This window comes from Camelus dromedarius, chromosome 29, assembly GCF_036321535.1.
Source record: "Camelus dromedarius isolate mCamDro1 chromosome 29, mCamDro1.pat, whole genome shotgun sequence".
Classification (NCBI taxonomy): Eukaryota; Metazoa; Chordata; class Mammalia; order Artiodactyla; family Camelidae; genus Camelus; species Camelus dromedarius.
In genome coordinates this window covers 22771381-22832328 of record NC_087464.1, presented here as the reverse complement: position 1 = coordinate 22832328, position 60948 = coordinate 22771381, and the positions used below count along the sequence as shown (strand labels likewise).

The following is a 60948-nucleotide window of genomic DNA, read 5'->3' as shown; positions in this document are numbered from 1 at the left end:
AAGTCGCCCAGGACGGGTACTCCTGGCCCTGTCTGGCTAGGGTACTAGAACCCGCAGTGGCCAGTATCCCAGCCGGCTCAGGCTTCTTCCGCGAGGAAGCCGCAGGCTCTGGGGCCCAATCTCCGCGGGGCGCCAGCGCCGGGTCCCACACGAGCGGGGGTGGCGGCAGGGGAGGGGGAGGGGGCGCCTGAGGCTCTCCACGCACCCCTTCTCAACACCCTACCCCGGGGCCCGGCTCTAGCGCCCTCCTCGCAGCCCCGCACTTTGCAAACTTTTCCGAGTTTTCCTCACTTGCGTCATGGAAAAGGCAGGAGGGTGACGGAGCCCAGGAGGCACGGCGGCGGCTGGAGGGCTCCCCCGCGCGGCGCTTAAGCCCCTCGGGGCGAGAAGTGTCTCCCGGGGAGAGCGGGCGGGCTCGGGGTGCGGCCGCCCCAGGAACTGGTCCTGGAGCCTCGCGGACACCTAGTCCCCAAATCGTCTCCCCTCTCGCTCTCGCTCCCTCTCCGTCTCCCGCGCTGGCATCCCGATCTCCGCGCGAGCGAGGGCGACGGCCCGAAGGGAAAGCGAGGAGTAGGCGGGAGCCCCGGCTCCGGCGCTCCAGGCCCGCGGGAGGGCGGAGCCGGGCGGTCCCCGGCCAGCCAGGACGCACGGAAGTGCAGTGGAGTTTGCCCAATTCCCCAGCCTGCTTTTCCTTCTCCCTCCCTCTCCCCACCCCTCACCTCCCCCCACCACCTCGGCTATTCCCTCCTTCCTCGGACGCCACCTCCCAGAGTCGCCTTTTTGTTGTTGTTGTTTTGGAGCTGGCTTCTCGCTGGCCGCACAGAGGGGCTACGGACGCTGGAGAAGAAGGCGGGCTAGGGGCGCAGCCCGCCGCCCACCGGCGGGACCCCGCGGGGCAGATTGGAGGACAGACGGACCGACGGCCAGACGCGCCATCTGCTCTCCGGAGCTCACTCTCCAAACTCCTGTTGAGTGTGAGCGTGCACGCGAGGGGCGGGGGTCTGCGTCCCGCCCGCCGGGACCGGTTACGGAAGGGGTTACCTTTGGACGGGGGTCCTCGGACTCAGATCAGGGTCAGCTTCAGGCTCAGAAACTGCTGAGGAATTAGGTAAACAAAAGGCCACTCAGTTAGTGGCCAGAAGTCGCCTGAGCGCCTCATCGCGCCCCTCCTTCCCCGAGGTGGGTGCTGGCCACTTAGGCGCGGGGAGAGGGCGCCGGAGTCGGCGCGGGGCTGGCGGCCCGGCGGGGCCGCCGGGGTCGAAGAGTTGGCGGCCTGTTGTGTAAGCCTCAGACCTTGCTTTCCCCGCCTGGCTCGTTGTGAAGCCGGACACATCCACCCTTGGATTCGATTCAGGAGGCTGCTGCTTTTCGTCTGACCCCTCTTGGATTTTCTGGATTTTTGAAAACCCAGTGGCCCAAGAAAAGGAGGAGGAAGGAGGAAGGAGCAGATCTGCGGAGGAATTTGAGAGCTTCCCAAGGCCTGAGGAGCCAGAAGGCGCTAGAAGCCAGAGCTGCCTGCCTGGGTTTCTGGGACGGTGGTTTCCGAATGCTTCTCTTCTGGTTTAGAACATTGTTCTAGTGGAGAGTGTCGAATTTGTGCCCCTCAGGGCTGATTTCTCCCAGTCACTTGACTTTTCTTCTGGGAGTGGGAGGAGGAGAGACTATTCCCCTCAGGGGCTGTGGAAGGGAGGGAGGAAGACCATGGACAGGAGCCCTCCCCACTCACAGGCTCGTGCAGGGAGACCTGCTGGGGCGGTTTCTGGGCGGTGGACATTGCTTTGAAGAGAGAAAGGCTGGACAGCATCTGTGGGTGCTTAGACCCCGCCACAGGGGCTGAGAGAGTGAGGGCTGTGGCGGCCTCAAGTTGCTAGTACATTCTTGGATACCCTAGCAAGTGTCCCTGGTTCTGGGCAAGACTCTCTTCTTTCTCTACCACTGGCCCAGCCATGGCACTGAAAGGCCGAGCCCTCTATGATTTCCGCAGCGAGAACAAGGAGGAAATCAGCATCCAGCAGGATGAGGACCTGGTCATCTTCAGCGAGACCTCGCTGGATGGCTGGCTGCAGGGCCAGAACAGCCGCGGTGAGACAGGGCTCTTCCCTGCTTCTTATGTGGAGATCCTCCGTTCTGGCACCAGCTCCAACCATACCGACTACTCCAGCAGCCTTGCAGGTTCTCTGGGCACCCAGGTGAGCTTGTATGACAGCTCCAGTGTGGCCAACCCTTCCAGGAGTGGTGGGGGCAGTGGCTTCCTCTCAAACCAGGGCAGCTTCGAGGAGGACGATGATGATGACTGGGATGACTGGGATGATGGATGCACAGTGGTGGAGGAGCCACGGGCTGGCGGGCTGGGCACCAACGGGCACCCCCCACTCAACCTCTCCTACCCTGGTGCCTACCCCAGCCAACACATGGCCTTCCGGCCCAAGCCTCCCCTGGAGCGGCAGGACAGCCTGGCATCTGCCAAGCGAGGTAGCGTGGTGGGGCGCAACCTCAACCGCTTCTCCTGCTTTGTGCGCTCTGGTGTGGAGGCCTTCATCCTGGGTGATGTGCCCATGATGGCCAAGATTGCTGAGACGTACTCCATTGAAATGGGCCCTCGAGGTCCCCAGTGGAAGGCCAACCCCCACCCATTTGCTTGCTCAGTGGAGGACCCCACCAAACAGACCAAATTCAAGGGCATCAAAAGCTACATCTCCTACAAGCTCACACCCACCCACGCTGGCTCACCTGTCTACCGGCGCTACAAACACTTCGACTGGCTCTATAACCGCCTGCTGCACAAGTTCACTGTCATCTCGGTGCCCCACCTGCCAGAGAAGCAGGCCACAGGTCGTTTCGAGGAGGACTTCATTGAGAAGCGGAAGCGGCGGCTCATCCTCTGGATGGACCACATGACCAGTCACCCTGTGCTGTCCCAGTACGAGGGCTTCCAGCATTTCCTCAGCTGCCTGGATGCCAAGCAGTGGAAGATGGGCAAACGCCGGGCGGAGAAGGACGAGATGGTGGGCGCCAGCTTCCTGCTCACCTTCCAGATCCCCACAGAGCATCAGGACCTGCAGGATGTGGAGGACCGTGTGGACACCTTCAAAGCCTTCAGCAAGAAGATGGATGACAGTGTCCTGCAGCTCAGCACTGTGGCATCAGAGCTGGTGCGCAAGCATGTGGGGGGCTTCCGCAAGGAATTCCAGAAGCTGGGCAATGCTTTCCAGGCCATCAGTCATGCCTTCCAGATGGACCCTCCCTTTAGCTCCGAGGCCCTCAACAGCGCCATATCTCACACGGGCCGTACCTATGAAGCCGTCGGTGAGATGTTCGCTGAGCAGCCCAAGAACGACCTCTTCCAGATGCTCGACACGCTGTCTCTCTACCAGGGCCTGCTCTCCAACTTCCCCGACATCATCCACCTGCAGAAAGGTAAGAGCCAGAGCGTGCTGGAGACGCTTGCAGGGTCTGCACTCTGCTAGGCACTGGGGGTATGAGGATGGCCTAGACAGTGCAGAGCGGCTCAGCTGGTCTTCTCGTCTCTCTTATTCGTTCATTCAACAAGTGTGTTGAGCACCATGTGGCAGGTGCTACTCTAGGTGCAGGGATATTATGGACAGGTCTGGTCCCTGTCCTCATGGAACTCACTGGTTTACCTTCTTGTTATCCATCCATCCATCCATTCATTCGTTTTCTCTGTTTCTGTCTCATTTACTCATTATACATTGAGCCCTTCAAAGTATCAGTTCTGGGCACACGGAGATGACCAGGGCCCTGGCCTTGCCCTTGAGGAGCCCACAGGCACATGGGGGACACAGGCACAGGCCCAGATAACAAGGGCACAGAGTGTAGCCAGCTTCCCACTCCTCACAAGCCTGCCTCCCTGCCTTGCAGTGTCAGAGTCTGTTCTCAGCGCTGCATATCCTGTGACCTCCCTATCTGTTTATGGGAGGGTGGCTGTCCCTGTTTTGCAGATTAAAAAGCTGTGTCCACAGAAGGGTGGTTGCACAGGGAGTATGTGGCCCAGCTGGGACTGTCCCTTCCTCCTGCACCTCCCCAAGGACACATCCACGTTGGCCACCTCCCAAGTCCAGCCGTGTGTTCAGTTCTCACGGCCCCCTCCCTAGGAGAGGGACAGGATGGGTCCCCATTACTATGGGGCTGTCAAGGAACTGCCAGGGAAGTGATTCATAGCCGGGTCACCTAGGGGCACTCGGCCTGGGCTCGGGAAGGAACCAGGGGTCTGGGGCACTACCCACATGGTCCATCCGATTCCCCCTTCCCGAGCCTGGCTTCTCTTCTTGCCCGAGCAGTGAGTCAGGGGCTGACCCTGAGTCAGGGGCTGAGCCGGCAGGTGGCTGAGTCCTGGGAGTACAGGCAGGGCAGGAGAGAGGCGTGGTCCTCCCCAGGGCTGCTTGGTAACTCAGGAAGAACGTCTGCAGGGCGTGGGGCTGGCTCCCAGGCCCCTAGGCCCTGAGGTCAGGCCTGGCTTGGTGGGGAGTTTTCCTCTGGGTGGGGCCAGGAGGCAGGGCTCTGGACTGAGCTGGAGGGACGGCAAACGCCACACTACCTTGGTCCCCAGGAGAATCTGGAGTAAACCAGCCTTGTTCTCCTTTACCAGGTTAACTTCTAGAACGTCTCCAGTTCCCAGCCTCCTTTCTCCCCTCACTTTCTCTTCCTCCTTCTCTTCTCTGCCCTCTTTTCTCACCTCCACCTTCCTCTCTTCTTTCAGCTTCAGGGGACAGGAGGCCTGAGTTCTAGTCTCAGCTCTGCTCCCAATTTGCTGTGTGTCCTGGGGAAGTGCCTTCCCCTCTCTGGGCCTTAGTTTCCTGGTCTATAAAACAAGGGAGGGCGGACACAGTGAGCTCTTAGGCCTTCAAGGGGGTGGAGTCGGAGAGAGATTCCTGGGAGTATCTGGTCGAGGGCAGAGTGATGCCTGAGATCCCACTCTGAGCTCTGAGGCAGGGATAGGGCAGAGGTGGTGGCTGGGGCCGGCTGGGGCCGGCTGGGTCCCACTAGGGCAGGTGTCTCTCGGTGCGGAAGTGGAGCCTCTGCGGCGGCGCTAGGGCCTGGCCTGGGAAAGCTGGTTCAACCAGCTCCTCCGATGGCGTGTTCCTGTGTGGGCAGGAGGAGAGAGGACGCAGGGGCACAATGATTAAACAGCTGCCCCTGTGCAGTGTCTGGGGACCCTCACCCAGGGGAGAGCTGGGGGCAGAAAGGCAACCCCATACTCAGGGCTCCCAGGCTCCCAGTGAAGCGGGAGGGAGGAAAGCCAGACTGGCCTTTCTGACCCTGGGGCAGGGAGACAGAGCAGAGAGAGGCCACTTCTGAGTTTCCACTGGAGGTGTTTCTCGGGTGAGGGGCCAACAGTCCTCTGAGGTGATACATTTAACCTCAGACCCCGCTTCCCTTATCCAGAGGACCCCTCCCCATTAGGCCAAGTTCTTTGGGGCTTACTTTTCCTCTTTCTGGGCTTGGCACTGCCACTTCTAGGCCTGTGGTGGGGAAAGTCAGGGAGGCGGGCTTGGAGTCTGGTTGAGACAGAATTGGGCAGGCTGTGGGGGAACCACAGCCTGATGGGGGGAGGCGGGGTCCCACACTGGCTCTGTGGATGGAGCCCTTTCACAGAGGAAGGAGCAGGAAAGTTGGGCCCTGGGTCCCCAAGATTCTGTCTAGCCTGTTTGTGCATCTGAAAAATGGCGAGCATGCGGGAGAGGCCCTGGAAGGTAGGAAATGGGAGGCCTAGGAGGGGTCAAGAGACCAGGATTTGGACAAACATCACCTTTGAGGTGACCCTGAGAGCATTTTCTCCCCTGAGAAAACTTAGTAAAATGGAACATGCGGTCTGGTGGTGCTGAGATGAAGCCCCTCACCCTGTCTGCCTGCTGGCGCAGCCCCTGAGCTCAGTTTAGGGGTGTCCTGGGAGAAGGGCAACCATACAATTTACCGTGCAAACCAGGGCAATCTTCGGTTTGAGAGAGGACCCTTAATAATAGTTACCCCGGGACGACAAGGAAACAGTGGCTGTCCAGGGTCCCTGCCTGAGAACCAGCCGGCGCAGGGCTCTGTCCTAAGACTCATCACCAGCCAGGGAGGTTGGTGTGGCCCTCTCCATTTTCAGACGAGGCGCAGTGAGGCGGGATGATAATCAGAGCAGCAGCTGGAGCTCACGTGTCTCTGCCTCCACAGCCAGGCTGCTCCCCCTCCGTCCCGTGCCAGACAGATGGGGGCGCTCCCTAAGGGGTGGGTGCCTGGAAGGGGGAGGGGGCTTGGGTGCTCTAGCATTGGCTCAGTGGGGATCCTCGGTCTGGGGTCAGAGCACGTGCAGAGGGACCAGGGAGCTCACCAGTTGGCCAAGGCAAAGCAGCCCTTACAGGACCAGGTTCTTACCTGAGAGACGGGTGGGTCCAGCCTCTGTTTTGGGCTGTCACCTAGCTGTCCCTCTACCTCCCCACCAGGTTTCCCGAGTCGTATTGCCACCAGCCACCACCGGCTGGGTCTTGGCTGTGACTGAAAAGCAGTTGGCACATAACTGCACGTAGCATCTGGAGCTCTTACTCTGTCAGGTGCCACCCTAAGTACTTCAAACGTATTAGTTCAATTAAGCCTCAGCTATACTAGAGGGTGGGTACTACTGTTATCCCACTTTACTGAAGTGGAAACTCTAAAGCACTCTACCGCTGTGAGCAGTTGTCAGCAGCATCACATCTAGTCCAACCTGTCACACTTGACAGTGGGGAGACCTGTAGCCCTTGTTAGAGGGGACCCCGTTGGGACTAGGACTCAGACCGCCTGCCCTCAACCAAGGGTGGACAGTAACTGCCTCCAAGAGGTAGGGTCGTGATGGATTCAGGTGGGCGATTAGGCAGTATGCCTGGGATCCTGGGGCTCTGAAGCTCCAACCCTCTTTTCCTTGTGCCTGGGACCCAGCCTAAGGTACAGCTGCCAGGGCAGGAGGCGCCTTGGCTCTCAGATGAGTCCTAAGTGGGATGTAGGGGGCCGCAGGAAAGGCCCAAGCCCTGACTCCCAGCCTGTCTCTGGAGCGCATTAGTGTTAGCTGGTCCCAGCCCTTCATCTGAGTCACAGGGTGGAGGGGTGACAGCACGGTGGGCCCTGGGTGGGCCCTCTCCTCCCCTCCCCTCCACTCCCCTCCCTCTGCCCCCCCAGAGCCTTTGCCCCCCCACCCCTGGCTCCCTGCCTGTCTGTGGATACCTAGCAACTGCAACAGATTCATTCCTATTATCTGGGCCTTAGTCTCCTCATCAACAGAGGGCTTTTCTTTCCTCCAAGGCTACAGGCAAGAGAAGCCCTCTTGACAGCAGGTCCACCCGCCCTGCACCCAGACTTTCTCAGGAAGATGGAATCCAGACTAGTAGGTTCCATTTGCTGAAGCCTAACTGGTTTCTTTGTCCTACTGTTTTCTACTTTTCTTCTTATGGTTCTTCCTGCCCCTTGGGACCATCTCAAATTCCTGAGTCTATTGTCTGGGCGCCCCACGCCGATGCCTGGAGGACCTGGCCTGGGCTCCCTGCAGTAGAAGTGGTGTCCACCCCCGGCTGTGGTGGGGTACCTCTGGACCAGGCAGCCCCCACTCATGGGGCAGGAAGGAGGCTGGGAGCCCTTTGGCGAGTCCCCTCCCATCTAGTGGCGTGGAGGGTGGGGTGGGGGTAGCTGGCCACCAGTGCCGCTCCAGCTCTGAAGTGTCTAATGGAGTCCTTATCCTGGGCCACAGGGTGATCCCTCTCCTGCCCAGGCCTGGATGATAGGGATGGAGCAGGGGGAAGGAGGTGGTTCAAGGAAGGTAGTGGAAGGACTGAGTGGCTGGCAGCTGGGAACCGCAGAGTTCTCTTGGGTGTTGTGTGAGCAGCCCTGAGATGCTCCAAATTTGAGTCTGTCTGCCCAAAATGTCACTATTAACCAGTTACCCACGAAATAGCCATCTAATATGGGTGCTGCTCCTTCTAAAGCATCCAGAATTATTTCCAACATATAGTAAATGCTCAATAAATTCATTTTGAATGCACTGAACAACCTGAGAGTAAAAGGAATAAATTTCAAAGCCCCCCAACCCCCAGAGTTCTCCTTAAGGGAGAAGTGAGAAGCCCGGTGAATGAGCATGTTATTCATGTGCAGCGGGTGCTTTTGAGGCCCTCAGGGAGTGTGCTGTCCACCGAGCCAGCCCTTCCCATCTCCTTACTCTTCTTCCCACAGTGGAGTCCCCACAGTGCTGCAGGGAGTGCGTGCCAGGCAGAGGCAGACTGCTGCTCCCTTTCAGCAACTGCCCCCACCTGTCAAGTGCCTGTTAATTCAGAACGGAAATTCTTTCACCAATTGCTTGTTGATTCATTCAGATTCTTCCAAATTGGGTCCCTTCCCTGGATGCATCCCCAGCCCCCCATCTGTCACCTGGTTATTAACAATGGTCTCCTCCAGTCCCCTGGGGCCTGGATGAGGAGGGAGCAGGGCCTATATGTGAAGAGACACACAGGAGGATGCTCTGGGGAGAAGTGGCACCTGATCGGAGCTTTGAATTATGCATAGGGATCCAGAAGGCAGAGATAGGAAGGTAGGAAAGGGCAGGGTGAATTTGGTGAACATGGGATCAGGATAGAATGGGTGCAGGGATCAACTCCCAGAAGGCCTCACAGGCCAGGAGAACGGGGACCCTTGATCTGCAGGCAGAGGGAAGCCAGGGGAGGCTTGGAGCTATGGGTGCCCAGCTTGGCTGCTCTTCAGGTGCTATGGAGAAGCTCTCAGAGGTTGGGGCTGAGGTGGGGAGACCCAGGGGGGCCTGTTGTAGCAGTCCAGCATGGTTGAATCAGCTCAGCAGGCATGTATCAGGAACTGCTGTGGGTGTCAGAGATACTGAGCTCACAGCCCAGAGGGAGGCAGGCAGAGAAACCTCAGGGTGATAAGAGCTATGGTGGAGGAAAGCCCGGGACACCTGGGAGTACAGAGAGACACCGTACTTATGCAGTGGGGATGCAGGGAAAGCTTCCTGGAGGAGGTGATATCTGAACTGAATGGGGAGCCAGGGTAAGAGATGATGAGGCCTGTGGTGGGTGGGTCAAGAAATCAATACAGCTGGTCCTAGAAATCAATACAGCTAGCAGGGCTGTGACTGGGTGGATGCGGGCTGCTGGCAGTGCCACAGGTTTGGAGGGAAGATGGTGCATCTGGTTTAGGATGTGCTGAAGGTGAGGGTTTGGGAGACATCCTGGTGGAGACACCCAGGTGGCTGGACCATGGGTCTGGAGCCAGGAGCGAGGGCTGAGTTGAGCTGATGAGAGTATTGTCTGCCCTTGAGTGGTCTCATGGAGGGGTTAGGGAGCAAACTGGGGAGATTGGAGCTCTAACCTCCCTTGTCTTCCGCTCTGCCCACGCCAGGTGCCTTCGCCAAGGTGAAGGAGAGCCAACGCATGAGTGACGAGGGCCGCATGGCGCAGGAAGAGGCAGATGGCATTCGCAGGCGCTGCCGCGTGGTGGGCTTCGCCCTGCAGGCTGAGATGAACCACTTCCACCAGCGCCGTGAGCTCGACTTCAAGCACATGATGCAGAACTACCTGCGCCAGCAGATCCTCTTCTACCAGCGGGTAGGCCAGCAGCTGGAGAAGACACTGCGCATGTACGACAACCTCTGACCACGTGTGCCTGGCCCTCTCCCTGCCCCCGGGCCTGTCGCTGCAGTGCTCCCTGCCCTCCAGACCTCCCCACACCAGCAGTGGCTGGAGGGTCAGGGGAGGGCCTTGGAGGAGTCGTGGGTGCCCCTGGGGAAGTCCCCCACCCCTTAGAGGTGGGGGCACAGCAAGGATCAGCATGGGTCCAGGAGCCCTCCGGGCCAGGGCCTGGGCTGCGGGTCAGTCACTCGAGGCCCGGCCCAGGTCTTGGCCCCACCCAAAGCCTGCAGTTCTCGCTCACCTGGCCGCCACTCCCTCGTTCATTTAGCAGACATCAGGCCCACTGTGGCCCTGGGTCAGACGCTGGGCACCCAGGGCTGCGACATGCCTGCTCTTGGGGAGTCCCCAGTCGAGGTGGGAGTCAGACACAGAAACAGGCAGGAGTGATACAGAATGACCGATGGTGAATAAGGGGTTCCTGGAAGCTCGCAGAAGGGACTACTGATTCTGCCGGTCAGGGATGACTCCACGGAGTAGGTAACGTTCCAGTAGTGTCTTAAAGAATGACAAGGACCTGCCTGACAGTAAGTGGGGACAGTAGATGGGGAGGGCATTCGGAGGAGAGGAATGGCTTGGGCAAAGCTGAGGAGGCATCAGAACCCCCTCTCTCCTCTCCCTTACCTTTCCCAAGCAAGTGTGGTGCCCCCTGGGTGGGGGTGTGACAGAGGGGAGGGATCTGCCTTGCTCCCATGTCCCTGCTCCTGCACACCCCCCCATCCCACTCCCTGCAGGAGGGGCTGCAGGCCACCTCCCTCCTGACTCCTCCCCACCAGCTGAGCCCCCTCACCCCTTGGTTAGGGGGCCATGCAGCACCTTTTCCCTGAACTCAAGATGCTGAGATAAGCCTCAGACTCCAGGACCTTGGTGGCACCTTCCTGGACGGGACACCCAAAAGTTACTAGATATTTGAGTTCACCACAATAGCCCCCACACTCCAAACAGGCTTGGGCCTTAGGCTCCCAGGATCCTCAGGCCCTGGAAATCCTGGAGACCCCAGGGGAAAGCAACAGGAGCTGGCATACCCACCGCCCCATGGACCCTGGGCCTGCCTGCCCACGGCCAGCCTCACTGTGATGCCAGCCCAGGTCCTGGTGGGACTGTGCTGTCTCCTACCCATGTTTACATCCTCTAGGGGCTGCTCCCACCCCACAGGCCAGGGCAAGGTCCAGCAGCGGGTTGGGAGGAACTGACAGGTGCCACTGCTGGTCCCCGCAGGAGGTCATGGCTGTTCCTGGCTGCTGCTGCTTGAATCTTCTTTCTTTCTTGTTTTCTTGATAAACCTTTTACAAGTAAGATAACAAAAGCATGACTCCTTATTTGGATTCCAGGGGGTTGAGGGTTGGGGAAGGATAGAACCCTAATTGTCCCTGGGAGCTACTGGACCAGATTCTGAGGTCATGATGGGCATATTTACCCCAGAACCTCAAAACTGAGGGGAAGATGGTTGCTGGTGGGAGGGGCTTGAGGTATCCACAGACCCCCGCTGGATTCATACTTTCCTGGACTTCACTCTTCTCATCTCTCAAGTGGGTGGAGTCTTGCCAGGAGTTTGGCTGTGCCGCTCTGTGATCCAGGACTGAGGCGCGCATGAGGAAGGGTCAGTAATGGACAGGAGGTTCCTCTTCCCAAGAGAGAATGTCCCAGACTTGCCCCCAGGAGAGCCCCAGTCCAGGGGAGGGGGCTCAGAAACTATGTCCTTCCCCAAGCAGTCCAGGGTACCCAGCCCTGTAGTGGCTGCCCGGTTGGAAACTGAGGACTCCCAAGGCATGCCCAGTCAGGATGAACAAGACTGTTTGCACACGGGAAAGACTGTTTGCACACAGGAGTGCTGTGGGACCACAGTTCTCTTCTGGGGCAATGAGGACTGGGTGGGGGGGCAGGGCTGCCGGGGACTGGGCATCTGGGGAGGCTTTGGCTGGGCAGGGGGGCAGGGTGGTGGGGGGAGGGGCAGCAAGACTCCCTGTTCAGGGCAGAGCATCCTCAGAGGAACTTCTGGAATGGGCCCCTGGCCCTGGGTCAAAATTAGGTCAGATTTGGGACTTCCTGTGGAATTTTCCCCTCTCTCCTCCCTGCCCTCCTTCCTTCATTTTCCAACCCGTCGAGGACCTTCCCGCCCTGAACCTCTTCCCAGCTTCAACCTGCAGGCGGCCTTCCGCGGCGGGAGGGCGCCTGCCCAGTCTGCGCATGGGTGGTGGGAGCGCTCTTGACTGGAAAGGCCCCGGTCAGGCTTCCGGCCCCGGGAATAGCACTGCCCTCTTGTGTCTCTTCCCTGAGAAGGGGGCCACCTCTCATGCCTTCCGTCCTCGGGGAGAGGGAGTTGGTCCTGACACATTTCTCAGGAGAGGCTTGGACCTAGGAAAAGCCTCAAAACGTGAAGTCTGGGATGGGCCCGGCCTCCTCCGGGCATCCTGAGGTCTCCAGGCTGGGACAGATGTGTGTGTGGTGGGAAGTGAGGATGTCGCAGTCTTTCTCTCTGGTTTCTTTCTATCTCTGTGTGGATTGGGGTGCTGGGGGATTTGGGATTGGTCTGGGCTGGCCAGAGCCTCATTCAGCAGTGGCCGGGGACCAGTGTGTGGTGTGGTTATCCTGCTGGTAGCAGGGCATGCTGGCTGGCTGCAGTCACACGCCAGGCAGATGTTCCAGACTGAGCTGGGCCCAGCTTCCTCCAGTTCCTTCCTTGAGGCGGGTGGGAAATGGGGCCTCTCCTTCTGCCCTGGGCAGCTACCAGGACCTGGGGAGGGTGGGGGACCCCTGATCCCCAGTCATGGCCCAGCCCAGGAAAGGAGTCTGCTTTGTGGCCACATGAGGGTTGGGGTTGGAGGTGGCCCTCAGACCCAGCATCCTGTTGCTTCCTGGGCACAGGAGGGCCATGAACCACTGTGCCACGGCTGTGCCACAGCTCTAGCAGAGCCAGGCCTGGAGGAGACAGGGGGCCCCGGGCCCAGCTCAGCACCGCCCCCTGCAATCCCATGGCGCAGCCACACAGTCACAGACACAGTTGCCCGACCCAAAGCAGACACAGCGCACAACCTGCCCGCAGGCACACAGGCCACACTTGGCTCCACACACATGTATGCATGCTCATATGGTCACATAGTTGCACTCCCAGCCACAGTGCCACACACTGTCCCACATTTCCAGCCACATCCACATTAGTCCATGCCCACATACATGTCATCTGTTCAGTGTCTCAGCTATACCATAGTCCTGTGCAGTCATACCTTCACACAGTGACACACCCCCGCTCAGACACACATGGCCATAAAGCCACACAGGCACACATAGGTGATCTTGGACTGCACCTGGACCACCTCCTGGGGGAGCCAGCTGGGATCATCCATCATCTGACATCACCAAGTCCAATTCCTCATTGCACAGGCAGGGGACTTGAGGACTAGTGAGGGGTGGCAGTTGGCTGCATCATCCAGTGGAGCCAGGGGCTGCTCCAGGGCCAGAGCCCAGCTCCCGGTAGGCTCTGTGGCCTGGCCTTGCCCACCCCTGGGCCAGTCCCCAGGGCCAGGCTGCCTCCAAAGGCCCCTGGCTGAACTCGCCCAACAAAGCTCCAGGCATCTCCCATCTCCGGAGCCAAAGCGGAGGCTGCAGTGTCCACGAGAGCAGGAGCCAGGATGTGGTGGGCAGGGCCCAGGCCTGGGCGGGAGGAACATTCCTGCACCATCTCCTCCCCAACCCTGCGAGGACCGGCCCGCCCTGCCTGCCTGCCCGCTGACTCAGGCCTCCAGAAGCCAAGCCGGCTTGGCTCCCCCAACCACCCCCATCCACCCCAACCTGCTTCCCCACCACTTCGGCTCTGGTACCTCCCCCTGCTGGCTAGGGCAGGAGGAGATGGTAAGCCCTGGCAAAAAGACCATGGGGAAACAAAAATTCACCTCCCCCAGACATAGCTCTGAAGGGCTGATTGTGAAACCCTGCTCCAGGGTTCAACAAAGCTTTTTCCCTTTGGTTTTGTTTTGTTAGTCAAACCCCAATGCAGTCCAATCTGTTTAAAAAGCAGTGTCTCACACAGCTGTGGCCTCCTCGGTCCACACGGCAGCTCTAGTGGGCATCGCTGTTCCACTTCACAGACGCAGAGACCGAGACTTGGCCAGAGGGAGCACATGGTGGGGCCAGCTCTCTGGCTTCATTCCCCAAAGTCACCTGGATTAGCTCATGTAGGTCTGGAGGAAGAGGGGGTGGCAGATCTTCACTCCAGAGGTGTGAGAGAAAGGCTGGCACACCAACTGCTGAAATGTGGGGGGGCTCTGAGCATAGGGTGGGTGCCCCTGGGCCCCCCAGGGGTGAAGAGGCTGAAGGCAGCATTGCACAGTGGCGTCAGTAGTGACTCAGGATTGCTGTTTACAGGTGAATGTGTGCGAGGAATATCGTTTTTCTGCAGCTGACCTGATTTTCTCTTTTGCTTTCTCATTAACCCACATGGTAGGAAAGTAATTTGAAGTCAATTTGGAGACCCCCTTCTTGGCCCAAGGAGGCATACGTTTTAGGGGATGGCCCATTTGAAGACCCTAGGTAGGCCCCTGGCACTTTGAATTTTTAGAAGCTGAGTCCTTGGCCCTGTCACTCATGTGACCCAGTGCCCGTGTTGCACATTGAAGGCCACTCATGTATGCCTGCTTGAGCTGGGTTTGCTTAATTACTTGACAGTGTCTTTAGATATTTAATTAAACTATTCATTTTGATTTTGTCTTTTCTTTCATTTGCTTTTTCTGTTGGTGTTCTGCTACTTTTCCCCCCTTGGCTGCAAACGCTGTCATGGGTTCCCACAGAGCTCCTGCACCCTGGCGCTGGGCCTGGGGCGCCCACCGTGGTCCTAGGTTAGCCTCGGACCCTTTGGTCATCTTCGCCCACCTCCTGCCTTCCCACCGCCTGCTCCTCTGATTCCCCACCCTGAAGCCTCTGTGGGTCTGGCCCTTTCTCAGTTTAGGGCACTCAAGGTTCCAGAAATTGCCCCTGAAACTTTTGGGTCTCAGGGAACCTCAGGAGGCTGGGACAAGTCCTTTCTGTGGCCTGTGGCCCCTCTGGGGCTCATAGTCATTATTCCACAGCTCCCACCATGGGGTCCAGCGCGAGGTGCTCCAGGAGGCTGCTTAGAGCCCGGTATATCCCTTTGTCTTCTGAGGTCTGGTTCTACCTGGGAAGGGGCCCAAGTCCTGGCTGCTCCTGGACCTCCCAACTTCTGGGGCTTCTACTCCCCCAGGGCAAGCGGCACGGTGGTGGACACTGGGTGGCCAGTATTTCACAGCCACCCTATCTGCAAAAGATTATCAACATCAGACCAGGAAATGGGCCCAGTGAGGGAGGTGCGGAGTAACTGCCCACTGTGAGATGGTACACAGACCTGGGCCACCTGTGCTGGGAGGCACATAGCTGGTACCTGAGGTGGGAGTTGGAGGCTGGCTGGAGTCTGGAGGCACCTGGAGCCTCTTCTGGGCTGACATGATTCCCCTTGCTGCCATTTTGGAAGGAGTGCTCTGGTCAGGGTAGAATGAGGCTTTCCTAGACAGCCCAGCTGCCCCTCGGACAGCAAACCCCTCTTGGCTCCTTTCCCCCCACCACCCTGAGGCAGGAGCTGAGTGGTTGAGCCTGAGTACCAATCCTGCTCTACACATGCTTGTTTTAAGGATGTTTCTTAACTACTCCATGCTTCCATCTCTCCATTTATAACAGCAGTTCCAGACGGCTGTTACAAGGGTTATGTGAGCAAAACACAGGATCTGGACAGTGGCATGGCAAGTGCCCAGGAAGGAGTAGCTGGGATGACCAGCCTCTGAGCAGCCCTAGAGAGAGGCAGGGCCAGGAGTACTATTACCCAACTTCAGGAGTGAGAAAACGGGCAAGCCCTTTAAGGCCACACAGTAGGTAGATGCCCCACGTGGCCACCCTGTCTTCTGGGGAGCAGACTCCTTGGGGCTTCCTGGCTGTCGTGGTATTTATCAGTTCAGGGCAGAGGCGTCTCTGGGCCAGTGATGGTCACATACATCATCACGCACAGGATAGCAAGTCCCACGAGTTAAGAGATGCAGGCCCACAGCTCAGGCCTTCCCCCGGGTAGGTTCATTGGGGGACTTCAGGCAAGGTCACCACTCGGCCTCAGTTTCCCCCAATATCACTCAAGTGATGGTCATCCCAGTTACACAGGGGTGCAGGTTCACGAACGTGGACATGCTCACTGCTCTAGGTGTGCTGTGTCCTCAAAGCCACACAGGCCAGCGAGGTGGGGATGGGTCTGAGTGCACAACAAGGACTACCGCATGGCTGCCACGTGCTGCTCTGCGCTGGGCATCGGGCTAAGTACCTCCCCTGAGCTGCCTCATTGCCCACGATGGTCTGGAAGGTGAGAACTACTGCCAATATTTTCCAGCAGACAGAGGCTCAGAGGTACCGAGTCACCTGTGGGAGGTCATGCAGCTGCTTGGTGATGGACAAGGCTGAGTTCTGCCTGCACACAGGGCTGTGCCCTCCCCGCTGCATCAGGCCGCCCCTCCAAGACGGCAGGTCGGGCAGGGTGGGGGCAACTGTCCTGTTGCAGAGCAATTGCAGGAGTGCTGGGAATTGAGGGGAATGGGAAGTAGGGGCAGGTGGCAGGGGCTGGGGAGAGGTGGCCGTGTGTCATCAAGACAGTAGGTGGAAGGGCAGAGGGCTTGGCCCACAGAGAGCACCAAGCAAATATTGAATGAGTGACAATTTTCTGCAGGGCCTCAGGCTGGGGTGTGGGAGCAGGATCTGGCTATGGAGGAGGGGACTGGACAGATGAGGCCAAGTCCAGGGAGCTGGGGTCAGGGGCAGGATTCTGGTATCTGAGAAGAAAGTGAGCCAGGGGCCTCCTTGCTCAAGGGGCCAATATGGGGCAGGCGCCGGGAGTGAGAGCTGGCAGGGATGCCAATACTGGGGGTCCGGTGAGGGCCGAGACTGTGCTGGGGAGGGCGGGGGGCTGTGGCCTCAGGGCTTTGATGTGGGGCAAGGTGAGGCAGGCCGAGGTGGGGTGACGGGTCTGTGCCTGCGCCTTAGTTTTCTTCACGTTACTCATTATCAACTGCCAATCATATAGATGTGTGTATTTAACTTTTTGCTCGGAACTAATGCCATGGATTCCTGTGTGTCCACACAATTGCCTCAACAATCGTCAGCCCTGGGCCAGTGTTTTACTCCCCGACATCCCTTGCTTCCAGGAAACTCCAGACATCACACAGTCTCCTCTGCAAATACCCCAGCGCAGAAGTTAGAGTTTAAATGTGTCTGTGTGTTAGAGGGGGCTGGTGTCTGTCTTGCTTGGTGCTGTGTTCCCAGTGCCCAGCACGGTGCCAGCTCACAGCCAGGGACTTGGGCTGTGGGTATGGCTGTGTCAGGTGTCTGGGGAGGGGGTGTGTGTGGGTTCTGGTTTGCACAGTTGGGCTGCTGTCCGTGAGTGCATCTGCACATGCCCATGTGCATGGCCGTGTGTGGCAGTCCCTTGACTATGTGTGCGTGTGCACGTGTATGGGGCCACAGCAGCTGGTGGCTGAATGCATGCTTCTTCCCTGATGTCATCTCCCATACCCCCGGGACCCAGTGACTTGCTCTGGGGAGTTACTTCCCTTTTTCTCAGCAAGGCATAGGGTGTGAAAGTGTGGGAGGCGGGTATGCACAGATCCTGCCCCTGCCTTCTGGAGGGCTGGGTTCAAGGCCAGGGTGGCCAGGAGAGCCCCTCCCTGTTCCTCTCCGGCTAGCAGGAGACTGTGCCATTCCAGCTTCCAGCATTCGAGCCGGCAGGACGGCAGCTTCCTCCCTCCATGGCACTGCAGCCCAGCCTGGTTGGGCTGGCATCAGCTGGGTGGGGTGTAGGGTATGTATGTATGAGGGGTGGCGGTCTCCCATCCTGGCCAATTCTGAAGGCTCTTAGGGTGACTTCTGGGTAGTTGGGCAACAGAGACCACTCAAACTAGGGGGCAACTGGGTGCAGAGTTCCGGCCCAGGGCTCAGAGTCCCCTACTCCCCACCCTGGCTCAGCATCTTAAGGGGTTGTCCCTGGCAGGTGGGCAGTGGGAAGAAGAGTCTCCAGCCGAGCATCGGGTTTACTCCGGCTTCCACAGGAGCGTCTCTCAGCCTGATCCCCAGAGTCCTGTCTGCTCCAGGCCCGTCTCCTCCTCGCTCAGGCTCTGCATCATCTTCCCCCCTCCTCATGCTCTGCCTTTACCTCAGTGCTCCCTTCAGGGCACAGCCCAGGTGCCTTCTCCAGGAAGCCCTGGAGCTCTGCCTCCCTGAGCCCACCCCTCCCATCCTGCCCTCCACCCCTGTGGGCAGACAGGGTCTGGTGGGCCTCCTTCCACTTGGGTCCTTGGGGCCAAGCCTCCTCCAAGGGAGCCAGATGCGCCCCCCCAACAACCTCAGGGAGGTCCTCTGAATCAATGGGGTGAGGGTGGAGGAAGCGAGGTCAGAGATGGGCTGACAGCTTCTCCTGCCCAGAATTTGACCCCTTGCTGCACACCTCACTCTGGCTGCTGAAGGCCAGTGAAGCAGAGTGCCTCTGAAAGGGCGCAGGACACTTTGGCTCCCCCCAACCCCTGCCTCTTGTTTGTAGAAAAGCTGAAGTCCCCAGGCCTCCCTGAGTGTACAAGAGCAGCTCATGCAGCTGATTAGGACAAGCCTGCAGGCCCTGGGGGATGGCAACGACTCTGACCACCTATCTCAACGATTAACTGAGATTACGCCTTCATTTCTCTATAAAACTTTCATGGCTGAACAGAATCTTTGGAGATTTTTTGGGGGGGGATGCTGGGTCCACCGGATTGCAGGCATTCTGACTAAAAGCAACTTTCCTTTTTGTTACCAAGGCTGTTGCCCCCAGGATCATACCCCTGCCCCACCCTCAACTAGAAACCAATTACTCTTATCTCAATCTCAGGAGGCAGCAGCAGAGAAGAAACAAGAACTGGTTAGAAACTGCCCAGTCCAAGATGGTGGAGGACTTGACTTCCAGTGGAACTTGAGCCTCATTATAGGCGCATTGTAATATATTAACATGCTAAATGACACACCTACCAGCGCCATGAGAGTTGACGATTGTCATGACAACAACTGGAAAAGCCCATACAAGGACTGAAAAACAAAGACTTACTGGTTCCATCACACCCGGAACGAGGACATGATGGTGGAAGCCTCTCATAAACGTCCACGCAGCCCGACCTGGGCCGGAGCCATCCCTCCGCTCGTCTTGGCTGATGGCGCCCCACTCAAGTACCTCTTCCTTACTCTTGAGAGCTTTTCTTCCCTTCTCCCTGCTGGAGAACTTTCCTTCCATTTCCCCTTCTGAGCAATACAACGGCTGCTCACTTTGTCCCTCTGCCTCTGCTGTGCGAGCTCTTTCACAGCCGGCGGCAAGAACCCGCATTTTGGTGGGCTTCCTAATTTAGGGGCCCTTCCATCTGCTGACACCTCCATGCCCCTCTTCTCCAGATGGGGAACGCATGCATTTGGACTTCTGAGTATTTGTTCAGCACTACTAGGCACCAGGCACTGCGATGGCTATAATAAATTATAAAAATAACAATAATAATGCCAACTTTGACCTTTTGTGAGGCACCCACAACATGCCAGACCCGTGTGCTAGGCAATTCAATAACAACCACCCTTGTACAGCAACGAGTCACAGTGGCCACGTTTATCGAGTGTTTGCTATGTGCCCAGTGCTGCTCTAAGAGCTTTGCCACAGTGATGGCCCTTTGAAAAGAAGCCTTGATCAATTGCTCTGTTTTGATAGGTCCTAACTCTGGCAGAAGAGTGAGAGCTGGCCTGGGCCTCTGACTAGCCACATCCCATGGATGCTGTACAGACAGGAAATGGGCCAGAAATGAAGAAATCGGCTCTAGGCAGAAAGCAGGCAGGCTGCTCCCCTAGGCCTGGCTCCATACTCTCTGAGGTCAGTTATCCCATGTGAGTTACAACAGGCGGGTGGACTTGTACAAGGTCACTGGGCAGACACAGTCACCACCCCTGCCCTCCCTCCTTCAGTTTATGGGTTCTGTCCACAGATTCTTACGTTCTCAGAGCAGATCATGGGGCAGAGGGGCTGAGGTCCTGGGGCCTGGAACCTTCTTGGAGTCCCCAGGCCCTGCCCTGGCCCACCTATCCAGGTGCCCCCCCCCCCCCCCCCCACGAGGCAACCTTTTAGGAGGGCTGACTAAGGAGAGGACCTTCCGGCCTGAGTCACTGCCTTCCAGGAGTGCCCAGGCCCTGCCAGCCTCGCCCACCTGCCCGCTTGCTCAGCAGCCCTTTACAATAGGCTCCATCTTCCCCAACAAGACCCAGCAGAGCTCCCCCTGCCGCTCTCTGGCTCTTGGAGGTCTCTGCCCTGGCCAGCATGTCTGGCAGCCCTGGCCCACCCGCGATTGCCCTGGGGCCTCTCTAGGTGCCAGGAATCCCACTGCTGACAGAGGCATCCTTGGCATCTGGAGGGGTTTTGAGCCAGTGAATTGCTGTGTGATTGTGGTAAGTCACTCCTCTAAAGTTGGTAATCTGAGCCCCCAAGTTGAACACAGGGTGTCCTGCGGGTGGGGTAGAGGGGGTCACCCTTGGCTCTGCTCTGCTCCTTGCTCTGAAGGTTGGGATCAGGTGAGCCCTTCAGTGGTTGCACCAGTTGGCACAGGAGGATCTGAGGAGGGGCTGGAGAAGCAGGGGGAGGCTGAGTGTGAGGGGTTCTGGGTTTTCTCCCCCTCCTGTCCTATTTAATCAACTTTGACTCTATCTGTGGTGGGGTCCTGCATTTGATTTGGTAAAAGTGTTCTGCCCATGGAGTTCTGAGCTGACAGACTCCAGGTGTCTGGGTGGCAGGGAGCCATGGGTGAGTGTGGAGGGAGAGAGAGAGGTGAGCCCTGAAGAGTCTGGGGGGCACAGACCTGCTCCTTGAAACTCTAGGTCTGCCTGGGCCCTGGATGGGATGCGGGGCCAGAGCAGCAGTGAGGAGTCTGGCCAGCACCCCTGGGGGTTGAGGGAAGCCAGGGGAACCAGAGTGGGAACCCAGGAAAGGAGGTCTGGGTGGGCTTGGTGTTAAAGACCTCTTGGCCTGTGGGAAAGGAGGGGCTACGTTCTGACAATAGATGTTTACCAGTCGTCTCTACATACCCAGCACTGGGCTGGCTGGACACTGCCCTGAGGGAGTGCACAGCGTTGAACTATGTTTACGACAAGGTGCAGAGGGCTGGGGCCTTCGCCCAGGCTGGGAGCCTCAGCAACCTGGGATGGGAGGAGAGTTAGGCGCCCCAAAGTCACTCCCAGCACCAGGGTAGCACACAGGCTGGGGGCCACAGCTGGCATTTGTTCTGGAGGCAGAAGGGAAGGTCAGTGTGGCAGCCTTGGTCCAGCGTCTCTTGTTCCCCATCCTCTGCAGGCTGGAGAGCTCTGGGAGGCCCATCCCTCCTTCCTGACCAGGCCTGGGTGGGTCCCAGACTTGCAGCTTCTTCCCCACCTCTGCTGGCTGCTGCTGCTGCTGCTCTGCCCTGGGGGAGACCCTGAGGGTGACCCTCGCTGGACACGTCCCTTAGTCCCTCCCTCTGCAGATGGGGAGGGGACAGGAAGGGAAGGACCAGTTGGACTGCAGAGGGCAGGGGGCTGCTACACGCTCCAGGGACCTGAGAGGTGAGGGTGGAGAGGGCTCCTCCCTGCAGACCCTCCCCCGGGATCAGGGCTGGCTGCTGGCCTCGCCCTCCTCTGCCTCTGACTTAGACGACCCATCTCATTTGGGCTTCAGGACCCAGACACTGGGTCACTTGAGCCCTTTTTGACCTCACAAGGTATCAGAAGGAAGCCTTGGGTTGAGCTCCAGGCTCTGGGCTAACAGAGCTGGCAGTTCCCAGGCTGGGGGCTCGGGGAGCGCCTCCAGCTGAGGCTGTGTTTGGGTAGAAAAGTTCCTTCTTGGCCACTGGTTGATTTAACCAAGGGCTGCTTCTGTCTTTAGTGGCTCTTAGGACACAGCACAACCCACCAGTTACCCTGGTGGCCACAGAGGGCTCTCTGAGGAGCTGGCACCTTTTATGAGGACAGCAGCTGTCGGTTAAATATTGTCCCTCCATTGCCCTGAGAATGGAAATGTGACCTGGAGGTAAGCTGGGCGTGCTCGGCATCAGCTGCTGCGTGGCTGCCCCGTCCACGGAAAGGCCTGACACTCCCTAAGGAGAGAAGGAAGCAGCCAGAGCCAGCTGCCCTCCCACTCTGGGCTTCCCCTCACAGCTAGCTGACGCCGCTGGATTAGGGCACACATCATGGTGTGGCAGTTACTCACTGGCATGTCTGGGGCTCTTCAGGAAGGGCTGGGTAAATTTCTATCTTCATCTCCCACAGAATTTTTGGCACCAAATGCCCTTGCCAATGCCTGACTAATCCTAGCGGTAACTACCCAGGGATGGCGTTAACTGAGAGGAACAAGGAGGGGATGGGGATGTGGAGACAGGGGTCCAACAGGTCTGGTCCCCGTCTCAGTTCCACTCATTTGCCAGGGCTCCCTCACATGTGACAGCCCGGAACAGGAAACCCAGCCAGAGAACCCTGGGGGGCTGCCCAGGTACCTCCATTTCTTTAAGGTCTGGAATCTTCAGGGCCCAGAGGAAGATGCCAGCACCCCTGGCAGTTCCCATTGGTCAGGAGAGGTTGGTAGGGGAAGGGGAGGTGGACCATTTCTCCTGCTTCTTATTGGAGGATGATGGTTCCAGCTTTGTGGGTTCCACAGCTGCCATAGCAACTCCACTTAAAGGGCCAGCTCCTGGAATCAGGAGAGGAGCTCAAAGGGAGCCCCTTCTTTAGCACCTAAGAGGCTAAACCATTGATGATAGTGGTCAGGGCTTCCAGCTCGGGACCTGGGGATTTGGGCCCCTCTGGTAACCCCTATTCTGCTCCCCACACACTCTCTACCACCCTTTCCAGCTCTGCTGTCAGCTTGGTTCTAGGGATGGGCAGGACATCCTGGCTCTTGGCTTAACATGGTCAGCTGTGGGGACTGTGAGAGGGCCACAGGCAAGGAGCCCTGAACTCTGAAGTTTGTGTGTGTGTGTGTGTGTATTACATAGGCAAGTATTCATCTCCGTGTTGTTTCTGAAGGTCTAAGGTCTGAGACGGTACAGCTGTGAGCACAAGTGCACATGGTGTGTGTGTGTAAGAGGGTCAGAAGCTTCTGGACATTCCCGAGCACTTGTACACAGGTTGGCTCCTATCGTCAGTGCCTGGGAGGAACTGGCTCCTTAAAGGAAGGAATGGTGAGTTATTTTGCAAGGTAGGAAGCAAACCCCTTAAGCCTCGGGTGCATGTGTATCTGAAATCTGCAAGGGATTGACCTCAATCGGGGCCCCACATTTAGAATGGGTCCCGAGGTTGGTGCGCCGGTGAAAGACCCCCCCCCCAGGTCCTGGCAGGGCAGCTGGCACGCCGCCTGGCCCGCTGGCCAGCCCAGGCTTAGAGGAGCCGGAACAGTGCCAGCCGGTGCCAGCGCACTTGGGGTAGGGCAGGCCAAGCTGTGCGGACATAGAGGGTGTCGTCAGGCCTCCGGGGGAAACCCGAGCCGAGGCCAGATCCTGCCTGGCGGGTCTGTCCCTATGTTTCAGCTTACGCTCCCAGGGAAACTGGTTGTCCTGGGTGGAGACTGGCCCCAGATATCAGGGCCCTGAGGATGCAGCCTGGAGCTCCCGGGAGAGGCAGGGCAGAGCGCGGGGTGCGGTGTGAAGACGCCCTTGGCAGGGCCCCTGGGTGAGGCTGGCCTGGGGGTGCTGGAGAGACCAGGCTTGTGAAAAGAAGCTGGGGCCAGGATTGCGAGCTCTGGGTATAGCGACACCTCTGCAGGGCCCCCATCTCCGGGCTCCAGACCCCCTCCGTGAAGGGGAGGCTCTCAGTGTGGCAACAGGAATCGGCTGGGCCTTGGGAGGTCTAGTCCACGGCCGTCTTGCTGTGCATGGCTCTGGACGACCCTCTTCTCTCTGTCAGTCCCTTTAGGTCCTCTGGGGGCCCGTTCAGCAGTGATCTACCAGGATTCCAGGTCTCCTCCCGGACCTTCTGAGAGCAGGGAGGCTCTAGGAGGCCAGATGCTGACACATGAAGGGCATTGTCGGGACTGGTCCAGAGGCAGGACCGCAGGGAGGAAGGAATCTCCTCTTTTGCCCTAGCTCCCGGTTCAGATGTTACCCACGTCGAGGCACAGGGAACAGGTGATGCAGGTCAGCTGCCAAAGGCTGGCTGGGGCTCTCCACCCCCAATCCAGCTGTCCCCAGCCCCCCTTCCCCACCAGATCTCACAAGGGCTCTCACACTGCTTGTTTTCTGAGGACTTCAACCTACTCCCAAGGCCTGGGGTGTCCCCTGGGACCCAGAATCTGTCTCCACTGCCCTTGACACTGGGAGACCCTCCGAAGGCAAAGGGCCAGAGGGTGGTGTCTCCTTAGCAACTCACCGAGGGTCCTCTGAAGGTGCTGTGTCTCAGACCCATTTCTGACCAATGATGGGTTCTCGGGCCAAGTACAGGGGCAGCTGGCTTTTCGGAACTCTTGCTGCTTGCTCTGCCTTTGAGGAGCAACCCTGGTCCTCGTTGAAGGTTAGAGACTGGCAGAAATCTTCCTTGTGAAAATCTCCAGGGAGTTGAGGGGAGGCACTTATGGTGGTCTCCTGCCTCCCCATCAGTGCTATGTCCCAGCCTTGGGACCCCCATGACTCTCTTTCTCCTTACCTTTGCTAAGAGGTGGATGGAGAGGCACAGGGTAGTGGAGGCCAAAACTCAGGCTAAGAAATCTGTGGCTGGGACTTTGACATCCGTCAGTTTCATTTTTTTCCCCCTTTAAGCTCTTTGGAGAGAGCCTAGCCTATCTCTACTAAAGCAAAGGGTTTTGGTTCCATCCCACAAAGATTGGCCCACTTGCCCACACAGGTTGGGGCAGAGGAGATCTGAAAGGCTGCAGGAGGTAGAAATTCAGGCCCCATCTACCCTGGTGGCTGAGGCCCAGCAGGATGGCGTGCATCTGGGGGAGTGAAGGCTGGTGTGGACGAGGGCCCCATGTGTGGTCAAACAAACAACACGCAGCTGTCCAGAACCTCTGAAGCACCGTTTATCCAGACCCCATGGGGTGAGTGCCCCTAGGTACCCACCCCCCCAGCCCTGCAGCAGCCCTTGGCCTGAGACCCTGCATGCTCCCCAGCCCAGTCCACTAGAGGGCCACAGACCCACGCTTGTTTAGCCGTCAGCCCATCAAGGTGGGGCCAAGGGAGCAAGCTGGCCTCAGCCCCCCGGCATCCCACACCTCAGGTCTCCATCGGTCTGGGCTAGTTCAGCACCGTGTTAAATAGCTCCCTTGCAGTCCCCTTAAATAGACGCATCCCACAGCGACCCACCCGCCTTGCACCTTGGATATATTATTCTACTGGCTTATGCCTTCCCAAGAGTGGAGGGGCTCTCTCCTCCTGCCCTCTGCTCCAGGGAATACCATCTCCCGAAAACCCAGGGGGAAAGTTTTCCTCTCAACCCTGGAGCAGAGATGAGGGGAGGCCTGGCTTGGAATGGAAGAGCCAAGAACTCCCGTCTGTCCGTCCCTTCCCTTTCTTCTCCTTGCCCTCTTAGCGGCCTGGGTCAGACGTGACTTACCCAAGGTCACAGACCCAGGACCCAGAGTCCTGATCATCTATGAGGTGGCTCTGGTTTTGACAGCTCAAGCCAGCTCCAGGGCAGGGGACTGACCCCCAGCCTGCCTCCACCCTCGGCCCCTTGCAGTTTTCCCAGCTCGGAGTGAGCTCCGGAGATTTCAGCTCTTGACTCCACTCAGTCCTGGACCCCTGGAACTTCCTCTCAGCGTCCCCCATCCCTGGTGTCCCCAGGGCTCTCTGGCTCTGGGGATACTCAGACAGCACCAGGGTGTGGGGACAACGGGGCTGGGGGCTGAGCAAGCCTGTCCCTGGCTCGATCAGCATCTGGGCCCAGGCCAGGCCTCACACCCAGTACTGGCCGTTCTTGAGGGCAGGGTTGGATGTCCGGCAGAACTGTAGCAGCTCTGGATCAGGCTGGGCCCCGGGCGGGGCTGCCTGGCCGGGCACGGCTGTGAGCGGGATGGCCTGGCCTGGGTCCACTTTGCGAAAGGTCTCGGTGTCACCGGCCAGGCCGTTGCGAGGCTTGGCCGTCAGCACCTGGACGTCGTGTTTGCCCGTCTTGTTGCGTTTGCGGAGGTAGAAGAGCAGAGGCAAGATGAGCGCCAGGAGCAGGAGGACCAGGCACACGGGGATGATGACGCTGAACACGTTAGCCTCGAGGAAGCCCAGGAAGCTGCCCTGGGCCGTGGTGGGTGCAGGGCTGGAGGCCACCGGGTCTGGCTGGCCTGTGGAGGTGCTGCTCTCTGGCTGTCCTGCCTGTGTCCGAGCTGCCTCGGGCAGACTGAGCAGGGCCACTCTGTAGGGCCGGGCCGCGCTGTAAGGCTCAGTGGCAAAGTCCAGTGAGGCCACGGCAGGAGGGACACCCCTTGCCCACAGCTCCAGAGTGAGACTGTCGCCTGCAGGGCCGGGAGACACACCGTCTGGCCTGCCCACCTCCAGCCCCAGCCTCCCATCCTCAAGGTCCTGCTGGGTGAACTGCTCCACTAGCTGGCCTCCCCAGGGCTCTGTCCTGGCCCGGGGCACGCGGACCAAGCGACCGTGCTGGGGTCCCGCCAGAAGCCGGAAACGTGGCACACTGCCCGTGCGGTTGGCCAGCTCCCCTGCATCTAAGACGGTGGGGTCCAGGCGCAAGGTGGCACCCTGGGGCCATGGCCCGCCTGTCCACATGTGCAGCAGAGCCCTCACGGTGATGTTCACTGTGGCGGATGTGTTGGCACCCCTGGCCAGTGCCAGAATGCTGAATTGGTCATGAGAGGAGGAGAAGTTGGTGAAAGCAAAGACCACTTCGCCCTGGTCCACCTGGAGCTGGCTGAAGGCTGTGGCGGGCTGCCCACCCACCAGGAGATGCCCGTACTGGGGCCCCTGGATGAGGTGGTAGGCTGCATCCGGCTCTTCCCGATCGGAAACCACTTGGAGCTGCTGCCGGCTCAGGGAGGAGCGCCCTAGAGCTTGGGGCACCTCTAAGGGTGCCCGCAGCTGCACCTCGATGGCTGAGGGCAAGACGTCCACGGCCAGGGACATGGGCAGGGGCGGGCTGGCCCCATCAGACACGCTCAGCTGGAAGAAGCCTGCCACGCTGCTGCCGTTGGCCACGAAGGCCAGCCGCCCTGCGTCCACGTCGGCCTGAGTGAAGCGGGTCCCAGGTCCCAGGCTGGCCCCCGCCAGGCTCAGGAACCCGTTGTGGGGTGCCCGCTGCACCTCGTACTCGATCTCCCCGGGATCCGAGTCTGGGTCCACCACACTCAGCTGGGCCCGGGAGATGGGGCTGCGGGAGCCCCGGGTGAGCTGGAGTGGGACGGAGGCCTGTGGCCGAGGTGGCCGCTCATTCACGTCCCGCACCGTGATGGTGAAGGCCGCTGAGGTTTGGGGTCCCACCACCGAGGCCCCTGCTGGTCCCTGGAGGTGGGCACGGAAGCGAAAGCCATCCTGCTGGGTGCCCCCGCCGCCATGGGCGTACACCAGCTGCCCTGCGGCCAGCTCGGACTGCAGGAAGTGGGGCCGCCCAGTGTGCAGAGGCTCCTCGGACACCAATAGCTGGCCCCGCGTGGGGAACTGCGTGATCTGGAAGAGCACGTCATGCTCTGCGCGCTGGGGCGACGGAACGCTGGCCAGGAGGTTGGAGGCATCCAGGGCAGCCGTGGTGATCTCAGCCCGCTGGCCTTCAGAGACCCAGAGACCTGGGGGTGGGACACAGGCTATGAAGGCCTCCTCCACTGAGGGGAGAGCCTCAGACCTGGGTCCCCAAGGCAAGGCTGTGCCTCCCCACTCAGACAAATGCCGCAGGTCAGGGCTCAGGGACCCAGGAGGCCAGGATCGTGATCTCTTGACCTCAAAGCCTCCCCACCTGCCCACCCGCACTGTAAGTTACCAGGTCCTGGATGCTGACACGAGCAGCTGACCGTGGCCCTGTGTCCCCTCCTCTCTGGGCCTCTCCCAGTGTCTCCCCCAACTTTGCCAGCCCATCATGGTGTTCACCTTTGTTCCTCCATAGGCGGCTGGGGCGCTGGGGACAGGCAGCCTCGAAAGACACAGACACATCCAGGGTGGCGGCCAGGTCGGGCGCAGGGGGTGAGGACAGCCGGAGCTCCAGGGTGTCGTGGGCCTCCCAGAAGGGCTCAGGGGGCATCTCATGCTCATACAGAACATTCCCAGCATAGACCTGTGGGGAGACCCCACTGCTAGCACGAGAGGCAGGTCCTGCTTGTGGTGCCCAGGAGCCCCCTCACAGGCTGGCACTCTCCCTGACCAGCCCTCAGTGCCCAGCCTCCCGAGAGGCTCTCCCCACTGGGCCTCGCTCCATGTCTGATGCCCGGGCTCTTCCTCACCAGCTCAGCGGGTCACCATAAAACAGCCACGTGGCAGTGAAGAACCAGGCTCTGCAGCCTGAGTCAAAGTCCAGCTCTGCCACCTCGGGCAAATCACTCACTCCTCTGAGCCCCTGGGGAAGGCAGCGCTCGGTCCGGGCTTCTCTCGACAGCAGGTCTCTCCTCCTTTGCGCGAAAGCCCTGCCCTCTTCCCTGCTGAAGACGCCGCTTTGAACGTCTCCTGTCTTTCTCCCATGGCGTCAATCTCCCCACCGATGGAGCCTTCCCGTCTTCGCACAACTACGCTATCCTTCCCCCTGGGAGAGACAGCTTTTCTTGACCTCACTTTTCTCACCAACATTTGCTCCCACCTCCTCCTTTTTTTTTTTTCTCCCTTGCTCTTCTTTGTAGCAGAACTCTGAAAACAGTCTGTACTCTCCCCCAGGCTGTCCTGAGCACATGCCAGCCAGGCACCCGCTCCTGTTGTCACAAGGGCATAACGGCCTCCGGGTTGCTGGACCCAGGGGTCCTCAGGCCTCCTCTCGCTCACGTGCTCAGCGGCACCAGACACAACTGCGCCCACCCACTGGCTGCAGGAGGGGTTTCTGCTCTCTTGGTTTTCCTCCAGCCTTACTCGTTGCTTTTTGCCAGTCCCTCCCCTTCCCCCCAGTGTCTGCAGATTGGCCTTGAGATTCTGTCTACAGGCACTGCCCACGTGCTCTGGGGGGCGGATCTGACATCCTCAAATGCAAGCCAGGAGACAACCCCCTTATTTGTATCTCCAGCCCAGGCTGCGCCCTCCTGAACTCCAGGCATATATCCACCTGCTCCCTGGCAGCTCTGCGGGGATTGTCTGAGGGACATCTCAAACTCGGCAGGTCCTAGACGGACCCCTGACCTGCCCTGCCACCTCCAGGCTTCCCACTGCAGATGGCACAGCTCTGGCTTTCCGGTGGCTCAGGCCCCAAACCTTGAGTCACCCCGACTCCTCTCCTCCTCACACACCATTGTTCCCGCCTGGATTATTGCCAGAGCCTCCTAACTGTGCCCTGGCTTTGGCCCCTGCTCCATACCCCTCTACAGTTTCTTGTAACACTGAAGTCAGAGTGACTCTTTAAAAATGTAAGTCAGGTCATGTCACTCTTGCTCAGACCTTGCCACTATTTGACCTCAGAGACCCTGTGTGACCCTGTTACCCATGACCTCACCTCCTCCCACTCCTCCCATGGCAAGTCCACGCCAGCCACACCCGCCGTCCTCCAGGGTCTCTGTGTTAAACACCAAGGGATATTCTTCACTCCCACCAAGAAACCCGTTCCCTCCCCCTTCGAATCCCAGTGTGTCCTCTTGGCTTATCTTTTGTTTTCCCCTTTCAGGAGACACAGGGAACTATTTTCCTTCTCTCAGAAAAACAGGACTTGCGCAAGAGTGAGATGGAAACCGACTGGGGTCACACTGTGCAGGAGAGTCTAGGAGCACCAGGGCGGTGGGGAACTGGGGAGCCCTGCCCGGTCAGAGGGCAAGCAGGGCCCAGTCAGAAGGGTCGCTGCTCAGCTGATGGTCCTGAGAGGGAACACAGGCGTTTTAAGAAACTGGAAATCAGGCTTTGTGTGTGTGTGTGCGTGTGTGTGTGCGTGTGCGTGTGTGAAATCCCCAAAAGGTTCTATCTTGACCACTAATTTTAAAATATTAAATGCATGTGCAGGCCAGATAAAACACATCTGTGGGCCAGATGTGGCCCGCAAGGGCTGTGAGCTGTAACCTCTGGTCCAGGCTGACGGGTGGGCAAGAAGGAAATGGAGAACCCTGGGAGTGGGGGTGGGGGCGTCTGGTTGGGGATGAGCTAAGTCACAGGTGAGGTGTGGAGGGCTCCCGGAGCTCTGGGGACCAGCAGTGCCCTTTGGTGAAAGAAAACTTGGACTCACAGTCTGAAGGCATAGTCCTGGTTTCGCTCAGCTATGGGCTCTGAATAAAGTCACTTGACCTCTGCTAGTCTCAGTTTCCTTATCTGTAAAATGGGGGCAGCTGACCCCTGCCCCACCTAGCTCAGTATAGTGGGACAGTGGCTGCTGTCAGACACCGCCCAGTCCTGCCCTGCCCTCTTTGCCAAGGGGGGGAGGATGTGCCTGCCACGCAGCCTCCTCCCAACTTCCCTGGGTGGCACTGCCAGCCTGGCCCCCTGGTGGCCATTCAGTCTAGCCCTGCAGATTGCTGGTGCGAGGAAGCACTGCAGGGTGGGGGAGGGAGTGGCGGCCTTGTCCTGATCCCTCCCCCTTCCTGGGCATCCAATGACAAAGGCTCCCAAGGATTCAGGGTGCACAGCTGTTGCAGCCACCGGCCGGCAGAAGATTTCATTGCGGGAGGGCAGAAAGAGGGCCATAGCAGAAGCCAGGAGAGCAGAGAACCCAGGCCTGGGGTTGCTGATGTGAGAGACCTGAGAACTCTTTCCACCCTCGTTAAAGTTACTTCCTTCCCTGCCTGCAAGCCCCGCCCTGCTCTGCCTTCGGGGAGAACCAAGGCTGCCCTGGTACGCTGGGTACCTCCCACACTTAGAAGGGACCGTAATTTAAGTGATGGCTGCTGGCCCCACTGACAGAGGCCCTGTGATTCCAGCAGCCTAGCGGTCTGCCTCTTCTCATGGCTGAAAGTTTTAGTTTTCACTGGTGGCCTCTGGTGTGCTCTGGGACAGCTGTGTCCTGAAGCTGCTGTGATGGATGGATGGATGGATGGATGGCGGCTTCACTCCCCGCTTGTCCTACTCAGTTGCTTCTGTCCACTCATCTGCTTTCAGGGCCCACTCTGCTCTTTGCTGGCTCTTGACCTGAGCCCCAGCCTCACACCTTTGTCCACAAGCCCAACAGCTGCCTTCATCCCAAACTCCATTCCCCTGAACCAAGCAATGCCCCTCACCAGCCACTGAGGTGTCTCATGTCCCCCACGCAGGAGAACTTTCTCAGTCCCTAGGGTCCAACTTCAGCTCCTGGAAGCCAAGCCCCAGACCCTGATCCCTGCTCTGGGCCCATACAGCCCTGACGGCTGGCATCCTTCCTCCCCCGGGAACACTAAACCCCATTTGCCCTACTAGCCTGGTGGCTCCTGGAGGTGGGGCACGCAGGGCCTGGACCACGGGGGATCCAGGGAGTGTCTGCAGCCAACGATCCTGAAGTTGTACCCGTGTCCACGTGTGTGTCCAGGGGCAGAGCAGGCCACATAAGGCCGGGTGGAGTCTAAGTGGTGGCTGTAGAGAGGGGTCCTTACCTCTGCCTGAGTGAAGTTCACCAGGGCCTCCCCGGTGCTGCCTCGCTGGGTGTGGAGCAGCCGGCCAAGCTGGGGGCCCCGAACCACATGGTAGAGCAGGTGGTGGGGGTCGGTGCCTGCACTGGAACTGGCTCTCAGGCTCTGGCTGCTGAGTGGCTGGGTGGAGCCTGCGAGAGGCAAGAGGGGACTGTCAGCCTCTGACCAGGAGCCAGGGCACAGCCTGTGACCTCTGGAGAGGCAGCATGACCCTGGTGTGCCACCCACGCTTGGCACACTCACCTGGGCAGATGGTCAGCGTCCGGCTGCCCTCCAGTGAGAGGAGCAGCTGCTTCTGGGCCATCACCCGGAAGAAGTGTCCAGGGGATGTGTGCTCGCCATCAGACAGGCTGAAGCGGAAGCCTCCGTCCAGGGCTCCTAGGACAGGGGTGGAGGTGGGTCTCGCTGGCCCATGCTGGCGCCATCCGCAGGGCATCCCCACCTCTCAGCACCCACCTCTGTGTGAGAACAGCACGAGCCCGCTGTCTAGCTGGGCCTGGGTGAAGCTGTAGACCTCGGTGCCAGGCGCCGTCCGCAGCACTACCCGTCCGTTGCTGGGCTGCTCGAGGGTGTAGACCAGGTCCTCGGGTCCTGAGTCGCTGTCTGTGGCCCTAATGGCCTCCGCAGGGATGGGCACAGTGGCCCCCTCCCACATCTGGGGATACAAGCCTGTGAAGGTTCTGCCCCCATCAAGCTCACCCACCTCGTTCCTCCCAGGCACTGGGGCCCATGCCACTCTGGGCTCCTCTGCACAAAGGGCCCTCTACCCCATTCACTTTCCCCTGTTAGCCCAGGGCCCCCACACCCAGGCTCCCTGCTCTCCACCTGCCCTAATCTCGCTTGTCCCTGAAGGCCAGCTCAGGTACCCCTACCCCAGGTAGCCCCCCACTCTCACCCCTCAGAGACCCCCAACCCTGGCTCACAGCACTGTTTAATGTGGCTCACTGGGAGGGCAGGGGTCTCCCTTCTGACCCTCCATGGTGAGTCTGCGCAGGGGCTGGCACACTGCAGGAATGGTGGTTTTTGTTCTCCAAGACACTTAGAAATGGTGAGGGAAGGGGCGTGGGGCTTGGTAAGCTGGAGGGGCTGATGCTTAGCGCCAAGGCGGCTCTGCGATGGGAGCCCAGGTGTTTCCAGTGTCGTCACGAGCCCTTGTTTACTGCGCTTATAAGCAGAAGGGTAAAGGCTTCCTGGGTGTAGGCGGCCCCTCCCCATGCTCAGAGTGAAGGGGAGCCCCCTCAAGCCTCCCACCTGCCGGCAGGGCAGGATCCTGTTCCCACTGTCCTGTTACATGTTCAGCTGGGTCAGCAATTTATAAGCAATATTGGGGAGGGGCTCCCATAACTGGAAAACAGCCCTCTGGGATTCCCTCCCCTCGCCCAGGGTTGACCTCAGCCAGAGCTCTGGAAGAAGGGCCACAAAGTACAGACAACAGGCTTTAGCGCAGGGCTCCTGGCACAAACGTGGTGGACAGCACCACCTGGTGGTTGAGCTGCCACACAGCACCATCTGACTGTGGTCCCAGGGCAGCCCATAGCCTGCACCTGACCCTCTGCTGGCCTCTCCACCACAGTGCTTCTTCCCACAGGCACATCCTATACCTCCAAAGATTTCCAGTGCCCCATGTCACAGCGAGTCAGCCCTCTTTTGAAGCCTTCCATGGCTCCTGCTGACCTGGAGTCCACACCCTAGGAATCAGCATTCTAGGCCCCACTCCTTTGCTATCCTGTTGTATGGCTTTGGTCAAATCAAGTCCTTTCCATCCCACCAGTAACTACTTTTGTGACCCTGGAGAAGTTCTACCACGTGTTTGGGCCTCAACTTCCACCTCTGCTGGATGGGGAGCCAGGCTGCGCCCTCTGCTTGCTGGGGGTGAAACTGGGGAGCAGCTGAAGTTCACTCTTAAGGGCTTGAAAGAACTTTCTTCAGGAGTTCTGGTCACATGTCACAGAAAAAGCTTCCTGCTGAGGTTGAGTCCAGGGAACAGCAGGGCCAAGCATGTCCATTCACAAGGCTGTTTACTGCACTTGTAAGTGTCCAATGATAAAGCCTCACACCTGTGTTCCATTTTCACTGCAATAACTCTTGCCTCTTCCCAACAACCTAGTGAGGCATGTGGCGGTGTCCCCACTGTACAGAGGAGGAAACTGAGGCTCAGAGAGGGGGAGCTGTATGCGAGACCTCTCTCTGGGAGAGGAGGTAGGAGATGGTCCTAGAATGCTCTTACCTGCAGGCCTGTGTTTGTGGTAAGGACAGGAGGTTGGTCGTTGACAGGCAGGATGGTGATGGAGAAGGTCACGGGATAGCTCTGGCGGTCCATCTCTGAGGCGTTGGCTACTAGAACGAAGCTGTCTGCCAGCGTCTCACTCCCGTCGTGCACATAGTGGATCAACTGCTGTTCCACCTGCGGGCAGAACCAGGGCTGGAGGTCAGACGCACAGTGGGTGTCAGGCCCAGCACCCCCCATGCCCTGCCTTTGGGTGCGGGAGGAGACTGACTCCTTCAGAGCTTCAGTTTCTGCAGGTGGAAATGAGGACAATTATTTCTCCCAGAGTGAAGGAATGAAGGAGGGGAGGAGCTGGGGATAATAATTACTCTCTGCCAGTGAGGAAGGATGAGATAAGGTACATAAAGCAGAGGTGCTCTGTAAATGCGGGCCGCCTGCCTCCTCTGTATGTCTCGCCAGACTCTGCCCCTAGAGCTGCGCTGCACCTGGGCTTCCCTGACAGCCGTACCTCTCTCCAGGAGAAGGTGCTGAGGGTCCTGTCTTGAGGTCCTTCTTCTCTCCGCAGGGCCCCATGCCGGGGTGGCTCCAGCACTAACAGGTTGAGGCCTGGCAGTGTGGGGAAGTAGGGCCCGGTGATGCGGAGCAGTGGAGGGGCCAGGGTGCGGGTGCCGCCCTCAGGGACGCTGAAGTTCTCTGCCTTAAGTGGGATGGTGGTGGGCAGCACCTCCAGCTCCATGCGGATTCCCTCAAGGGGAGCACCCAGGCCCGAGGACACATCCAGGGAGAAGGCATCACTCCAGGCCTCAGGGCGGGAGTGCAGGTACAGGACCCTGCCTGCATCCACTGCCTCTTGGGAGAAGCTGTGCACAGGGTCCAGGCTCGGCGGCTTGGCGGCCGTGGCGCCGTGGGACAGCATCACCAGGTAGCCAGCGCTTGGTGGGGTCTTCACTGAGAACACAATATCCGCTGGTGGCACTGCCTCTTGGGCTGCCTGGTTAACAGAGAGGTCACAGAGAGAGGCCACTGAGGACTCTGAGAGATGTGCACAATCACACATCCTCAGATTCAGTAACATGGACATATAATCTTACCACATGCAGATGTGTGGACAGAGACACACACATATTTCCCACACGTATGTACGTATGTACACACACACACACACACACACACACACTCTCTGCCCCTGCCCTGCTATCGCTACCCTTTGCCACCAGAGGGCACCACACCCTCCTCTGCAACACAGACTCTTATACATTTCGGGTCCTTTGCAGCTTGCAGACCCTAGTCCAGTCCAAGGGCCTGAAGGGAGGATGCTCCCTCATCTGATGGTCCCAGCAGAAAAGGCTACACACCATCCCCGAACTCACATTCCTGATTCTGTCCCTGGAATACTGTCCCCCTGTTCCCTGCTGTTAAACCCCAGACTCTACAAAGCCTGGTTCAAATGCTGCCTTTTTCAGTGGCAAAGACTTCCTGATACCAGACATGTATGGTCACAGTCAGCCCAAAAGTCCAGACAGCCAGCACCACAAGAGGTTCAGAAATTGAGAGTGTAGGAGAATAAGGCCCAGAGAGGGCAAGTGACTGGCGTGAGGTCACACAGCAAGGCAGTGGGCCTGCTGGATGGGCCATGGTTGCTCTGTGAGGTTCCTGGGTGGTCAGTAGTTCTCTCCAGACCCTGAGGCCTGGTCTGAAGTCTGGGTAAAAGCTGAGGACACAGGAGCTGTGGAGGCAGCCAAGCCTGTCTCCAAGGCTTATAGTCCGCAAAATCTGTACCCATGAAAACCCTCCAGAGAACTTACTGTTATTACAATGCAGATTCTCAGGCTCCATATCAGAGATCCTGTAGTCTGGGTGGGGCCCAGGAATCGGAATGGTTGGCCACAGCATGTACACATGTGCACATGACACGTAGAGGCACACACAAATCACAGGCAGCCGTATGGACAATAAATTCCACAGAAAACCTCAGGCACACAACAGGTACATGTACAGGCGTGCACCCAAGGCACATACACACACCTGCTCAGGAGCCACAGGCACATCCCAAAGCACACAAACGCACCCAGCATGAAGGCCTCATGGCAGGGCCTCCTGTACCTGGCCCGTACCCCTGCTCATGCCCCCAGCCTCTTACCTCTAGCTGGTCTCTTCTGATCTCAGCTGCTTCCCCCTGGAAGACATATATCTTCTTGTGCTGGACCAGGTGCAGTGGGGCCAGTGGCCCCTCGAGGGCAATGGTCACCTGGAGGGTGGCATCCGTGTGCACAGGCCCTGCCTCCACAGAGAAGGCCAGGGTGTCACGGGGGCTGAGGCTGCCGTTGTGGCTGTAGAGAATGGCCCCATCCAGCAGGTCCTGCTGGGAGAAGGCTGTGGCTGGCTGGCCGGCCCGAAGCAGCTGCCCCCAGCGTGGGCCGGCAGTGACACGGTAGTGAACCTCATCCCCACTGCGGATATCTAGGTTGGTGTCCAGGTGGAGCACAGCTGTGTCGATGGTGCCCTGGCCGCCTTGAGGGACCACGAGGCTGGAGCCATTGGCCACATGGAGGTAGGGCTCCGAGGCCTGCACTTCGAGCAGCGCGGTGGCCTGGTGCTGCCCGTCAGACACCTGTAGCTGGATCCAGCCACGGTCGGCCCCCGAGTGCACGAACAAGACTCGCCTCTTCCTGAGGTCCTCCTGGGTGAAGCGATAGATGGGCCTCGTGGGCTCATCCACAGCCACGATACTGCCGAAGAGGAGGTCCTTGCGGGTCAGCACCAGCTGAGCATCAGCAAAGCCGGAGTCGGCATCGCTAAAGGCCACGTCGTCTGTAGTCAGCAGCCGCTGCCCACCCCGGGCCACGTGGAAGACGCGGCTGACAGTCTGCACAGGGGCGCGGTTGTTCACGGGCTGGATGGCCACGCGGAAGACTCCACGTACCTCCTCCCCGGCCAGGCCCCCGCTGCCCTCGCCCTGGCGGGCAGCCACAAACGGGATGTCATCTTCTGTGGTCTCGGAGCCGTCGTGCTGGTAGACCAGCCGGCCATGCAGCAGGTCCTCGTTGGTGAAGGATGTCACCATGGCGGTCTTGTCCTGCGCCCCATGCCATGCCAACCTGCCATGGCGGGGCCGCTCCATGACCTCATAGAGGTAGCTGGCACTGTTGAGACTCTTGACGAAGAGGTGGTCAGCAGAGATGACGCCCTCGCCGCCCTCAGGCACCGACAGGAGGACGTTGGTGAGGACAGGGGCGTCGGGATCACCGCTGATGTGGATGGGGAAGGTGTAGAGCGGGGAGAAGTGTGGCGGGGCCGTGACGCGGAATCGGAAGATGTCCTCCACTGCCTCTGAGGCTCGTGCTGTGGCCCCGTAGGTCACTCGGCCGGCCTGCAGGTCATCCTGGGTGAAGCCCTGACCGTCTGACAGTCGTGTGCCCTGGAGCCGAAGATTACCCTTCCTGGGGGCCTGCACTACCTCATAGTGGAAGGTGGTGGGGTTCGGGCCTACGTCCTCCGTGGCAGCTTCCAGGTGGGCTGTGGTGAGGGCCTCCTGCCGGGTGTTCTGGGTGTGCAGAGGCTCCAGCCGCAGCAGCCACACTGTGGCTCTCTGGACAGTCACTGGGAAGGACAGGTTGCTCAAGGTCTCCTGGCCCACCTGCACCTCCAGGGCTACATTCTCCACGGTGTCCTCGGCGCGGTGCTGCGGGTCGGTGCTCAGGTACCTCACGCGGCCCTGCTCCACGTCCCGTTGATGGAACACCTGTGTGGCCCGCCACTCGGCACCCTCCGCTCCACCTGCCCCCTGTTTCTGCAGCTCCCCAAATTGCAGGGCCCCAGTGACTCGGAACAGCACGCTCACATCCTGCCCCACGGCATTCGTCTCCACTGACAGGTTGGCGGGCAGCACGGGTGCGGTGGAGCCCTGGGCCAGGTGCAGGCCTGTGTTGTGGCGGACCTGAATGGCTGGCCGGATGGCCACCACCTTCAGCGTGGCAGGGGGGCTGGCTTGGAGCCCATCGCTGACCCGGAACATCAGGTCCTGGGCAGGCCCACTACGGTGGATGTAGACTAGGTTGCCTGCCTCCAGCTCCCGGCAGGAGAACTCGGTGGCTGGCTCCCCAGGCTGGTCTCGGCGCTCCACGGGGAGGCTAGTGGGGACACCAAGGAGCTGGAAGGTGAGGCCCTCGCAGGCAGAGTCTGGATCATAGGCCTGGAAGACCTCGGGCCCCAGTGGCTTCTGAGTGTGTTCCAGGATCACCATGAGGCTGCTGTGTGGGAAGATGATGCGGGGTGGGTCGTTGACAGGGTTTATTTGAATGGGCAGGATGTAAGTCTGGCCCCTCCGAAGGCAGGAGGGCATGGGCCCCCGAGCTGTCACTGACACCTCCAGCACTAGCCGGTCGGAGGTGTCCTCAGAGCCATCGTGGACGAAGCGGGCCTTGCGGTTCACCACGTCCAGGAGGGTGAACATTTTCCGCACTTGGGCGCCCGGGATGTCCAGCTCCAGCTCGCCATGCCGGGCGCCACGGGTCACGCTGAACAATACTTGGGATTTGCGCAGCTCGGCCTCGCTCAGGTCCAGTGTGGGCTGCATATGCCGCCACTCCAGCCAGGCCGTGCCGCCCTCGGCCACCACCAGCGGGCTGATGGTCAGCAGTTGGGTGAAATTGGCAAAGACAGGGGGCAGCCCCGGCTCAGGCACGCAGGGCTCAGGCAGCTGCATGGCTGGCCAAGCCTCAGGAGCCAGGGTGGAGAGAGCTTCGTATGGGCCATAGGCGTCCTCCTCATACTCGTCCTCCTCAAGTCGGCAGCCGGCCGCCATGTTGCGAGTCAGCAAGGCTTCCCGGAGCCCCAGCCTCTGGCCATTGACGCTGAGATCCTCCAAGCAGCCCAGCAGGGAGATGTTGACAGCCAGGCCCAGGCGGTGTTCCTGGAGATGGCGAGAGGCCTCTGCATCCAGCCCTCCGAGGAGGAGACTGCCACGTGGCTCCAGGTGGCTGAGGACCCCACGGTTGGAAGTGCGTGTTGGGTACTGGTCCACGGAGATTTCCAGTCGGTGAGCATCCATGTGGACACTGACCTCGTGGGGCTGCCCATCAGCCACAGGCACACTGTTGTGGAGCAGTATTGTGCCCTGGCCCTTCTCGACCACAGCCCGCAGGTGGCCCTCAAATATGTCCACGTAGATGAAGTCCCCATGCCGGCCCCCTGCCTGGAAGGCCAGGGGCGCCTGCTGGCTCCGTGTGGTGAGTGTAAACTCCAGGGTGCCTTCATCCTGAGTGCCCCAGGCAGGGAAGGCAGCCAGCGACTGGGGCCCAGAGAAGCCCAGGGCCACATCGTCACCAGCAGAAAATTCCTCAGCACAGCCCTCAGGCACATCCGGGGTCAGTGGCCGGAGAAGGCTGCGACCATTGAGGACGGCTGTGTAGAGGCAACCCCGGAGGGGTCGGCTGGCACCCCTCAGGTAGGGCAGGCCAAGGCTCCCAGTGCCCCCCAGGGAGAGTCCATAGGGGACCTCCAGGCTGGCTCCCTGGACTGGGGCTGAGGCGTTCAGGAGCCCATCAACTGACAGCAAAGCCCAGCTGTCTGACACAGTCAGCCCCACAGTGTGGGGGACGGAGTTGCTCAGCAGTGTCTCTGCCGGGGTCTGCAGCCTCACCTCCTCCTTGCCCAGGATCAGTCTGACCTGAGGAGAGACGGGGGTGTGGGGGATGGGGGAAGCACACTGAATCCATCACTTGTGTGGTAAAAGCATAGGTGCCCCTACACTTGGGGTCCCCAGAGCAGACGGCCAAGGGCAAGGGCTTCTTATGCCACCCTTCTCTCTCTCCTGCCCTTATTTCCTCATTCCCCAAATACTCACCAAAGTGATCTCTGTGCCAGGCCCAGATGGGCTCGGGGGACCCCGATGTGAATCAGATGTGGTCCTTGCCCACAAAGAACTGTCATAAAGCAAGACAGATTTCCTAGAAATTCAACCTAAATTTTTATTCTTTCCTTCTTTCTTTGGATGAGATGTGCCAGAAAAAATCACCTTGGAAGATGAAAGATTCCACTCCTGGAATAAGGGGCACCTGGAAATCTCTGGATGAGTCCCCCCAAGTAGAGTAAAAGACACTGGGGTCACTGAGGCAGCCAGGCTCACTGTGCAGGGATAGGGAGCCAATCAGATGCTCTGTGTTTTGAAGGGTGAGTAAGGAAAACCTCCCTGGCTTGGAGTGAGGGGCGATCCTTGGGGACAGAAGAGGGACGTGGTCTGTCTCCATGACGTTGACACCAGAACCAGCTCTGGTGCAGGGCTCCCACAACCAGGTGGTAAATGGGTGGTGGCAGAGTATGGAAACTGAAAAAGCAGAACACTAAGAACTTATGGCCTTGGGACTTCAGGTATGGAGCACCTTTCTAGGGGTGTGGCATCAATGTACCTGGCAGAGAGGAAGACCTGGCCTCAGTGCCAGGCCAGGCCAGGTGTCAACAGTGACACCTTGTGGCAGTGAAAAGCAATGGCAGCAGCAGATGGACTGATGGATGACCAGGGCATAGTGCTCTCCCTACAGGGTGTGGAAGCAGACAGCTCCCCCAAATTTGGACTAAGACCTCAGGTTCTCAGACTCATCATGGTTAGAGGGAAGCCTCAAGAGAGAGCCAGAAGTCTCTTTGCTAATGATGCCTATGGTGACTTGAAGGATGAAACAGAAAAATGAGGAAGCTGTGGCAGTGCTTGCTGTTCCATCATCAACAGACAATGGTGATACAGGGCGATTGGTGCTGTGCCAGAGGGATGCACAGGGGTGCCGGAGCCTGAGAGAGGGGCCCAGCCGAAGAGAGGAAAGGATGTCCATGCTGAGACTTCAAGGAGAGGCTGGAGTTAGGCAGGTGCGGGGAATGAGTGAGGCATGCCCAGGCAGAGGGAGCCTTTGCTCCTTGGGGGACTCAGGCCAACAAGCTGCTACCCCCAACCCCAAAGATAGCTGGGAACATGGCCCCAGAGAGAAGCAGGGTTGGGCCAGACCCTAGCCATGGCCCCAGTCAATCTATAGGGCATGGCAGCAAGAGACACCAAGATGGCATGGAACTGAAAGCAGTCAGTGTGGTCAGAACACAAAAGGCCAGCTAGGGGTCATGGTGAGAAACGTGGCTAGAGAACAGGAGGGCCAAGCCAGTTCACAGGGAGTCACACCTTCTGGGACACTACTGTCCATCTCACACTGGGGACCTTGAGACCCCAAGGTCAAAGTGACTTGCAAAAGGTCACACAGATGGTTGGCTCAAAGCTAGAGAAGGAGACGAGCAGGGAGAAGCCACTGACCTGCAGGCGTCCAGAGTAGAGCTGCAGGAGGAGGTGGTCAGCCGGGCCTGCTGCGAGGAGGAGCAGGGCTTCGGGCTGGGACGTGGAAAACTCCAGCTGTAGGTCTATGTCGGTCAGAGCCGTGGCCACAGGCACCTCCAGGTGGTTCTCTCCGAAGAAAGAGGCTGTGTGACAGAGGGAGCTGTGGTCAAGGCTCAGCGCCTGGCCGGGAGGAGGGGAGGCGCTGCAGGGCGGCTGGGTGGGCTGCAGGGAGGGCGCCTCTGGCTGGCGCGCCCTCTCAGTTCGCCCATGTGGCACTGTCCTGTGACCTTAGCTGATCCCAGCACCTGCTTGGTCCCGGCACCAGAAGGCACGGCCTTGCTTTGTGTCCAGCCCAGACCCTGGCTCTGAAGGAGCACAGACCCAACACTTTCGACAGTTCTTAGGTTCCTCCTCAGAGGCTTCTGGGACCAGAGGCCCTGCCCGCTCTGGCTCTCTTCTCCTGGGGCCCAGAGGAATTTCCACCCTGGGTCTGGCCCCTCCCAGGCTCAAAGGGAAACTGTCACTGGCCTGATCACCTGGCCCAATTGTCACAGTCCCCAGGAACAATCCCCAGTTCTAGGAGATCACATCTACCCAAACAGAGCCTATTCCTTCTCCTAAGCACCTATGTGGTTTTGGCACCTGGGCAACGCTTTCCATGCCATGCCCTGCAGATTGGCTGGGGCCATGGCTGGGGTCTGGCCCATCCCTGCTTCTCTCTGGGGCCATGTTCCCAGCTGTCTTTGGAGGTGGGGGTGGCAGCTTGTTGGCCTGAGTCCCCCAAGGAGAAAAGGCTCTGAGGCCAGATGGAGACCATGTGCAGTGCCAGACCCAAAATGGGCCAAAACTTCCTCCATCACCCTGTATTGCTTCCTGCTGTGAAACTATAAATGGTCCCTGGGGAGCGGTCAGATCCGGCCCCATCATTTCCACCATGGCGAGGAAGCCAGGGATGACTACAGCTGAGTTCTCCAAGCCTAGGTCTGAGGCTGAAGACAAGGCCTGGGAGGCGCTGAGGGCCTGACGGACAGTCCAGAAGGCCCCTCAAGGCAGGAGGTCATATTTAGGGCTCCCTCAGGTTAGTGGTCACTGTGTAGGGCCCCTTTTGTCCCAGACTGGGAAACTTCCTCTTTTTAAGTTGTCACCCCCTCCAGGCAATTTCCACAGATTAGCCTCCCGTGACCTCCAACCTGCTGCCATAATTTCTGGTTCATTCCTTTTGTGAAGATTAATGCCAAATATAATTTTGACTCTGCCCCCTTGATGTCCAGGGCTGAGGTTGGGGGGAGACAGGAATAGGTTAAAAAGATGATTGATCCCTTTTGGGCTTCTCTTAAATCCTGTGTGAATGAGTAAAGACCCATAGGGATGATCTGGCACCAGCCACACGCAGCCTGAGCCAGCTGACATGCACCTGAGGAAGGAGCCACTGCAGGAGTCCTAGACTTGGCAGCCAACACGGCCTGGAGGGATAGAGGGGTGTCCGAGAAAGACGATGGTCTTCCCCTCGGGCTGAGCTGAAACCCCTTCTACTTTTCTCCTCCTGCCAGCCCTTGCAGGCAACACCAGAACCTTGTCTGGGAAGCTTAAGGATTCAAAGGAGAATTGCAAAGCCACTCAGGGGGGAACACAGCCCAGGAGGCCCAGCACACCTCAGTCCCAGTGAGGCACAGACCAGGGAATGCAGGGGTGCCTTATCTGCAAGGATATTGATTCTTAAGGACAAAACTCAGCACACTAAACCGAGGGCAGCCACAGCGCAGAGGGTGGGGGCAGGTGGCCCCTGCAGGATAGAGCCACCACCGTGGCAGACAGGAGCTCAGAGCAGCTGGCAAGAACTGAATGCTACATTTTGAGGCGTTTACAAGCCAGGTGATGTTGCCCAGCGAGAATACTTGTACCATGGAAAGAGGCAAACACTACAAGCCAGGGCTCCCACTCTCCCAGAGAGCTTGTTGCTAAATACGTACCTGCCTACCACGTGTGGGATGGGGGGGCCCCCTCTGCCTCCCCTGTGTGGGGCTGAGCCCCCCCATCCACAGTCTATTTTGCTAAAGGTGGATGTCGACCTACCAGGGCAAAGTCGGGCTCAGGACTGGGCAGGGCCTGAAGTAGCTGGCTGGCTCTAACCACTGAACCACCTGCCTCCAGCGCCCTCCCAGCAGAGGAGAGTAGCAGCCTGTTTGGCCTGGATCTCCAGGCCAGAGTGGGATGGCGGCAGGAAGCAGAGGTACTTTCCAGAGAGCTAGGGGCTGAATGGGCCCATTGAGGGGCTGGGCCCTGCTGTTTCCTGTGGGGCCAGGCGGGAAAGGGCTCACACAAGCTGCCTTGTGCTGCTTGGAGCACACAGGCCGGCCAGGCAGCCCCCTCGCCCCGACAGAGGCCTCGGAGGCCTTGCTGGCCCAGATTTTGGAAACTCTGACAACGCCACTGCCCCCACCTCCTGGTCCCCTTCTTCTGCCTCTTACTGTCTCTGATGGGCTGCAGCTGTAAGAACCTAGAATCCCTGTCCCGGGAGGGCAGTTAGAGAGGGTCTTCGAGTGGAGAGGGGATACAGGATAAAGAAATAATGAGCTAGGAGTCAATCCCAGAGGAATTCCTGGCGGAGGTGAAGATGGTATAGATAAGCAGAGAGGGAGGGAAATGGGCACTCTCAGAGGGGAGTAAGGCCAAGGGATTGGCAGGGATATACAGATTCTGGAAATGCTGAAGACAGAGAAATAGAAAAGTAGCATGGGTCATGCCAGGCTCAGCAGCCTGACAGGGGTGCCAGGGTGGTGATGGGGAGGATAGGGGGCATCAGTGCTGCCTAGAGACCTGTCCTTGAATCTCCTGGGTCAAGAAGACCCATGATTCATCAGAATACCAGTTCAGGCCTGCACCAGCTATGGGGGCTGCCCCCTGGGCCAGGAGAAGGGGCCTGATTCAGGCCTCAGCATCACCACTCTGTAAAATGGGCACTCTTTCCCACTCTTCCCTCCTCCTGTCTGTGAGGATTAGTCCTAGAGTTCCCTTTCTGGTCTGGGGGCTGCTCTCAAGTGTGAGTGTGCAGAGGGTCAATGTTGTGTGCTGCTTGGGGGGGTGCAGGAGGCCCCATGGGGCCTGGGGGACAAGTAGGGGGGCAGGAAGAGTGGCACAGGTATGGGTTTCTCTGCCTGGAGGAAGGTAAACAGGTGAGTGTCCAGGGCTGCGTAGATGTGTATTTGCACACGTGTGCAAGTGTGTGGGTGGTTGCTGGGAGTGTATTTTGGGTTTGCGTAAGGCTGTGTGTTTGTGCGTGTGCGTGCGTGTGGCCCGGGAGCTGCCAGGACAGAGCACTGATTGTGCCCAGGCCTGTCCTGCCCCTCGGTGCTGCCCGCCCTGACTTGGGTGCGCCTGGCTCCGTGAAAGGGGCAGTGTGTTCCTGGAGGGTTGCCGCCCCTCCCACCCGGCACCCATCCATCCGAGAGGTTTGCTGAAGGTGGAGAATCCCACAGCTTCCCACCCTTCCGGCCCACAAACAGGGCGCTGCTGTCTGGGCCCAGGGTGGGGCGCCTCCATCCCTCTTCCTGAGATGAGGGCTGGGGGCACAGGAGAGTCTGTGTCCTTCCCCACCAAGCCCCTTCGCACACAGGGAGATGAAGTCTAGGCTAAGGTCTCCCGACAAGCCACCCTCTAGCAGGGCACGGGTTTGTGTGGCACCCCCTGGCTCCCCGCGGCACTCCTAGGATGTTTATGGATGGGGACCCGATCCCTGTCCCTGGGGGACCCCGAACATGAGGCTAACTTCCATCACGATGCTCAGTCCTCTGCGTGTCGGCAGGATTTTGGCCTCTCAGTCTCTCTCAGGCTCCCCTCCCTCTCCCAGGCTGGTTAGGGGCAGGGTCTCAAGCACAGGCGCCTTTTCCAGTCTGAGACCCTGATCATTCTGGGTTCTCAGAACCCCTGGGGCTGGCCAGACGGTCTCTCTCCATCTCTGTCCCACGTCTCCCTTGTCTCTGCCTCTGCTTTCCCTCCTCTCTCCCTATCTTTGTCTTTGGCCCCCTCTTCCCTCTGTCCCATCCAGGCTGTAACTGGGAGCACCACCCTTGCCCCAGGACACTCCAGAGCGCCAGGCCTGCCTCTCCAGCCCTGGGACCTCCACTCCTTGGTAAGGGGTTCCATAATATCAGAGTTCTCTGTGGCCCTTGCCTGCAGTAGGGTGCTTGGCTTCCACTTACCAGACAGACAAACTGAGGCTCCAGAGGAGAAGCGATCTGACAGAGAGAAGCAGAAAGCCTGTAGCTCTCAGTCTTGCCGCTTGTTCGAGCCCTGCCCCTGGGCACCCCAACCCCCCGAAATCAATCTCTGTGTACCCCGCTCCCACCACATTCCTGGTCCCCTGGGGGGAGCCAGGCAGCCCTACAGCCGGATGCGTCACCGTCACGGGCAGCGGCAGCATTCCTGGGTGTCTGCTGCCGCCTGACTTTATAAGGGAGAAAGTCTGGGAGCCCAGAGCTGCTGGGCAGGATGGCCAGTGGGGAGTGCCTGGCCCGATAGTCAAGGATGGGTGGTGGGAGACATGGACATTTGGATGTGGGGGAGGTTCACCCAGTGGTACCAAGACGGAGCAGGAGGTGAGAGATGGATGGGAAGGGAAGTGGGAACCCATATTCATTCATTCGTTCGTTCATTCATTCATTCATTCATTCATTCACAAATACAATAATACAGCAATGGTGATGAAAAGGAGAACTAACCTGGGAGACACAGAAAGTCTGAAAAAGATAAATGACACTGAGATCAAAACTGAGAATGAGGAATAAAGACCCCCTCCTCCACAAAGACTGAACTCAGGGATCCAGATGGAGGCCTGAGGAGGGAGATGGAGGAGGAAAAACCAAGAGAGACAGAGAAGGCAGGATGTTGGCAGTGGGCCTGCTGCTGTGGACTGGAGGAGGAGGCTGAGGAGGGGGCACCCTGCCAGCCAGCTGGGGAGGGAGAGGGTCCTGCTCTGGGGCAAAGCTGGGCTTCTCCACCATAGCCTCTTGGGGTTTGGAGCCAGGGGTGACAGGTCCTGGTTCCAGATCCAGATCCTGGGTAGGCAGCAGTGAGGCTGGGAGAGCCCCCCAGAGGGAGTCTGAGGGGGGGCTGTGGGGTGGGGTGTTCTAGGAGAGCCAAGGCTGGGATGAAGGGCTCTCTGTCTCCCCTCCTGGGTGTGTGTGCGGGTGGGCCCACCTGGGGGCTGAATGCTGGCCCTGTGTGAGAGCAGGGATGGGCCCGGGGCCTCTAGACCCAGGCCTGGTCCCCTTCTCTCATGCCTCGAAGGGACTCGCTTTTTCTCTACCAGAGCTCTGCCCACAAGCCAGGGGACCTCTGAGGAGGCTGGGGTGGGGTGGAAAACGCCCTCTGATTTAGAACCAGAGCTTCAGCCCCCAGGATTGCCGGTGGGGCTGGTGCTCCCTACACTGCTCCCCCCCCCCCATTTCAAAGCTGGGGAAGCAAACACGCAGATAGGAGAACTCAGCCCCACAGACCCCCGCATGGCTTCAGTGGGCTGCACGTGGCGTGAGTGTGACTGCAAGCAGGTGAGCGCTGTGCATCGTGGCAGGTCGAGGTGAGTGCGGGCAGGTGAGGATCTGGGGATGTCTTGCTCTGGGTACTGGACCATGACTCCCTGGCTCCCCGGCAAGGGGAAGCCATCACTGCGTCTACTCAGGTGTTGCCCCTCCCTCAGCATGTCCCAAAGCACCGCCAAGGCTCACCCTCCCAAACTGAGCCTGTTACTGCTGAAGGTAACAAGGGGGAAAGTTACAGGGACGACTCCAGGTCAGACCAAAGGGACAACATAACCCGCCGTGGTGGTGACACCAGGGTCACGGAGCCTGGGCTGGATGGCTCACAGCCTGCCAGGGCTGGCTGCCTGGGAGATGCTCACCCACGTGCAGGCCCACGGTGCCCACTGCTCTGGCTCCCTACCCCCATTCCAGACTGAGGAATAACCAGAGCATCCCAGTGGCCTGCCAACCACCTGCTACTCTCCTGCCCCGCAAGACACGGCCACAGGAACAACGGCAGGTTAGTTCAAAGTCATGTGGACTTTAAAAAGTAGTCTTTCCTCTTGGGAGACAACAGCCATCTGAGCAGAGAGCAGGAATGTCAGGCCCTGCCTGACCTTGCTGGGGTCACGATGGCTCCACCCCTCCTCGCTCCAAGAACTCTTTTTATATTTATTTATTATTTTTTTGGTGGGGGAGGTGGTTAGGTTTGCTTACGTATTCACTTTTAGAGGAGGTGCTGGAGATTGAACCCAGGACCCTGTGTGAGCTAAGCATGTGCTCCACCTCCTGAGCTATACCCTCCCTCCCGACCTTTGACAAGAACTCTTAAGTCATGAGACTCGCTCTCGGGGTATTGACCTCTTTGGTTGCCTTTCTGGTTTCTTGCAAGGCCAAGGAGGCCAGGGCAGGACAACAGTGTCCTCAGCTATTGGCTGAGCCCTGACCCTGGTCATCGGCCTCAGCTACTGGTCCTCTAACCTCAGCCCCATGCTGAGGGGCTTACACTAGGAAATGTTTCCAATTCAGGGACCCCCTCTGGAAGGTGAGTACCCTGGTGGGGTGGGAGACGCTGAGCTTGGGCCACAGGGGCAGGGCTGGTGACCTGGGCTCCCAGCCACGTGTTCCAACCCTAGGGTCACGTGGGGCACAGAGGAAGCGGGAGGGAAAATGAAAGGTTTCGCTGGAAGCAGCAGCCCAGAGTCAACCCAGGCTGGAGGGCTGGGGCGGGGACGAGGCGGGGCCCACAATGGAGCCTCTGTAGAGGCCCGGCTGCTCCCCAGGGTGGGGCTGCTGCGGCATGGAGCAGTTCCGAGAGGCTTTTCCTTGCCTTATAATTTTCCTCCTTATAGGGGAGACGGGTGGATTTCTACGCCTTTTTCACATCCCCTTCCCCTCTGGGCTTTCTGGGCCCCAGAAACATGGTGGGATCCTCATGTCAGTGGGCCCAGGCCAAGGTTGGGGTTCTGGCAGGGAAGAAACAGAGGGAAGGACCCTCGCCTGGCACTGGGCCTGCAGTCCCCCACCCCGCAGGGTCCTTGTGAGGTAGCTCCCATTACAGGTGAGGAAACTGAGGCTCAAAGACAGCAGTGGCCTGTGTTACGGCCTCGAGATGAGCAGGGGCAGTGCTGGGACTCAAGCTCCTGTGGGTGCGGCTCCAGAGCTGGGTGCTATGGCCTCAGGGCTGTGTGCACACAGAACTGGGGGCATGGGGGGTTTGGGTGCTGCCTGTGAATCAGAAGCGGAGCATCTGCCGCTGGCCCCAGCGGGAGGAGGGTGTGAGAGCTGGCTTCCTGCCTGGGGAAGACACACTCTTCCCCTTCCTGTCCTAGGGGGCTCCCTCTCTCAGGGTCAGGGGTGGAGGGGGCAGGGAGTGAGGAAGGGAAGGGAGAGCATCTGCTTTCCATGGGTGGTTTGGCAGCCGGCCTCTCCCAGTGTGGCTGGAAGGGGTCTGATTTGGGGCTGGCCGGACTGGGGAGGGACCTTCTTCAAGGCTGCATGAAGAGGGCACATTCCAGAAACCAGTGATAAGTGCCACTCATGCCCACTGGAGTCTTGGAGGTCAGAGCAAAGAGTGGAAAGGCGGGGGTGTGGGCTCTGGCCAGGGAGAGAAGCCTGCCCTCAGGGGACTGACGGGCTAGCCCCTCTCTCGGGCAGAATCCAGAGCTAGGACGCCTACTACTCATCTTGGGCCTGCCCTCTGCTCTGGGATGAGAACTGCTAAGGGCAGGGCTTCCCCCAGCCTGGCAGGCTGGCTTTGGAGATGATGAGTGTGTGAGCTGGGATGGGGGATAGTGGAAGCGATGACTGTGGGTTTGGACAGAGGCCTGGACCAATTTGGCCCAGATTGTGCTCAACAGGCTGTGTGCCCTGGAGAAGCCACTGCCATCTGAGCCTCAGTTCCCCCATCCGAAATATAGGAAAGAGGAGTGAGATGACCCCACAGACAGAAGCCCCACGTCCAGGAGACTGGAGAAGCAGAGGTTTGGGTCAGGGATCACACCCGGCCCCTGGCCAGCCCAGCCCAGCGGGAAGTGGCTGGTGAGAGGTGTGGTCACTCCAGCAGTTACAGCAGAGCCACCTCTGGCCTGAGGGGCCATGGTATTGGCTACACTGGGGGTTCCTGAGGACAGGACCCAGGGCCTGTATCCCCTGGCCAGCACATCTGCCATCCAGGAGGCCCAGACACACGTACCAACGGAGGAAGCATCAGTACCTAAGGAATGCAAGGATCGGATGGAGGTGGCATTTGGCCTGTAGGACGGATGCCAGCGGGAGTGTGTGGCCTTGAAACGTGGACCAGGAAACCTAATGTCCCTGCTATTGGCCTCTGTGGTTCCACCAGAGATCCCCAGACTAAGACCCCCACCCTCCCACTGCTGGGCAGGCCTGACTCCCCCTGGAATAGCTCCTTGCATGGCACCCCCACCTGCCAACTCTGCAGACCCCTTCAGCCTGTCAGCACCACCCCTGCCACACTCTCTCCAGCCCATCTCTTCTCTTCTGGCCTCAGGCACTGCTTCTTTGCTATGGTGTCCACATCTCTGTCTCTAGCACCAACTCTCCAGGGCTCTGGGCCCACCTGCCGATGCCCTCTAGACACCTACACCAGGAACACCTATAGGAACCCCCAAATCAACCCTGCCTGTTCAAGCCAGACTTAGTATCATCTCTCCTCCAAACTGCTCACCACCCAGTGAAGGCCCCACCACCTCCCATTGCTGAGCAGGAATCTGAAAGTCACTTTGACCCTCTCCCTCCTCCTGTGTTCCATCCATTTAGTCCCTAAATTGCCCTTCAAGTTTGTCTCCCACTCCTGTTCCTCTGTGCCATCCCAAAAGATAGATGGCCACCACCTTTTGCCTGGCTTAACGAATTTCTGCCTCCCTTTGCTAGCTGCAGCCACAGTTAACCTAAACTGAAAGCCACTCCATCATCCTCCCTTGCCTGGATGCCTTCAATGGTCCCCATTGTCTCACCATCAAACGGCACTGAAGGTGCTGGCTGACCTTGCCCCTGCCCCGCCAGGCTCTCCTGTTCACTCCTTTGAACACCCCACGCGCCAGCCTCAGCAGACCTTGGACTGTTTCCCATCCACACCTCACAGGTCTCCACTCCAGCCTTTGCTCAGCCTGGGCCTGCTGCCCGGCAAGCTCCTCTCTCCCTTTTGCCTGTGAACTGCCCTCGTGCTCCTTCAGGAAAGAGGTCCTCCCCTCCCTTGCCCACAACCCATAGCCCCTTCTCCACATCTGGGATACAAAGAGGCTCAGCCCTGGCTTGGGGAGTTGTGTTACCACCACCTCTGTGTTAACTCTCCTGGACAAGACTGTCGCTGCTTGGGGATGGGAGATGGGAAGAAGGGACGGAGGGCCCAACAGGGCAGGAAGGGTGCCACGTTCCCCGGCTGGCCTGGCAGGGAGGGGCTGCATGTGGGGGCTTTCCCCAGCTCTGCCCTATTTTGTCTCACCTCCAGGCTTCTTTCCAGTCCTTCTCTGCCCTCCAGGGCCCCAGGGAGTGCAGGCAGGGGGCTGGACACAATAGCTGGGGCAGAGTGGGGCACTGCCCCAGCCAGGGTGTGCTTTTCTGGGCCTGTGGTGACAGTCTGGTGCTTGTTTTTAAAGAAAATAGAATCAGAGCCCCTATTTATAGCTGGAGGCCACAGACAGGAGATGGATGGGGTTGAGGCCGTGCAGGCTCCTGCTCAAGCAGGGGCTCGGAGGTGGGGCCATTCCCAGGCCCCCTGTCCCCCTTTCTCAGCCTCCAAGGAAGTGCCTGTGGGATCTTGACATTCCCTGGGACAGGATGTAGCCTGAGCTTGGGGGCAGGGGAAGGAGGGGACTTGGGTGAGGGGGTGGAAATTTTCTCTCAGAACTGGTCCCCGGGGCTCAGAGCCTTTTGTGGGAATGGGTGGAGGTGAGTGTGGGGGGAGCCAGAGAAGGACCTGTCGGGGGGTGGGGGTGCCAGTTGCCACCGGACAGGGTAAAGGAAAGGGCCAGAGTGATGGGGCAGACAGAGAGAGAGACAGGGATGGGGAGAGAGAGATGGAGAGGAGACAGAGACAGGGGTGGGGGAAGAGAGATCTGCAGCCCAGATGACACCGTGAATAGAAGAGGAGATGGAGGAAGCAAGGGAAGACCTGAAGTGGGCGTTCTGTCCCACAGAAAGTCTTCACGGTGTTCTGGGAAGTCTGAGTTGGGTCCAGGTGAGGAAATGCAGGAATTAGGCATCTCTGTAGCCTGTATTCCAGAAGGCCAGGCCTTCCCCACTCCTACCACCCCCAGGGCCCAGTGCCTGGAGATCCTCTGTTCCTGGCAATCTAATGCTGGGAGGCCCAGGTCCATCTAGAAGCAAAGAAAAGTTCTGGGGGCAGAGCCGATGCAGATGGGTTTTGTCACTAAGATTCCTGAAGAACTGTCCTGGACAGAGGGGACAGGGTAGTTCCAGGACAGCTGAGGACAGGCCTGGGCTCTGGCTTGCTGGGAGGTGAACTGCCCAGGTCTGGAGAGGTTACAAGCTGAGGCTATGGCCTGGGCTCACACCTGCTGCCAGCCTCTACTCAGACCCCTCCCGTGGTTGTGCCGTTGGGGGCTGTGGGGTGGCTGCAGCCTGGGGCACGTGTCATGGAGCCATAGCCACAACCAATGACTCAGACAGTTAAAAAAAGGAGCAGCTTTGAGCAGTGACTCAACTGGCTCTGAAGGGGCTGGGTGGGTCTGGCTGGTACGAGATGGGGTGGTCTGGGTTTATTTTTGGAAGGGCGGGGCTGGGGCCAGGGGGTGGAAGATGGGAACCAGCGGTGGAGAGGAGCCGCTGCTCTCATTGCAGGAGAGCCCCAGGGCTCCAGGCCAACTTAGGAAAGCAGTTTCTCCATGCCAGGGAGCTCTGGCAGGCTGGGCTGCCCCTCAGCCCTGTTCAGATACCGGCCTACCTTGCTGTGTGGACCCGGACAAGCAGCCAGCTCTCTCTGGATAGAAGCAGAGACCCCTGTCCTGTTCCCAAGAGGCTTGAGCCCAGAATTTTATAGCTGGCCTTGGAGAATAAAGATCCTACTCAGAGGCCCATAGAGGGACAGAAGTCTGCCCAAGGCCACACAGCAGGGCCAGGTATCCCAAGGGCTGCCATTACACATTTGCCTCAGGTCCCTACAACACCTCTCCTGCCCTAGGGCTGTCAATAGTTGGAGGGACAGGCCCCCATCTGAATACTTACACCTGGAAAGGCTCAGCTAGGCTCCAGATGAGTGTCCGGAAACACACAGGCACCAGATGCCCAGAGATGGAGCCTGAGCCAGGGGCAGGAGCCTGGATTCTATTAACATACATCCGGGGAGTTGGTCAGTCTCTGCCCAGTGGTCTGTTCAGAAGAGCTACCTCTATGAGGGTGAAGGCAGAGGATACCCACACACTGGGACTCGCCTAGGGGACCTGGGCTCTGGCCAGCCTCTTTATCCAGAATGTCCCTCCAGCTGGCACTCCCCTAGGCTGCTCAAATCATTCTGTAGCCATTTCCCAAGACTCACTTCCCCTCACCTCCACCAACTCTGATCTCATACATACATGGACTCAGGCACCACCCGTGACGGTCCAAGTAGCCCAGGGCAGAGAGGGTCCCTCGTTCCCTCAGTCTCGATTCTGCTCCTCATGATGCAGCCACTACTGCTTAACGAGTGGTGGTAATAGCCAATGGGAGCTCCATGGGAGCCATTCGCATCACCGGGTCCTGGGCTCCCACCCCTACCTCCAGAGGAGCCCCCAAAGGGTGTGCAGAGAGCAGAAAAAAGAGGTTTCTCAGCTCACCATCTTATTAAAGGTTCTGATGCCTGCTCCTTCTCTCCATCCCTACCCATCTGCTCTTGGGCCAGGGTCTGAGTTTCATTTGGTCATTTTTCCAACAGATTGATTGTGCTGCCTCTCGGCTCAACAATCTCTATCCAAGGGGCCATCAGGCTTTGGGGTGGGGCTTGGTGGGGCTGGGAGGGGCTGCCCTGCTTCTCCTCATGCGGGAGAGATGTGTGGGCCTCTGCCCAGGGAGTCAGTCAGATGCAGGGCCTCCCATCCCCCCTTCGGAAGGGTTCTGGGCTGGTGGGTGGAGGCTGCCCGATAGCTCCCTTGGGCCCACCTCCCTTTTCCCAAGTCACTTCATCCCATACACTCTCTCCCTGGGCCAGTGCACCCAACCCCCTGCCTTGGAAACGTCATCAGAGATTTCCAAGCAGGAGCCCCGCTATTGCTGGGCTCGCCCCTGCCAGAAGAAGATGGTCCTCACAGAACAGCAGCAGCCTCAGGAGCAGGCGCCTACTGAGCATTTACTCCAGGCAAAGGGCGTCCATCCTCAACACACATAGGAGGAAGGAATTACTTATCCCCATTTCAGAGAAGAGAAAACTGAGGCTCAGAAAGGCCAAGTCACTTGCCCAAGGTCATATATGAAGTGGTAGGGCCGGAATGAAATCCTAAGTTCTCTAACACCGTGCATGTCCTTTACCACTGTGAGCCTGGCCTGCTGCCTTCCCCAGCCTTGTAGAGCTTCCGCAGCTGAGGACTCGGAGGAGGGAGAGGTGGGGCCTGAGTCAGGACTGAGGCGCGGGAGGGGAGCTTGCTCTTAGCTGCTCCAAGACGCCCAAAAAGGGTGATTTGTTCCTTCTCTCACCACAGTAGGATGTGTGTGTGTGTGTGTGTGTGTGTGTTTGTGTGTGTGTCTGGGCCTGACGCCTGGCTGGCTGGCCTCCAGCTGCAGGAGAGCCGGGCTGGCCTCAGTTGCTGTGTATAAGGGAAGGGGCAGGGAAGGGCTAGTGTCGTGGGAATTAGCATCCTGGGCCCACTGATATTTATAGCTGCCCCCTCCTGAAATGTGGGTGGGGGAGGGGTTGCTTAGGTGGGAACGGAAGTTGGTCTCCTCCTCGGCCTCCTCTATCTCCCCAGAGAGCAGGCTGGCCCGGGCTAGAGGCCCTGTCCAGTGTCAGCACTGGGGGCTGTGTGTTCTGATTTGGGGGTTTCCCCTAGGCTGCTGTCTCAGGGGTTGGACACTCTCCTTGTTAGGCCCAGAGCCAGGCTGCTGAGCATACTGATTGTGGGTGCATGAGTGTGTGTGCGTGCATGCATGTACATGCACACCTACTGGGTTTTACACTGATGGAGGTCATGGAATGGGGGCAGAGGACAGGTGAAGGTTGGGGGTGGGAAAGCCTTTAATCCCACAGTGATGGAGGGCAGGGTGCCAGAAGGGGGGCAGACCAGGCTGTGCGCCTCAGTAATCAATGGTTGGAAAAGGCTCCCAGGGGTGGTACTGCTGGTGCTGGACCGTGAAGGATAGGGAGAAAAAGAAAGGACCAGTTGCAGGTAATGGCTTGGACAAAGGTAGAAGGGTTTCAGAGATCATGGATTACTATCCCATGGTCTAGTTTATCAGCCAGCCTGTGGGACACAGCATCGCCTTGAATGTGAAGGCTGATACATAGGGGGAAAGAGGGCTCAGCACAGCCATGGTGTCTTTAGGCCTGCAGGCAGGTAGCACCATGAGGCTCCTGCCTACCTGGATGCTCAGAAATGTCCCATTGGTCCTAGGAGGGATGCTCGGACAGGAGAGGGCAGGTCCCCAGGGTTGGCTGGAGGAAACTGGGATTATATTCTGCTCCCTGCCTTCAGGCACCCAGATTTTGCTCCACTTAGGGAAGAACATCTTCCAGGAGCCATTGGTATCAATCTTTATTTGGATTCTTTGAAAGCCAGGAAGTCCTTTCTTGTATTTGACCTGAGTCTCCCTTGCTCTCAGTATGTTTCAGCTCAAAGTAATTAGTTGGTTTTCTAGCCTTTTCTTTTTTTTAAGCCAAAGAATGCCTTAACAAAACCATATCTTACACAAAAGCCCAATCTATAAATATATGTTCATGGGACTGCTACGTATGAATCAGGGTGGGGCAAGCATCTTGTATTCCTAGAAAAGGGAATGAAAAGCTCCGAGCACCCTGGACACAGTCTGAAAACCCCTGGTTGGCTCAGTGATCTCTATGCCCCTTGTGAGCCCAGTCTGTGTGCAAAAAGATAGTGGAAACCTTTGAGAAAAGCAGATGGGAGGTCTGCCCTCGGGGAGCTGCTGGTCCTGTGGGGAAGGCCATACCCAAACCAGCATACAAGGACAAAGAGCAGAGAGGCCTGGCTCCCACCCTGCTAAGGACTTGCTGTGTGACTCTGAGAATGCAGCTGCCCCTCTCTGGGCCCTGGTTTCCCTATGAAACATGGAGAGCTGGCCTGGGGTGGGGAGTCTCTGCAGTAAGGTTTGGGTGGGGAGGCAGCCTCACTGACCCACCATGACAGTTAAACCACAAGCAAAACACACTGAAACAGTTTAGCATGAGCAGTGGTGGGAGGCCTGGCTAATGCACACCAGAGCTGGCAGAGCTGGCTCTTCCGCAGGCTGGGAGCGGCAGGGACGTGGGCAGGAGCTGAGCAGGAGGAGGGAATGGTCAATGGGAGAGGCACTGTCCAGAACATGGGTGAGCCATGCCACCAAGTCACCTTGAGGCAGCCCCCTGAGCCACTACCCTAAATCTGAGACAAACGTGGCTTTATTTGCTACCCAGGTGTCGGAGGAAGGGTAGCAGGCTTTCTTGAAGAGGATTTGTTTATGCTGTGAGGAAGTAGGGAGGGTTTAGAGAAGTTGGGGGCACTTGCTGGAGGGGTCTGTGGAGACGGGAACAGAGATCTGGGGTCCTCAGGGAGCTGTCTCTCTCCTGAAGACCTGTCTCTCTCCTCTGATGGGAATCTGAGTCCACTGGTGTGTGGCTGCCCACCTGGCCTGATCTGAGAAAGTAGGCTGTTGGGGGTGAGTGAGAATACCATGGCCCGTGTGCCCGAAGAGTGGCCTGAGGCCACTCCCTGCTATTCTCAGAGCCTCAGTTTCCTCAACTGTAAAATAGGAATGTTTCTTGACGTTTAGGGCTGTTATAAGACTGCAGGACAACACGGTTAGTGCCCCTGACAGGGTGTCTCTGGAGGGAGGAGCTCTGTTACAAAAGAGCTTCATTTTTTCCACTGTTTGGAGTTATGGACCCTCCTGAGAAGCAGAAAGAGCTAGGATCCCCTACCCCAGGGAGAAACCAAGTACATAACTGTTCATACAAATTCAGTTCATTAAAAAATTAGTCATACACATTAAGTAATAATGGCCAGATAGTATTTTTGAAACATACCCCAAGCCTGCACCTGGAGAAGTCTTAATTCTAGAAGCCTCCACAGACTGGACACAGGCTGGATCGGGGGCATGTTGGAGGCAAAGGGGGAGCTGGCTGGGGCCAGCAGTTGGGAGAGAGGCAGTAAAGGAGCAGGGGGACCCGGAAGGGAGCAGGCTTGAGTCCCAGACCCAAAGACCCCCTTGTTCCTTTGCTCTTGGCACTGAACCAGAGGCACAGCATGGCACAGCACCCCTGCCCCATCTTGTCCTCACCTCCTTCCCCGAAGGCACCACCCAGCCCAGGTCTGTGAGCATGGCTAGTGTGTGCACGGTTGTCTGTGCTCATGTGTGCACCCACATCCGTGTGCACCAGCGAGTGTGTACGTCAGGGTTATTTCCAACTCCCCCTCCCCTGCCCACTCCCTCCTGGGCAGCACGCCCAGTTCCCTACACACTTCCTCTGAGCACTCCACACACACCCACAGCCCCCCCCCACCCCCGCCGCCTTCCTCATCAGCCCCGGGCCCACCTGGCGCAGCCCTCTTCTTGGGCCCCCCAGGCGGGCAGCGCTGAAAGGCTCTTCTTGTCCTGCCTGGGCAGGCGGGCGAATGTTGGGAGGGGGGCTCAGTTATACCTGGTTTTGGAACAGCTTTTTCAGAGTCTGGGTGGGCTGGGCCAAGGGCCCTGGCCCCTGTTCTGCTCTAGAGGGCTGGGGCAGTGTACACACACACACACACACACACACACACACACACACACACACACACACACAGAGACAAGGCTCAGAGGCTGTCTCCAGCACCGCTGATCTTCCCAAACCATCCTTAGAGGACACAGACTCTACCCTGGTTCAATTCCTTGCACCCGATGTCTCCCCGTCCTCACCCCAGCCCTGCCCTCAAGAAACCCTATCAGTGCAAAGCCCCCAGGCAGGTTACACAGGAACCCTCTCTGCCAGGTACTCCCGCCTGAGTCCCACTTCAGCCCCTCACCTCTGCCTTTCACAGTCAGCTATGCCAGGCTGGAGAAGAGGTGTGGGAGCCACCGCCCTACATGCACTGTGCTTACTCTGACCTCCTGGTTTTGCTCATGCTGTTCCCCTGACTGTAGCCGCATCAGCTCAGACGCAGTCTCCTCAATGCCTGTGGTTCTTCTGGGCCTCCGACAGGACTCAGAAGGTGCTGGACAACACTCTTATCCACACTGGCACAGTGGCCTAAGCATCGCCCCTATGCAGGTGGGGAGCTCCCACAAAGCGGGACTGGGGGCTCTTGCTGGGCAGCGGGCTTCTCTGTAGGACTCAGAGCACTTTGCCTCCTCCGTGGGTCCTCAGTTTCCCTGTCTGTACAGCTGGAAGGTTGGCCCAGATGGTCTCCAAGGGTGCTTGACTCGCAGGTCCCATGACCTGGATGCTCTGGAATGTTGATGAGTGCGGGAAAAACATCCCAGCGTGCCTTACTCTGATACCTGCGACTTGAGGGCCTCTGGGGCTAGGGGTGTCCAGGAGGGGTGGGAGGACCCCTTCCTCGGGTAGGGGCTGCCCCTATCCCAGGGCAGGGAGCTAAGCCAGCCACGGTGGCAGAAGTGGGCTGTTGGAGGGGAGCTCCGCCTGGGATGGGGGAGCATACTAGCTTGCCCACTCCCTCCCCATTTCCAAATCCCTCCTACAGGTAGAGGTCGGCTTGGTGTTATAAAACCTCATGGGCTCCATGCTGCTCTCCTTTCTAAAACCTTCGCTCTTTCCGCATTGCCAGCAGGGCACAGGCTACGGGCTGCATTTTACCATTTCAGGTTTCTGTGCCCCAGCCCAACGGCTCTTCCTGGCTTGTGCTCAAAATACATAAGCCTTACAACCAGGCCATTGGCCTCCTTATCTCAGTCTCCCTCTGCTCATACCCGCTTCAGAGCCTTTGCACATCAAGCTCCCAGCTGAAGTTCTGACCCTCTTCCCATTCTCCTAGGCTTGGCTCAGGGAACACCCTCTGCCCCACCCCAGTTTGCCTCTGAATTTCTCTTCACCAGTCTCCTCATCTGGATCTCTACAGACACGATAGGAGCTGCTGTTTGAGCTTTAATTTGCTTTTCAGTCTCTTGAATGAGTCCAAGCCCAGACTAGGCATTTCTGTGCACTGCTGACAGCCCAGGACAATATCTGCCCACTGTTGATGCTGAGAAGGTAAGGGGAATGGCTCTCAATTGAAGCTCAAGGTGGTGGGGGTGCTGGGGTCCCTCCCTCGGCTGGAGGCTGGATGAGTCAAACTCTCTAGTCAGCTCAGATGCCCCCTTCCATCTCTCAGGCCCTAAGACCTTAGAGGATGGGGTCCCTGGGGACAGAAACAGGGAGCCTGGGGATCCAGCTCTGAATCACCCCAGTGCGGGGTCCTCCCGTGACTCATTTCCCTTTTGGGTACCTCGTGATGACTGTCCATTTGAGCTGGCTTCCCCATCTGATGGGGAGAGGGGTGTGGCCTAGGTCCCTGGAAGGGAGACTCAGGCCCTTCTACTGCTCAAAGTTGCTCTTGGGAATGGTCCCAAAAGATGTAGGCTGAAGCACTGATTCACATATTCATGGGTAGTAATGAGTGATGGGCCCTGAGGCCCCAGTTCTTATGACCTTGCCTTAACTAAGGAAGAATGCTGTAATGGTAGGATTTCTGGCACTGTAACAGAAATGGGCACATCCTAGCACTTCTCAGACGGCATTCAGTCTCTGCTGGGGTCAAGCACCAAAGCCTGGGACGGGGAGGTGTGGCAGGGGGTGGCCCAGGGCTATCTGGGGGGCACCACCCCTTGCCTCTAGGAAGCTGAAGAGTGGGTGGTTCTGTCACCAACCAGGCCTTCTCAGTGAGCAGAGAGGAGAGAGAAGACAAGAGGGGTAGGCAGAGGACAGGAGGGAGGTGGTGGTGAAGAGGCCAGACAGAAAATGCCTGGGAACAAGGGGAGCAGCAGCAGAGCTGAGAAGAGCTAAGAAGCTAAGAAGCTGCTGGAGGAGGCCAGGGGTAGCTGGAGGAGGTGAGGCTGGGGTGCTTGTGCGGCAGGATGGCTCCCTCCCCGTTTCACACCTTGAAGCACGCCCCCTTCCTGGCCTGGGTGTCTGAGGCGGGTATTCGCTTCTTGCTGTCACTAGGTGCCCTTTGGGCACCAACTCTGTCACAGAAAGCCTGCTGGGCGCAGGGAGCCCAGTCGGCCCTGGGGCGGCCCTACTGGGCATAGAGGACAGTCCTGCGCGGAGCCACACCCTAGGCAAGCGACCCTGGGGCCGACCTCAGATAACCAGAGCCCACATGACCCCCCAGATACAGAGCTACGTACGGCTGGGGGTCCTGCCTCCCTGGGCATGGGGTCAAACTGCCAGAGACCCCAGCCTGGGGTGGCAAAAGTGCAGCTCCCTTGTTTCTGGGTCTCGGGGCCACTTCGGGGTCCTCCTGTCCTTTCTCCTGCCAGCCTAGGTCGGGGTCTCAGGCCCCCTACTCACCTGTGGAAGCTGGTCCCGCCAACACAGCGAAGGCCAGAGCCAGGGCCAGTGCCGGGGCCGGGGCCGGAAGCGGGAGCCGCGCGCCCGAGCGCATCGCGGCGGCGGGCTGGGCAGCACGACCTGCGAGCAGCGGAGTCCCGGGCCTGGAGCTTGGACACCGGAGCGCCGGGTGGAGAGAACTGGCGCGCGGGCTGGGGCTCCGGGCGGCCGCCGCCTACTTAAGGCCGGGGGCGGGGCAGCGCCGACCCGCGCTCGGGTTTCAGGCGGGGGCTCTCCCGGCAGGTCGGCCCCCCAACCCGCAGCCTTCTTAAAGGGCCCGTGCTGGGCTGCTCCGCCCTCCACCCCGAGCACTTTGGTCAGACCCAGGCTCCACCTTAGAGATTTGGGACAAAATCCCAGAGGAGCCCGGACCTCCTGAGCTCTGACTCAAGGGCTCCCTGAGAGCTACTTCGGGAGGAGATGTGAGCTGGGCTGGTCCCCTCACCTCAGTCTTCTGCTCCTGCAACAGTTGTGGGTGGGGGCGCCCCCATGCCAGTCCTAGGAGGAAGGACAGATGCTTTTGGGTTGCTTTGCCTCTGAGGTTTCTTCAGGGCTCCCTTTGGGCAGAGAAGCACCAGTCTGAGGTTCTGCACAGCTCTGTTGTGCCCACTGGCATTGCAAACTTGACCTTTTCTGCTCCGCGGGTCCTCAGTTTCCCAGTCTGTCAAGGAGAGATGTTCTAGATTCTCTCAAAAGGCAGGAGAGATTCTCAACTCCAAGGTATCATTTGCCTCAAAATAACCCTGCCAGGTGGATGACAACCACTCCTTCCCCTATTTTATGGAGGAGGAAACTGGCTCAGAGCTGGAAGTGGTTCTGGCAAGGCCCCCAGATGGAGAGGAGGTCCCTGGCTATATGGGAGCAGGACCCGAGGCCTTCTGACTCCTGAATCTGGGTGTTTCAACTTCCTGGGGCTGCCTCCTGGAAATCTGGCCCTGGATTTAGCTTCTACCTAACAGCTTCAGGCTGGGGCCCTGCTCCTCTTGGCTCCCTCCCAGGCAACAACATCAGCCTTGTCCCAAACAGGAGAAAGGGCAATATTATTGCAGAGCTTCTGGTGCCTAAAGGCTCTGCGTGCTCTCTACCTAGCCCCAGCATCAGTGTTGCCTGGCCTCGGTTTCTCTGTCCAGAGAATGGGTGAAAGTGTACCCCTGGAGTGTTTCCCCATCCCTCTTCCATCAGAATCTCTCTGTCACACTTGGCTGCTTCAGCCCACCCGCAACCTCATCCCACCACTCACGGTCTCCTCAGGGCCTCCCCTTGCCCAGTGCCAGTCCTACCATGTGTATAGCCCTTCAGAGTTTGCAATAAAATTGAGGCCCATTTTGCAAATGAAGAAACTGAGGCTGAG

At 58.7% G+C, this 60948-nt stretch overlaps 2 protein-coding genes across 2 annotated transcripts; one reads left to right on the top strand and one right to left on the bottom strand.

Moving 5' to 3' along the window:
* The first annotated feature begins 705 nt into the window (after positions 1-705).
* Positions 706-11531, top strand: SNX33 (sorting nexin 33). Its single transcript, XM_010977854.3, has 2 exons — positions 706-3417; positions 9373-11531. The coding sequence occupies exons 1-2, from the start codon at positions 1947-1949 to the stop codon at positions 9624-9626; spliced, it is 1725 nt and encodes a 574-aa protein (XP_010976156.1). The 5' UTR covers positions 706-1946; the 3' UTR covers positions 9627-11531.
* Positions 11532-24444: 12913 nt separating this feature from the next.
* On the bottom strand, positions 24445-59736 carry CSPG4 (chondroitin sulfate proteoglycan 4). Its single transcript, XM_010977853.3, has 10 exons — positions 59559-59736; positions 40878-41041; positions 35727-39254; positions 34095-34577; positions 33587-33763; positions 31816-32014; positions 31603-31737; positions 31324-31490; positions 27737-27920; positions 24445-27438 (listed from the first exon to the last, which is right to left on the bottom strand). The coding sequence occupies exons 1-10, from the start codon at positions 59650-59652 to the stop codon at positions 25604-25606; spliced, it is 6966 nt and encodes a 2321-aa protein (XP_010976155.2). The 5' UTR covers positions 59653-59736; the 3' UTR covers positions 24445-25603.
* Positions 59737-60948: the final 1212 nt, after the last annotated feature.

Coding starts and splice junctions, on each gene's coding strand:
- CSPG4 (XM_010977853.3), bottom strand. CDS start 59,652: ATGCGCTCGGGCGCGCGGCTCCCGCTTCCGGCCCCGGCCCCGGCACTG. Junction 41,042..59,558: donor GGCGGGACCAGCTTCCACAG/GTGAGTAGGGGG, acceptor TCTGTCACACAG/CCTCTTTCTTCGGAGAGAAC. Junction 27,439..27,736: donor CCGCCTATGGAGGAACAAAG/GTGAACACCATG, acceptor TCCCACCCCCAG/GTCTCTGGGTCTCTGAAGGC.
- SNX33 (XM_010977854.3), top strand. CDS start 1,947: ATGGCACTGAAAGGCCGAGCCCTCTATGATTTCCGCAGCGAGAACAAG. Junction 3,418..9,372: donor CATCATCCACCTGCAGAAAG/GTAAGAGCCAGA, acceptor TGCCCACGCCAG/GTGCCTTCGCCAAGGTGAAG.